This window comes from Anas acuta, chromosome 1 (assembly GCF_963932015.1).
Source record: "Anas acuta chromosome 1, bAnaAcu1.1, whole genome shotgun sequence".
Classification (NCBI taxonomy): domain Eukaryota; kingdom Metazoa; phylum Chordata; class Aves; order Anseriformes; family Anatidae; genus Anas; species Anas acuta.
Window position 1 is genome coordinate 3,084,838 of NC_088979.1, and position 72,089 is coordinate 3,156,926.

The window sequence follows — 72,089 nt, forward strand, 5'->3', positions numbered from 1 at the left end:
TCACCTGCTCCAACCACCCCCTACCACCAATGTCACCACCAAGCCCTGTCCCCAAGCACCACGTCCAACCTCTCCTTGAACACCCCCAGGGACGGGGACTCCCCCACCTCCCTGGGCAACCCGTCCCAAGGCCTGACCGCTCTTGCTGAGCAGAAATGTCTCCTCATTGCCAACCTGAGCCTCCCCTGGCACAACTCGAGGCCGTTCCCTCTGCTCCTGGCCCTGGTTCCCTGTGAGCAGAGGCTCCAGGGCCTCGATGTCCTTCTGGGAGTGAGGGGCCCAAAGCTGAACCCAGCACTCGAGGGGCGGCCTCAGCAGAGCAGAGCACAGGGGGACGAGCACCTTTCTGAATGTGACTTATTGCCCTCTGGTACCAGCCATAACCTTCCCCAGGTTATGGTTATGGTTAACCTGACCTTGGACCATGAAGACATTCCTGTTGCAAACTGAAGACTTACAGCCGCAAAGGAGATATCCCTTAGCTACTCTAACCATGCTACCAGTAACCTAAAAGCATCTGCAAAATTAATCTGAAAACCAGAGTGAAAAATGCGTGGCCAGTTCTCCTGGGACATTCCAGACTTGCCCTTCCAGCCAGATGTGATTTTTTAGGAAATGGTCAGCAGTGTCCATTCTACAAATCATTGATTTTCAGGGTTGGCATTCTCCTGGCTCATCTTGTCACTGCTGTTTGGCTGCCCATCCCAAGGCACAACAGGATTCAGGCAGTGCTCCAGAATTGAACAAAAAAATGAAATGCACGTAATGGTGCTTGGGACTTTTGTGGTGTTTGAGGGACACTGGACACCACATGAATGGCAGATATTGTTGAAACTCTCAATGTGAGCAGGTATCATGGCAGGATTTAGATGAGGTGGTTTGGCAATAAAGGGTCTTCTGCAGAGTGAGAGACAGCAGGAGATATAGGAAATACAGCTGGAGAGGAAATGGCAGGCAGATACGGAGGCTGCTGGAACATGAAGCCATGAGACAACAAGAGAAAAAGGGAGCGAAAACGTGAGCAAGAAAAAGGATAGCTCAGGAGTATCAGAGACTCCCACAATTTTTAGGGGAATGAGGCAAGCAGGATTCATGTTTGGATTGTAGAGGGCTAAAAGTGTCTCCAGCATCCTCTGGTTTTACTTTCCGATGACTGAGCCTCAGACTCACACCCGTCCCCAGTGACTTCTGAGGTGTGGCTTGCAGGAAAGTTGCTGGGTCTTGAGAAGACAAAAATAAGGGCAGGGACTTTCTGCCTTGCACTTGGCCTTCCAGCTCTGATGGCTGGTGGCAGCCTTCATCCAGCAGCATCCGACCCAGGCTTTTTCAAGCATCTCTGGGCTTTGCCTGCTCACCTACCATCTCCATTGCCCTCTTCTAGCTGGCACTTCAAATGTCCCAAGCTTCATTAACAGGTTCAGGGAGCTGTGCTCCGTGTGACAGATCTGGTTTATCTCAAAATGGCAAAACCAGATGAGTCTGATGTGGTTTCCCTTCCAAATACTTCTCATATCTCTGCAGTAACACGAGGAGCTATGAATCAGGTGGTGCCAACAGGCAGGAGAACAGTTTGCTCTGCTGGCTCTGTCAACGATCATCTCTCTCCCTTTTAGATCCCCCAGTCAATTCAAACTGAAATATCATCCACTCTTCTTCATTCTTTTCATTTTCTTTTGAGCGGGGAAATAAAGAGGAAAGCCAGTCTCTCCCTTGGTGTTTTTAGTCCCCGGTGTTGACTCAGACCTTGCCAAAATGACTTTAAGCTACCAACCACTGTTTACAATCAGTTTTCCCTTTTCTGTTGTCCCTTTTCTTTCCCTGTTTGCTTTGGGTAGGTGGTATCTTTCTGCAGGGAAGCTGTAGTAAAGGGATTACTGGCATTATATCTGCAAGGTCTTGAAGCTGATCATGAAACGAGTAATTTTCAGCTCTTGTGGAAAGTGTTTCACTACAGTTGGTCAAGAGTGTGATCTGCCCTGTCCTTTGCTCTTTCTGTGCTGATTTTTTCAGGCAAACCCTGAAACAAATAAAAAAAAAAAAAGAAAAAGAAAAGAAAAAAAAAAGTTTGCAATCATAATCCTAGGGATAGAAGGAATGACTTAGAAATGCTCTATTTTTGTCATGTTCCTTAAACCCTTTGATCCTTCCCATAGCCCCTTGATCCATCCCTACGTCATCATGTATTGATTTTTATTTTTTTTAATAGCCCACAGCTGGATTCTGGATTATTTCCAAAACGTCTGTGCTTTCTGTACAAATGCTGGCTTTCCTTGAGTAATCTAATGCAGCACTCAATGATGTATTTTGGATATTTTGCATGAAGGAAAAACATTGAAACCCTGGCTTCGTCCCTCGGCGTGCTCCTTGCAGTGCTGACACAGTACTTCACAGCAGTCCCTTTCCACAGTGCTTTTGCTGAAACAAAAAAAAAAAAAAAGGAGGAGGAAGGCACCTGCACCATCTAGCAACCCCTCCACACCAAATAATGAAGTGGGGGGTACATTGGGAAATGTGCGGGGATGATGGAGGTATTTCAATGGAGAGAGAAAGCAGACACAGGACAATGACTTGAAGGAAAAATTGCCTTTTTAACCCTGATTATCAGTCTCAGATTGTTCCAAACAATGAGCATTTAATTCGATGCTGAACACTGCCTTCCAGATTTCAGAGGTCGGAAGCACTCAGCAAAATCTTTAAAGCCATTGCACAGGCTGCATTTCCACTGAGAGCTTTAGTGCACTGGAATGATGAAATATGGAGAATTTAGAAGCACATACAATTTTGCTTAAATTTGTATCACCAGTTCCCAGCCAAGCACATACAGAAGAACCCATGGCAGCAGCATTGAAGAGCTGAGTAAACTCCTGGTCTCCTTTTCCTTACACAAATTTGTAACCCCAGAATGATGTCAGAGACAAAAGAGATAGCTCTGATCAAATGTAGACATCTGCAAGGTCTGCATCTATCAAGCAAGCCACTCATCTTGATATACTGCACAGCTCACGGGGGTGAAATGGGAGTCCTTGATCGTGATTCATTTTGTTCTCCAGCAGACATCAAAGATGGGGCAGATGAATCACCCATGGGGAGTTCCCACTTTCTACTGTGAGCACGATAGGGGTGGGGAGTGACTAACAAAGGCACAGCTTCAGCAGGAAAGGAAACAAGTCCCTCTCACAGGCAGGAAATAGAGGACCAACTGGATTTTTTGGTGGTGTGGGTATAACCAGCTTTCCAGCCCAGGTAGGACATATCAGTCACTTAAAATGATTTCCAAATTTCCTTGGGAGAAGCCACTTGGGAACTGGTATTTCTGGAATGATTCTGACTGGGATTTAGTCCATGGTCTTAACAGAGCTCATGGTCCATCACATCTCATCTGTCCATGCCATACCATAAGCATCCCCTGTTTGGAGGAGTGAGCTTTTTAGGATTTACTTTCTGGTAACTAGACTCCTGTATTTTTCTTCTTTCTATATTATGAAAGGGAGAGAAGCTCTTTTTTTGCTAATTGTATATATCCAGAAGGTTGGCTTACCAACCTCACATGTAAATTGATGAAATGAGATGTTTCTAGCATTCAGGATGAAGGGAATGCCCATGTTGCTTAATGGTTCACATCAGCCTAGCTGGATCTCAATTTCATTCATTTTCTACTGTCAAGTAATACGCTCTTAATCGATTTTTAATACACCCCAAAAGGGACCAGTCCCTTTGCTGTGCATCAGTGGATATCTGCTGATTGTGAAGGAGTAATATTAGGTTGTATTTACTGAAAAGTGGGTATTTACAGCTCCCCCTGGCCTATTGCTTTCTCCAGATACACACATGGCAATGTCCTCTCCTCCCTCAGCCTTAGCACTAAGGAAGTTTCTCACCATTCATGCGATGCTCCCTGTGGTTACCTCATGGTGCACCGCTCCCAGCTTTCATCCTTGAAAAATGAAGGGAGTTTTTTACTTAATAATGATAATAAAAAAGGAAAGTACATTGTGCAACATGAGGATGTCGTAAGGCTCAAGATTCAAGATAATAAAGTCATTGGAGATGGTCAAAGAAAACACTGGCAATACCTTTCTGGCCACTGAACAATTCATTCATTGACATGTGCAGGGAACACGTTAGGATGACTGATTTACATATACTTTGCCTGCCCTCTGGTGGTGAATGGCTGATGATTGATTTTTTCATACATACATATATTTCTGTACACATATACAAGTATAAATATGCATGTATATTCTTATGTATATGTATTGACATATGGCAGAAAATGCTGTCATCTAAATTGCAATCTAAATCTGAATGTTGCAGATGTGATCAGTAGATTTTTATTGCCATGGGCGTTAGCTCTTATTTTTTATTCTGAATATTTTCTACCTTACTGTGATTGTTTTAACATTTAGTTTGGTTAAAATAATTCAGCATGAAAATAATAGAAGCATAGTTAATTTTTTTATTATTATTTTTTTCCATCTTGGAGAGACCTGTGAGCTCTTCATCTGTCCTTTTCCTCTCTATAAATAAACCTTGCTGAAACTGGGTGAGCTGCACAAAATCAAGAGCAAAATGTTTTTGCAGGACCAGTTCTTACAGCAAGTACAGGACAGCATAAAAATAACCGCCGCAGCATGGATGTGCTTTTCCTTACACAATGCCAGTCTGGGTTAGCAGGAGGGCGCGGAGACAGAGGTGGCCCTGGGCTGACAGCAGCGTGTTTGGAGGAGAGAGATTCCTTCAGCCTCTCTATTTTCAATTCAGCAAGGGCTTGACATTATTTTATGTCTCTTTTCCCCTTGCAGCTGTGAAGGGGAAACTTTCAGTTCCCCAGGTCTTGTGTTCGAGAAGGGAATCATCTTCTGGCGAGTTCATTGAGCAAAATCAATAGATTCATAGAAATGGTAGTGTCTTGCAGGAAATGAGGATTTAAATGGCAATAAGGTCATCCTTCCTTGCTGAGGTGGCTCTGGTTCCTTATTTTCTTACCAATTTGGCTTTCCTTTGGCTGGATGATGAAGAGAAGGGAGGAGCTGCAATGGGGCACTCCTCTGGCGAAGGTGGCAAAGGTGGCAGAAACAGCTCTTGGTGCCAACGTGTCCAGCACCTGGGCATGGGTAGTGAGGATAAGGATGTTCAACAGTGCAGCTCTCAGGACTTGCATGAATTTAAAAGACATTGCCTAAAAATACTGTTCCCAAGCTTTTTTTTCTTTGGGTTTGACCTATTAAAGTGGGAGGGGTGGCAATGGTGACTTCTCAGGCTGTGCTCACGTTGGGGTTTGCCTACTGGGAAGTGAACAAGGGGAACTTCTCATCTAAGCACCTTGGTTCTCCACTCAACATTTCTGAGTGCAACTTCAGTCTTTTCACTTTGGGAAAACAAATGTAGCTCCAGCTGAACCAGTGACCAGTTCCTGGGTGCTGGATTCAGCTGTTAAATTGCTACCACTCAATTTAACCCAGCCAGCAAACACCATCCTGACCAATCTCATAGCATGTCTATGAGAATATTCCTGGCACCAGGAATATTCCCAACAGGTTTTTTCGATGTTTGAGAGGCAAAAGAGGTGGCGATAGCAACAGAGAAGGGACAAGGCATGTAGTATTTAATCATGCAGGCATCCCCATTGCTTTCTAAGGAGCATCCATTTCTTCTTTTCCTTTTCTAAGACCACAAAGCACCATGCAAGGGGGTTTGCTCTCGTTGCTCAGGCTGTCTTGAAGTTTCAGATATGATGATGAGTTGCTTAAGACCTCTGAGGACGTGAAGCCTGCTGTCACACCACAGCAGGAAGGTTCTTCACTCAGAACACTTCCATCTGCCCGTCTTCTGCTGGCTGGGCACACATGGAGAGCAGTGCCTGAACATGCAATGATTCATTCCACCTAAATAAGTATATTTTCATTTTCTAGCCTCATCTGATGAAGAAGTTACTACTCTTTGGCCACACACACCAGTGGTGGACAGTCTGCACCCTTCCCAATGCCCAGCCACCAGGACAAAGCTACAAAGTAGGTGTAGGGAAGCTGTTTTCAGGCTGACCCCTGCTCCCCAACATGTGCTGGGACACTCTGAAGATTGGTCCTGAGGCTTGGCCCCAGCACGTGTACCAGGCCATAGTTTTACCTCTCGTTCCAGTGATGGTGCAGTCAACCAGAGCAACCCCGATGACATCTTCCTGGGAATAATCTTTGTCACCTTCCTTGGATAACAACCCGTGGTTATTCTCTCTGGAGTTTTCTGGTGATGATGGTGGCTGGGGAGCTAGAGCTGCAGCTCTGGCCAGGCAGACAATCACCTCTGCAGGGAGCCCACACAAGTAGGTTAAACAAAAGCTTTATTTCCACACAGCATTCTCGAGACACGGTGCCAAGATTTCACAGACGGCTCAAAACAAGGATTGGCAAGGAATGCTCAGCTCCTGTGATGCTTTCTTATTACAAACAGCCCTGAGTCACAAAGCGAGTGCTCAGAGCCAAGCCTGAACTTCCTTTAAACTCAGAAAAGTTCAGATTAACAATTTTCAGGTTTGTGCTTTAAAGCAATAATATGTCAGAGCAGACTGTAAGTGATTTCTTCAGCACTAGAATCTCAATACACGAATAGAGTCCTCTGCTACTACTACAGAAGAAATACTGAATAAACCATGCAACCTGGGCTGATTATTAAAGCAGTTAATTGTGGTACATCTGCCATTAGTTGTTACCCTGTGCTATGTGGCATTCGGACGGTGCTGGTGAGCAAAGGGCTCAAGACTCGAGCTGCAGGCACGCAGAGCCTGTTTGCCGTCTCCTCTTCCTGCCTACAGCTCTCTGACTAGCGTGGAGAAAGGTCAGTTGGTTTCCTGCAGGATTTCAGTATTTTGAAATGCCGTTTCAGTTCCAGCTTCTGAACAACAACAAAATAAATAAAGAAGGAAATTGGATGCGGAGGTTGGATCTGAGACATCTGCCTCTGGGGCTGCTTTGTAGCATGAGGCTGGGCTGGGTGGCTGGGATCGCCCCGCAGACGGGCAGCTGAGGGGTCTGGCAGATAATGGGAGACAACCAGAGCATTTTCCATTTGGAAACTGAGGAATATTCACAGCTTGGCAAGTTCTAGCAACAATAACAGAGAAAGCTTCAATGCTAATAAATGCCTTCTGTTCAAAACCAACTTGAATTTCATGCTCCGCGTTGTGGATTTCATTTGGACATCCGACCTACACAGAAAAAAACTATGACAGTTTTGGTCCTTGGCCCCAAATTGACTTTCCCTGAGCTTCTCCACATATGTTAATGAAAAATGTTTAGACATCTTGCCTTTTGAAACCAAGGATATTTATTTCCAAGGTCTGTTGTACAGTTGTTGAACTGTGCCTGCAGCCTGTCCTACCTAGTTTGGTTCATGGACCAAGTCAAGGAGAAAGAGTGGCAAAGGGGGGATTTCATTCATTTAAATAAAACAAACAAACAAAAAACACTTTAGTCTGTTAGTGAAAGGAGAATCAGATGATAAAATTTTTATTGGCTTTCACGAGACCTTAAACTTGTCCTATTTTTAAGGAGGCTGTGTTGCTCCAAGCAATGACAATGTGAGGGGCAAATGTCATGGAGCGGAGGCAGGAAGCAAAGACCAGAATTGAATCATCAGGATTAATTGTGCAAGAACACTTGTGGGTGGTTCTTGCTGATCCCTGCTGGGTCCTGTGCTGTTCAGTAGAATTTAGAGGTGCTCAAACATATTGGTCAGGGAAGGAAGGAGAATCAAGGCAGACTGAGATCTGCAGATACCATGAAGCCAGATATCATGGTTGTGAGGAACTGTTTTGAGTGAGGAAAAGGATGGTGAACAAAACAATACCAACAGCTGCAAAGTAATGAGCATCAGTGGGAAAGTGGTAGATGTTTCTTGCACTGCCCAGAACATGGAGCTGGTCATTGCAAAAACACCAGGGGTGGGACAAGCACCGAAAAGCTTCACCATGTTTATTCAAAATTATTATTTTTATCACAAATGAGGTCATTCTGGGATTTTGTGGCATAACGAAAGGGGAACCCAAGGATGTGTGACTACAGGGGTTAGAAATCCTTAGACCACTTTCATTGGTGATCCCTGTGGACTTGCATCCAGCTGCTGCCTCCAGGACAGTGACACAGACAGAAGGGGGCAGGATGCCCTGGTGTCTCTCATTCGTTTGACAAAGGGGCAAATCCATTGCTGATGTGAGGACAGGAGTTTGTAGAGAAGGGAGGGCACCTGCTGCAGTGTCCATGGAGCTGCCCCTGACCTCACCACTGGAGGAAAAATCTTTGTAATGCCAAGGAAAATAACCAGAGCTTCAGGGAAGGTGTTGTTGTATGAGGATGCCAGGACAGAGACAAAATAATTTTGTGAGTTTAAAAAGAGGGGTACTGCTGCAGAATTACCCACAGCCTTACTTCTGCTGTCACCTTGCAACAGTCCCAAACCCCAGGGTGGGATCTTGATATTTTCCAATGACCAATATACTGTGCAGAGTGATATTACTCATTCCCAATTGCAGTATCCCCTAGTATGGGAAACTCCCAGATAGAGATTCTTGCAGTTGTTTTGACACCCATCCATGCCACGGCTGCTCCACACCATCCTTAGGTTCTTCTGCATCTACTCATACTTCCACTGCCTGCATATTTTGAGATCTTGTTGGGGTCTGCCTCTAAATGAATTAATAACAGAGTGAATATATGGGGTTCTCTACAGGAACCTTATCTGCAGAGAGAGCTGAAAAGCAATCTGAGATAAAGGTAAAGATACATAAAAGAACAAGATTTTCATGTGGAGGGATAGGTAGCCAAGGATCTTTATTGGCATTTGGTTTTAATTCACTATGAAAAATACTGTGGATCCTGTATGAAATATAAACTATATTCAGATGGTTTGTACTGTGCATAAGTACATCTTTTACAGCTGTCAGCAGATTTGCATGATTACATTAAATTTTACCCTATAACATTAGCAGTAAACCCTCCTGCAATGGTGTTTTCTAGAGTGGGTGCTTCACTATCCAAGAAATCAACCAAGCAACCGGCCCACAATCACCTGAAAAGTTGGCTGCAGAGCTACGAGATTTACATTTGCTGCTTCCAGGCCCCATCTTAACATCATAACATCCAAACACTATTTTTAGGAGCAGAATAACAAGAGAGGAGTGTGATACAGCAATTATGTTTAGTGTGGGAAGAAATCTCACGAGTAAACCTAAACCTGTCTAAACAGAACAATACCAGGAAAATATAAATATATTTTATGGCTTTTTAACAGCAGAGGTTATCACACTTGGGGATGAGTCCTTGGCTTCTTCCTGTTGAAATTAAGAGGGGGAAAAAAACTACACTGGCTTCAAAGAGAATTAAGAATTATCCTGGGATTACTGAAGTCGTCAGTGATCAGAACTTTGCCTTTCTGCTCTCCTTTCCCACAGATCTACTATTTTATGTGTTTTTTAATAAATTCAAAGAATGCTGTTTATTTTTGAAGACAGCATGCTGAAGAAGGAATTCAAAAACTGTGTGCAGAAGGGCAGATTGAAATCTTCTTGTTTAAATGGTCTTCGTCTGAAGAATTCAGTTTGCAGCTACCCAGCATTTTCTTAAAATTGTCTCAGACTAACAAAAACACCGGGTACCCCAAAATTCAAATACATATGTATCTGTGCATATGGGTAGATATTGAGAGAATATATACATATCAGTAGTTTGAAGAAGCGTGTTGTGTTTTGCTGTTGTTTGTTGTGTGTTTTTCTTTCTCATACATTTACAAATGTGTAATTTGACATATATCAGAAGTAGAAAATCTTGATTTCTTCTGCTTGCTGTCACATTACCAGATAAAGGGATCAATCAGAAGTTTTTCAGGATTTTATGTTTTCTGCTCACATGCTTTTTCCTTTACATCCGCTTTGCCTGTGTGCTGGGAATAAGAAGTGTCTCAGAGAGGATTAGCACACACTTGCCATCTAGACATGCACAACGGTGGAGTTTTCCAGGGAAAATGTCAGGGAGTCCAGCACTTCCTCCGAACTGGTGATGAACTATGTGGGAATGAGGTTGATCCAGCTTGACTTTAGTCATCCATGATGCAGGTTTCTCCACTTCTGTTACAATCGATGGCAAGCACTTTTAGGGCACGATTCATCCATTTGAATGAGGATATCTGGGATGGGCTTCACTTTGGGGTTACGACACCTAACTTTAAAGGTATATTTCATTAAACATATCTGCCTAGCATTATTTCAGATCTTAAGGTTTGGTGTCTGGCCTCCAGCTGCCAGTGCAAAACTGCTCCTGTGTCTTACTTATCAGCTCAGTCTGGGTATTGTAGATACTAGACCCATTTTCACTCTTCAGATAGATACAGCATGAACAGCTTTTACTTTGACAGTGCACGTCTTATACTTGCTATGGTGAATTAGCTGTTCACTTAGTATCCTTCTGAGATTTGTGGAGTTTGGCTTGCCTTCTTTAATAAAGTCATCTGCAATAACGTAAGAGAGTTGTTCACTGTTATTTGTCATCTAACTGGTAAAAACCTGTTCTGGGTGCAGTGTTGATGAGTTCAAATTGGGCTTGAGAAAGGTCTTGGTGTTTTCAACAAGCACTTTCTGGTGGTAATATTGATTAAATTACCATATCTGCAGTTCTCTTTAGCCTGGCTGGAGAGACAACAACAATTTCCAGGAGTCTGTTAGAAGCCAGACAGTGAACAGAAGTAAAAAATCTGGAAGAAGAAGTGGCCAACAATAAAAATTTTTGACTCTGATGAAGTGTTCTCTGTGGGAAGTGCCTACAGGCCAAATGCTGGCCCTTTGTAGGAAGCTATTTTTACCCACTGTGAGGCTTACTTTGGATATTAGTGGCTTTGACACTAAGAGATCGTGACGGAAAAATACTGTGATGCTTTAGGCTCTTCTTCTACTGATTAAATAATGAACTTTTCCTTCCCTTTGCCTCACTTCTTCAGGTAAGAAAATTCATTAGTATTATTAGTATCACTCAGCTCAAGGGACTGTAGAACATCATTCTCTACATCTCAGTTTTCCAGTATCTTGACATTCTCTTTTCATCCTGCTCTGGGATGAAAAGCATAAAATGTTTTAGATATGCTATATGTATGTGTTTATAAAGAAAAAAACGTTCTTCCAGTTGATATCTGGGATTGTGAAGATGACATGTTTTGGCATTTTGATCAGATCACATTTTGGCATTTGGAAACAAATATTGATTCATACCAAACTGCTTCATTTCAAAACAGTCATTTTAGTTTGAAAATAGCATTAAAATGGCATTTGCAGCTGAAATGTCAATTCAAAAGAAAATGTTTCAGCTTAAATTGGCATACAGCAACAAAGCCTTTTGATTCAAAATTTCCCTTTGTGGGGGAGTAAAAATCTTTTTTCTTGTAGTCAAAAACATTTTATTCTGAATTGTGTTGATCTTATTTTTTAACCAGCATTTCTTATAACAACAAACCTATTTATTGCAAAATGGTTAATGAGGTAACACTTGGCATTATTGTTCTAATACAGACCCAAGTGCAGCTGGATATGTTTGTGCTGCCACGCTGACCTACCTAAAATATGCCTCGGGCCCATCCTTGTGACTGAGGTGCTGATGAAGGAAAGCACCGTTGCTTTCCTTCCAATGGACATCAGTCAAAAAATCCCACATATGGAACCATGGTGAATAAAGCTCTGATCCAGTGCCCAGTTTCAATGAGAAATGGTGATTGGGGTTCATCTGCCTTCTCAGGCTCTTCCCCTGCAAGAGCTAAGAGGCTTCAGCAATTATACTGCTTTTGGATGGAAGGAAATTAAAAGGAGGGTTTGGACTTCCCTACTGGGGTTGACTTCACGCTGTTCATCCTGGTCTTACTAGTTCCTTGCTGTGTTCTTCTTAGATTTCTTCCTCTTCAAGACTCATTTCAGTCTCCTTCAGGCTCCCCAGTTCTTTAAAGGTTGCTTTTGTCAGTGTCCTCTTTGTGTTCCTCAGGACAAATTTGAGTTTCCTGGTCAGCATGCCTGACCAGTTGTGGCTGTAAAACAGAAGATAGGAAGAATTAGCAGCCTTGCTCACTGAGGAATAGCTTTTTATTTTACATCATTTTGCATCAGAAAGAGCAAAAACATTAGACTTTCTTCAAGCCATCAAGAAGCATCAAGCAGGGAGGGTCATTGATACAGAACAGCAGGGATGTGGTGGTCCCAGTAGACCACACAAGTGCTGGAGAAGTTGCATGGGTTAATGGGATGGACAGAGCTTTCACCCAAGGATATCCACTTCGTAAAGGTAAACATCATTTCTGCTCCTGGAGAACACTTCTAACTGTGCATCGCAAGCCTGATAAAGCCTCTGTCTGCTAATAGCAGAGATTCCCTGTTAATCAGGTGGGTTTCTCTGGGTCTGAGGTCATTCACTACCACTTCTGGGAAATCTGAAGGCTCATCTGCTCAGACAGCCCCATGATCCTACCATTACCAACACAGGAGGGACAGAGAAACAGAAAATGCTGACATCCACCTCAGATCCAGGTGCATTTTTGCTGCCTCAGCCTGGCACTGCTCCTAACACAACAGGCTCTGCTGAGCAAGATTTAAGAGCTTGTCTAATTCAGAGATTAAATCTAGATCCAAGCTGGTAAACTGATGTGATGGAGCTGAAGAAGTTCATTTGAAATGAAGTTCTAAGTGTCCATGGTGCTCAGGTTCTACCATCTGTTGGTAGGCACGGATTTATTATAATATAACGGGGGGTTCAGATACAAATGAAACATCAAGAACTTGTAGAAGGCCAGCAGATGAGTGAATAGCAGGGGTTTACGTAGGTCTCAACTTTCTAGATGTCCTGTAAAAGCATCCCATGAAATCAAATTAACTGTGTATAAAAGAAGAAAATATAATCCCAACTGTTATAAACTGAAAAGAACCAAATTCTAACACATATCAATAACACTGTTATGATTACATAAATATGGAAAAGAAATAGGTGAGAAACTGTTTTGCACACACACAGATACGTAAGGTTTTAAACTGTAAACATCACTGTTGTACAATGAACAAGCAATTGCTTTAGAATAAAAATATATGTAAAAGTGACTATATGAAGCAGGGATCCCAAAGGTATAAGATACCTGCCGCTGAGGACAGGCTATTAAATCTGGATGTAACAAGAGAAGGTCTGGGGCTTCCAACCTCAGCACACGCTCTGCCCCCTTCACTCTCACACTTGGTGGGAGACCATGGACAGCCAAAGACAGCCAAGGGCGAAAAACAGGAAAGAAAACTAAAGGCAAATTCCTGAGTCTTAAGAAATTACAAATATATCATCTCAACGTGATTTAGGCTTCAGTGGAGGATTGACCCTGACATTTTATTCATTGAACATTATGAGAAAGAACTGATGCCCCTGTCAAAATGATCAGAGCTGTTGTACAACCACAAATGAAACAACGAAAATAAATATCCTTAAGTGTCTTTTTTAAGCCTTTCTAGTGTTGAACAAGGAAGATTTTACTTCCACTGTGTTTCTGGGAGATGTCTTTGCATACCAAGGCAGAAGAAGTAGCTGATGCAGAGCAGAAGAAAGGTGGAAGAGAAGAAAAATGTGATGGACAAAATAATAATCAATAGAAATGAGTATTTGGTTTCTGAAGTTCTGGTTTTAGTCTTTGGAGAGATCATGCAGGCAAAATCTCCTAAGACTATCCCTGCAGTGAGCTGGAAGAAGAAATAGTAAGCTGTAATTGTATTGTGCTTCTGTGTAAGGGTGAGTTTCACCTTTAAGGACAGAGCGAAGATTTATCACACACCCTGTGCTGAATGAGCTTTCAGACTTCTCCTTCAGATCTTAACTGCTGGTCCACCACACCTTGCTAGTCTGTGGTTTGGCCAGCAAGATGCAGTGATTTGGGTGTTTGCTGTATTTTCCAAACAGGAATCTTGAGAGGTCTACTGTTACTGAGATGAGTTCATGGGACAAGTCATTAAAACAGAGGGAGAGGCAAAAAAAGAGGAGAGAGAAAGAGAGAGAGAATAGCTCAAGAAACTGAGCCTTGGTGCTTTCAGCTGCTGTTTTATCTGCCAGACTTGTACAACAGCTTTCGACACCCGTGGTGCTCCAGGCTGTACCCCACTTGCTTGTGTGGGTCATTGCACCCATGTTATGATCCACGTTATGATTTCCCAGTAGAATCCCTACAGATTCTTCTGGAGGAGAAAGTACAAGGATCACTAGTGGTATAGCCAAAAGAATTATCTCCGGATGCCTTGAGGTGTACTTTGATGGTGCTCATGCTTTGCCTCATCTTTTTATCAAGATCTGGCCAGAACCATCACTTGTTTTAGAAAGGAGGATCCAGCAAGGACAACAGAGTTCACAGTCTTTCTCAGCTAAAGGGTTCATCTTCTGAGCATGAGGCTCAGTCTTGGCATGCCTCTAGACACCAGGGCATATGAATGTTCCAAAAGTAGAGATTGGGAACCTTATCTTATCACAGCAAGACTGTTAAAGGATGTCAAACAAATTGGACTGTAAACTGAGAGAAAGAACTATAGATCACTGCATTTGAAATACTTGTCTAGAGTCCCTTTGTTCTTATCAGGGAAAAACAAGCTTATTGATGGCATGATTCCTTTCATCTTATGAAGTACATCCAAGATCAGATGGGAACACCACTACAACATGAAGCAGAGACATGGGGATAAGTGGCTGTTGAGAACACAGTTGCTCCATTGAAAGCTTCAGACACACAAGAAGGATTGAACTAGGATCACTGAAAAGCTCCAGGTATGAATATCTTACTGATTTTTCTGTTGCTTCCTATGAATCAAGCCAAATGAGCTAATGAGGACCTTCTGTTTTCTATAATGTATTGCTAATCAGCCTTAACCAAAGCATATATCTGTGGGTGATATATGTGCTAAATGTTTTTATATTACTATATGTACAGTTTCTGCCAGGCAGTGCTAACCCTAGTGAGAGGTCCTTTTGTTTCTGGCCTTGGAGGAGTAGCTCGTGATCATAGGTGTAGATCATCACGCTGGTCCTCTGGGCTTTGGAGCTTATATTTAGCTGTGAGTGTTCACATATGGTACCACTTATGCAGGTCTCTCCACAGTATGTCCCAAATGTTGTTCTCAGAAAAATAAACGAATAAATGGATCTCTTAAGGGAGTTGAAACAGCTTAACACCCCCCAGATCTTTAAAAGTCATGTCTGGGAAAGAGAAACACACCCAGAAGTGCTCTGTTGGGTTTTAGCCTTGTGAGAAAATTGGATGGAACTTTTTTATCAGTTTGATAAAGCTTAGAAGTTTGTAACCTTAGAAGTTTGTAAGCAGCCTGTATAGAGGCACTGGGGGCTTTCATCCACATCTGTCTTTTTCTAAGGAAGTCTAAATTAAGACAAATTCAGTGGCACAGAGTAGCAGCATTATTGCTGCTCTCAGAGATACTAAAAAAACGTAACCATGCAACATTCTCAAGGAGCATCAGACCCTGTGTGTGCATGCAAGCTTATGTGCCAGCTTTATTCTAGTAGCACCTATTTGATCAGGTACCTCAGTTCATGCTATTATACACATATAACTTCTGATTTCCAACCAAATCATGCAAGAGCAGGTTGTAATTTTGCTAGGAAATCACCCAACAAAGTTACTACAGTTTCTAGACAGCTCTGTCGCAGTTCCCAGCACCTTTTTGAATAAGACACTTTAAAAGAGTAATACATATTTTTGACAAGAAAAAGCGTGGCACTAAACCCAGCGAAGTGCAGACAAATAACACACAAGCAGACACTAAAATAGCAGAGCTACTTGGGGACTGTCCTACAGCTACTACCTCAGATCTAGGCCTTTTTCTCAAGCAGTTTTGCAGCTTTCCTCCTTTTGAACTCGGCAATTTCTTCCGAGGGTAACCCATGAGCTTTACACCTGCAGTGAACATGTAGGCCATTAGAGAGAGAACCAATTCAGTTTCATGTGCAATAACGAACAGACCATAGCGGAGACTATGTGCAATGTGTCTTCTGATGTGAAAAAGGGAAACAAATGTTGGTCCTTGCTCAGATTTCATTTATTCCCCTCCTGTATCACTTCAACTCGATTTATTGCAAAGGGCGAGGTTAGCTAATTCCATTTTAAATGTCCTGAAGTTGCCCTGAGATGTTTTTGTAATGCCTAGACATGTTTTGTGATCTGTATAGCCAGACACTTCCAGATGGCACTTGACATGTCCTACACACCTCTTCCAGGATGAGATGAACGGTTTTGTTGATGGAGGAGCTCAAACTACGTTTCTATTAGCTGGCTGTGTTCTGAGTGTATTCGACAAGATGAACTCTCAGTGACTCATTCCATTATTCCTCTGATCCCCCTTTAATTCATTAAAGAGAAGAGCAAAACCAAACTTCTATGAAGACCTTGCCTTTGGTTAGTCCAGCTCCATTCAGTGCAATTTGCCCTGCCATGGGGTGATGCTTTCAGAGATTCTCAGCTCTCAAAACTATGGGAACATTTCCAAGTGGAAATCCTATTTAAATGTCCCTCAGGACAGCCAGTTTCCCCTGAAAACTTAGCACAAACTTAAACACCTTTCTGGTGAGAGACAGGAAACAGGTTTCAGCTTTTTTTTGCCTATTTTTCACAAATGGTAACATCCAACCACATTGTCCTCTATGCCTTACCTAAATCCTCGGCTCTGGGAACATCTTTCCTTCTTACAGAAACAATGATTTCTATTTATAAATCTTCCCGTGAGTGCTGGAGCCTACAGGGCTGGATTGCAAGGACAGGGAAGCCTGAAGGATGTAATCCTGATGAGGATTGGCTTCTTCTGGGAATCTGCAACTCAGGTGGGATTCCTCCCACTGAGTTTTAACTACCTGCAACAGAGATGTCTCCATGGGAGGCATAAATCCTGGGCTCTCTTCTGAGACAGTGGAGGGAAATAGAAACTGCTGGATAACAGTGTGGGTTTATCCCAAAGTAGATGTCCTCTGCAGGGCAGAAGAGTGGCACCTAGAAGTGCCCATTTCTCTACATTGACTCAAAAAGATAAGAGAGCTCAGATGGATGTATCTAATGCCAGAGATGAATAACTTTACATAAGAAAAAATCCTACCAACTGGGCTGGGAGGAGGAACACTTCTATTTCAGGCCCTTTATGCAAGCATTGGTAAAATTCAGTCACAAAAGAGTAAGCACGAGGGGACTTGCTCTTTGATTCCACTCTCCAGGACTTTATCCACAGGGGAATGAAGCGGTTGCTGCTTGTTTCTGCACAATGGTGTGGGAGGTTGTGACCCACTGGAAGGCCACGACCTCACCAAGGTCTTTGTGAGTCAAGCACAATATCAGATTATCTGAGCTCTAGCTCCAAAAACTGCTCACACAAATATCAAATGACCATTTGATAATGACTTGGCACAATCCACAGCACAATAATAAGAAGGATGATCCAGTACAAACAGCACTGACACATCTCCCGAACTTGCCAGTGTCTGAATAACTGAGATTGCTGATTCTGCATCCTCCGTCCTAACCTCTTGCAAAACCCCTCTGCCTGTCAGCTGTTATTTTCCAAGATCCTCTTTCCCCTCCACCTTGTTTCTGAAGCCAGCTGGAGAAAATCTCATGTGAAGTCCTGCACTCCAATTCCCTGGACATGATCTGCCTGCCTGTCCTACAGCAGCTGCCCAGAGAAGTTAAGGAATTTGCCTTCTCTTTCCTGAATGTGGTGTATTACAATAACAGAACCACATTTATTATTTTCCTGAGCATTGAAAAAACAATCTCCTGGCTTGAACCAGAGGCAGCCAGTACAAATTCTAGTTCCCAGTTATATGGGGAAAGTTCAGGTCCACAGAGAGCATTGTTATGACTTGGCCACCCTCTACCCTTTGGCAAAAACTGCAGAAGACATTGTCTTCTCATTCCTTCTTTCTCCTTTTCTTATCTCCAGCTCACACAACCCCTTGTGTTGGAGCAAAGCATAGTTTATTGCAAGGTGCAGGGATCTTGGGCAGCCCATTACATCTCAGCTCAGGCTTCCCCAGTTTCACTTTTCATAGACAACAAAGACAGACAGATACTGAGCACAATTTCAGGACTGCATATGAATACCTGCAGATGAAAGGGTGACACATTGAATCACATCTTCCAGTTAGGCAGTGCTCCTACCTGACTTTGCTTCCTTTCTGAACACTTCATTTGGGGTTTCTTGCTATAGGCAGAAATTCTCTAATCTAATATTCCAGCCAATTCTTCCAGAAGCCTCAGCTTGCTCATAAAGAGCCTGTTTAAATAAATCAGCTGAAGCAACTGCATTCCAAGTCAGAGAGTCTTGTTCAAAGGAAGATGATTCACTAACTTTCTTTCCCTTCCCCCCTTTAAAATGATCAAACTTCAGAGAAAAAAAATCTTCCTTCTCACCTGTTTTATGCCATAAACATGACCAGAACATTCCTTTTTCTTCATCTTGCTGTTGTATTAGGGGTTCAGAAATCATTTGAGAAGCAAACATTCACTGTGAAACAAAAAGTATCTGTCCTGTCTTTGGGTGATCAAGTCTATGAGCCAGAATATGCTTTTATTTCTCCCCAAAAAACCTCCTCTTATATGTTATTCAAAGGTGGTTTTTTTTTTTTGTTTTGTTTTTTTGTTTTGTTTTTTTTTTTTATGAAATCTTGTGATGCTATTATATAAGTTCAGCCATCTAAGGACAGAAAAAAAAAATCACTACAGTTTGCTCTACAAGCTCTTTATTTCAGGTTAAAATGTGCTTTGGGTAAAAAACTTCAAATGGGATCCTGAAGAGAAATCCTTTCACTTGCTGCTCAGAGAGAAGCATCAGCAGCAACAGTAAAGATTCTCCACTGATCCTCTTCCATCCTGCCCAAGTGCCTCCTACAGACACTGAATCAGAGAACTTCCCATAGGGTAGAACAAGAAGCCCTGTTGTCCCAGTGGGTGTCTTCTTCCTGACATTTATCATTTGCTATTTGGAGATAGATTCTTTGAGCATCCTTCACTGCTTCTAACCCATTTCATTTTAAATTAAGTTCTTGGTGCTTTCTCCAAGGGTGGCCCTCATGTATGGGAGGATGGGAAAGCCCCCAGACTTTCTCCTGTACCTGGTTGCACCATCAGTTTTCAGTGATTTCTCACTTCATGTTGTGCTTACTACTTCTGATGGTCTTGGACTGGTTGTCTTATGGGCTCTTCTGGACTTTAGACCTTCTGCATCATTTGATTCAAGAGCAGGGATATGGGATTGATGATAATAATCCAAAACTCTTGCATGTTCTCTCCCTGGGCACTGTTTGTGGTTAAAAACCCTTGAGAGCCACCATGATCTATATCTTTCATCACTGAATTGTATTTTTTTTTCTCCAGTTGATATAGTATTTAATTTAAAATAGTGTTATATGGGGAAAGTTCCCAGATAAAGCTACCTTCTGGGATAGAAGATTTCTGCTTGAAGGCCCTGTATTCTGTACCAAAGCAAGGGATTTCTAAAATGGGATCACAGAAGTTGGAAAGTTAGAAGATCCTTTGTGTTACTTAACTCCATGGAACTGCAGATGAACATGATCCTTTCTCCTGTTGAAGGTTGTGGTTTGTTTGGTTGTTGTTTGAATTTCAATGGCTATTGAATATTTCCTAGTAGTAGATAATATTTCAGTGCTTTGCCAAAAGCATTTATGATTCAGTCTAGATTAGGCTTATATCTGATAGATTTGTATAACATCATGTTCTTTGTGCTGTTTGGGGCAAGAGGAGTGCCCCAATCTAGTTTCTCACATCTGTAATCTAGCATCTTTGTGCTTTTTCCTTATCTGCTCTTCAGCCCCAAAACTAGTCTCCTGGTGTACCCTCAAAGAAATCTCCCAGCCTTCCTTCAAACCTATCTGATTGTGAAATCTCCAAAAATAATCTAGTCTGCAGGTAGGCAGCTGCTCAATTGTTCATCATCTTGGTATGCTTTCTCCATGCCCACCCCAACTGGCTGTTATTTCCTCCAATAAAGTATAAGGCTTTTGTGGAAATCCCTTTTCTGTGCCTTATGTGACTATTGCACCATGAAGCCCCAACCCAATCCTGATATGCAGCAACACAAATCCTAACAAGCTGCAAGAAAGGAGGAGAAATAATACCCATCATAAGGTAGACATCTATCAGGGAAGGTGTAGGAATTTGCCTTGGAGCAAGGAAAGGACTAAGAAGCCTGTTTAACAGCCTGTCCTGTTTTCTGTGATGCAAAGAAAACCTAAAGGTCTCACTTAAAGCGGGTAAAACTGCAATTTGACCAGACCCAGAAAGAAGGAGGTTAACCTTCAAAAAAGAAAACTCTCCAGAGCAGGAGGCAACACTGCAGTCTGGGCATTAAACTTCCACTTTCCTTGTGCCCTGGGTCAACTAGTGAACATCCACCCTATCTCTTACAAATAGCATGTGAAACAGTTTCTTACCTGATTTCCAGTAAGCTTTTACTTCCAAAAACTGATACACAGACCCTGAGCAGCTTGGCATAAGGCCAATTTTAAGAATAGTGTTTTTGTTCATTTGATTTTATGCATGGTTGGAAGAAAGTTGGGGTGGTAAGAAGCGTGTTAGGTAATTTAATGGTATTTACTTTCTTCTTAATTAAAATGCATTGTATCCTATGTGAACATTACCCACAGCACCTGGCTTTTAAGAGTAATGTGTGTTTACCCAAACCTCCTTATACAACTGCAAATGTATGAAAGCCTAGTGCAAGCAATGAAAATCAATGAGAATGTTCCAATTAATGCCTCCAATAAGTCTGTAATTAGGATTAAACACAGAGGTTGGTGAATATCAATTAAATTCAAATTATGTAGGTGCAATAATTGTTCCTTTGTTAGTCATTTGGTTATGGCTTGAGGTTTATTACAAGATAATCAGCTGTATTCTCTCAGTAATTTTAGCAATGCCAGAAGGGGTTGTTTCCCCAGTGTTTTATGGGCTATTGGTATTAACCAAGTCATATAACTGAATATCCTCACACATTTTTACATTTGCTGAAGTTTGGCTTCTAGAAGATTTATATATGCAAAGTCTATCATCTATGTAAAGTCCGGGTTTGTTCTGCAGATCTGAGGGTGCCAAGACTACTACAAGCACAGCGATAGCCTGAAGTAAGATAATTGATTGATCCATAAATATATACGAACTGCTGTATGAGCTACCTGATCTGCCCATGACTGCCCACCAGAGCCAGAAAATTGATTTCATTTGTCAAGAAATCCTCCTCCTACTGACTGTGCTTTCAGCTTTGTTTGGCTGATGGGTTGTACACGGCAGATAAATTTAACACTTTTTTTTTTGATGTTACCTGTCATCTTTTTCACAAACCTCTGAGGTGAAGACCTTAAATACTCCATATTTCATGGAGTATTGTCATGGACAGTACTCATGGTCTTATTGTGACAGCAAGGAGCATTAACATACTGTCAGCGAGAGTAAGCTCATCAAGTAGTCCGAGTTCCTATGAGTTCTAGGAGATAACTCATGGGGTCAGACACAGATCCAGAAATTTTATGAAGATGAAATCAATCTTCTTAGAATTACTTTGAGACCTTTCTTCACACAGCACTTCCAACCCCAGGATGCAAACCTTAAATCCATGGCCCACAGGTTTGTCTTTCGATAATATGGGGATGAAACCAAACACAATTTATTAAGCTTCTCTTAACAAGCACCAGCTTTCAGCAAGACCACCACAACTGCCCATCTGCAGATGTTTAGGTCACCCAAGTTGCAAAATAAAGCATGAGACAAGCAAATGCCATCTTTATCTCTCAACTGGGGAAAGCACACATTGGCAGTAAAGGTAATCCAGCTGACAGATGGGAAAGTGTGTAGCCATATAGTTAAATTTAATTGTGTTTTTGTGAAATTCCTCAGAGTATGCAGCGTGAGCAATACCCTCATCCAGACTTGTTGGCAACCATTCATTCCTGAGCAATGGGCACCTGCAGCTCTTGCAAGAACACAAGGAATTAAGGACATGCTCAACAAAATACCCCTCATGGTTACATTAAAATAGACATTACAAGATCATTTGGGTAAGAGGAATTTCCCAGTCTGAGAGTTGAAGCTTTCTTCATTGAAGCAACTCCCCTTTCCTTGTTGTTCAATACTTAATGAGTGTGATCCCTTTGGTGGTCTAAGTCAAGAGTTCAAACAGAAAGCCAAACTATGAGTTGAAAGTACCTCTCAGCATACCTCTCAGAGGAGGGTTGCTAGTTCTAGTGATCCCTGATGAATGAAGTGATGAGGAATGCATTCTTCACTCTCATGAATAGAAGGAGAAAATCTACTTCTGCTCACTGATCCCACCAGTTACGAGTGACCAGATCGTGCAAGATCTCATAGAAAGGAAAGACCTAAGTGGAAGATGAGTTGCTTCAGGATGAAGTGAAAAGAGGAGTAGAAGAGAAATGTATTCACTCCTTTATCCAGGAGGAATTAATTCTTTATTAGCTCAAAAGCCTACAGATGAGGAAATTTAGGTGAATGTCAAGCAGTGGCTTGAATCACCATATTGACCAAGACAGAGCCATAACAGAGGAACAACTGTCAATACCTCATAATCTGGCATAAAAACTGAACCTCAAGATAAGGCTGGAAAAGCAGGGAGCCATTTCTGGTCCTTGCCTGATAATAACTTTGCTTGTGCATGAGGCAGTTCTCCAATTATTTGCTTTGCTTGGATATCCAGTTGTTCTACAGGCTTTAGTTTTCAGTTTGAACCCTTCCCTAGGACAGATTCAGTTTCATATAACTCTGCTTTTTTTGTCTGATTACTCTCACATTCATTCAAGTGCTGTATTTGGATCTTTGGGGACACAAGTACTTCTACAGAACAGTGAAGATCAAGGCTCTGGGGCAAGAGCAGAAGATCACCTCCCTCTCAGCAGTGTTACTGGTGGATTCTTCTGAGGTTATAAAAGGTTGCTCAAGGTCCCTTGATCCTGGTTGTGTGGGAGAATTTTTTTCCTGCTTTTATTGCCCCACTCTTCAGCCCCCAGACCTGATGTATTTTCTATCATTTACAATCCTTGTTTAGAATCAGCTCTGGCCTGCATAAATCTGATGAAATGCAGGCACAGGTTGCCAGAAGACCGTCTCTTTAGGGGCTTTAGAAGGAACCTCAACAGTCAACAGAGGCCTGACAAGTGACTTTTAGATGGTGAAACACAGATGAGAAAGACCTAATCTTAGTGCTTCCTTGATTTCATGGAAAGACAATTCACCTTGGTAATTATAGAATCATAGGATCATGGAATGGTTTGGGTTGGAAGAGACCTTAAAGGTCATCTAGTTCCAAACTTCGTGCCATAGGCAGAGACACCTTCCAATAATCTGACAAATGTGCTCCAGGTTTCATATTTCCCAAGAAAAATGCATGACTGGTACCAAATGCCTCCAAGTTTAAGAAACACTGTGCTTCTCTCACAATTATTTTCCAGTCACCTTCTGTCTTCCACCCTGTCTGACACCTAAATACCTTAAGAGACATGTCCCAAAATGCTGTTAATTCAATGCTACGCCAGGAAAACTCCGGGAGTGGACACATGGGCTGCCCTGAATGCAACTGTCCAGGAGTTAAAAATTATCTGCAAAAGGAGATAAATGCCCTTTTCATTTTACTAAGAGGAAATGAGGCAAAACTAAGAACAAGATTACTCAGGGGAAGTCAAAGTCAAAGCAAAAACAGACCCTGTTTGCTGTCAGACATCCATCTCAGAGCTAGTCACTGTAGGACCTCTTTATGGTCAACAAGAACAGGCATCTTTCAAGAGTAATTCATCTTACTTTAAGCAGGCCAGTCAACTCACACCCTCCAAGCATTTATTTCTCTTTGTTGACTATAAAGGCAGTCAAGGTTGAGTAACTTTAATGTGGGTGACTACACTGTTCTTGTCAAACCAATCCCACTCCTGGTTTTCATGTCCTGACCACAACATCCTTCCTAGGCATTCAGCATGTGACAGCTGAGCAGGGAGCACTCAGTTTGCAAAGTCAGGCATGGCAAAGGTGCAAAATGGCTGGATGGATTTCAAGTAGGAAACCTTTGCTCATCACCTCTCATAAGGAAGCAACACCATTAAGTCTTTAATTATATAATGCCAACATATTTTTAAATCAAAACAATTTCCTTATTGTTTGGTTGAAATGAACAGTGATACAGGGAAGAAATGTGTTTGTAATGAGGATGGTGTCTTCTGAAGGAGTTTGATAGAATGAGAGAAAAATCTGAGTGTCACCATATGCTGATGAAACAAGAGGCCAGAAAGTGTCTCTACCAGTACATCTCCTGTATGCACACAGAGGAGGAAGGACATTCAGGAAGGAACTCTCTGGTGCTCCATTTCTAATGTATCATGGGGGAAAACCAAGTTTCCTTGCTGCTTCTTGGGAATTGTGATTAAGGAGAAGTGTTGAAGCAAGTACACCACTTCTGAGTTCAAGTACTATGCCGGAAAAAATGTAGGTAGCCTAAGAAAAATGACGTAGACTTTGTAAATAGATACCATGGAAAGACTGCTAGTTAGCCTGTGAACTCCAACAGTGACCTTTTAATGAATGTATTGAACAGTGATGAAGTCACACTTACCCTGGCTTTATTTCAGGAGGTTTAGGTAAGGGCTTCAGAAATCCTTTTTTCCCAACTAGCCAATATGTGTCTTCTACTCCTTTACCCTAAAATAAAAACAAAAGTCTGGATAAAGAGCAGTTTTTGGACCACCCTCTGCTCAATATATGATTTTGTTACTGGGTTTCTGAGGGCTTCATATATATCCAGAAAGAGAGCATGGCTGGAAATCTTGGGCTCTCCTTTGCAATGGTTCAAGGATAATTTTAATTTCACAGAATCACAGAATCACAGAATTGTCTAGGTTGGAAGAGACCTCAAGATCATCAAGTCCAACCTCTGACCTAACACTAAATGTCTTTAAGGACATTCCACTGTCCTTAGAGAGAAGGCCTTGTTCAAACTGCACAAATGAGTCTCACTAACTTGGGTCATTGAAACTATATAACTTAATAGAAACGAGAAGCTACAAGATTTCTAATAATCTTATTTTGCAGTATTAACGTCAATAATTGAAAGATTTCACAGCTGCTGCTGGGATGACTATCAGAATAATCACTTCCTCTCCCTGCATCAATAATTTAACTTTTAAAGTGAGATACATCTGATGCAAGGTAGACAACTATATCAGAGTCAATCATCCTTGACTGGAGCCAGTGGAGGAGAACAGATACTTCTAAGGTGACATTCATCTTCACAGAAACTGGACACTGAAAGTAAATCAGGTTAATAATTTCCTGAAGTGCCAATTTACCTTCACTGACTATGTAAAGGTGTCTTTTGATTGAATAAACCTTGAATAGCTACCTGATATATCCAGTTGAAGCCACACAAACTTGGGTGACATGATTCCACTTTTCATAAAAGATTGTTGAAAGATCTGGGACAATATTCATACTTTCTCCTGTAGGTGTTTAAGGTAAGCAAACCTCCTACTTCTATTGACTACATAAAGGGAGAAGTGATGTTTTGAATTATTTAGTTTGTCTGGTTTAGACACTGTGAAAAATAGCATCTTCTGTCGATGGTGGACTAAACAGAGTTCTAAACTTTGGGAACATTTCTGGCTGAAAACTAGTTAAATTTTGAATGCTAGGAGGCATTCTTGTGATTTTAAAAGTCCTTATTTCATAGAGCGAGTGGATGGTCAATAGCAGAATGTACCCAGTTTGTCCTTTATGGGTAAGTTGAAGGTACTAATTCATGTAAACATTTGTAAACCTCCATAATATGGATACCTTTAGGCAAGCAAGTCACCAGGTACCCTTTGTAAGCATGAGAAAGAAGACTGCACTTCTAGATTCCATTGTGTTTCCTCTGACCTGTTCTGAATGTCCACCTTGGAAGGATGCTGCACTTGTACCTACAGTGCTCTCATTGACAGAGAAAACAGAGTTCAGGTAAAGATGCGTACATACACTGTAGATACTGACTTTAGAACAAGTGACCCCTAGCCTTCATATATATCTTTTCAACAAAATCCTTTTACCTTTGTGAGTCCCCCATGATTACATAATTCTTCAGAAAGAAAATAAAACAAACAACCAAAAAAACACCACATGCTTTGGAATCATGGAATTTTTCTAATGAATTACCCCCTTCCTTCTTCCTCATGGTATTTATCAACCTCAAGAGGCAAAATAAGCTCTTTCTGAATGAGGAATACAGTTGCCTCATACCCTGAGCATTCTTCCTTCTCTCTGCCAGTATTTTGCACTTCTCTGATAACCACTGAAAGACTGGTAAATCCTACTAAGGACCTTATTTTGCTATGGTTCCCTCCCTGAGAAAGAGCAGTCTTATTGCATCCAGTGGCTTCTTGTTGTGTGTATAGTATTACTCAAGGATGATGTTAAAATGAAACAGAGGGTGACAGAACTGGGCTTGACTAATAGGCAGAATTTGATATCCTGCAGAACTCCGTCTGCGTGGCAGTAGCTGGCAGGGGTAAGAATTTTGGTATGTGATCTGAGGTTCAGATAAACTCTCCCTATAAACTTCAGAAACAAGGACCAGGAAAAAAAAACAACTTGGGATAAGACCTTTACCTTTTTACTCACCCTTTCCACCAGGAATCTACTCACAACAGAAGATTTCAAATGAGAATGGCATTGTTAAATGCTTTCTCTTTTGCCACCAACTTTTTCAACAGTTTTCTCTCCTTCCAGTTTTCACAATAAATAGTTAGATACAAAGCATACATCTGTGTGCTTGACATTGTGGATTTTTCCATGGTCCTTCAAGAATTACCTCACTTACTGAAGCAACCGATGGGGAATGTTTTGGGAAGGATTGCATGGAAGAGTGGTGGATAAAGGCCAAACAAAGCTTAACATGAAAATTCCGTAAGTAGGAAGATTCCCTTATGAAGCATTTCACACAGCCCTGGCCTTTTTACCTTCAGTTCTGTTTTTCCCCTAGGTACGATTTCATAGCCTTCATTTAGACTCCGAAGTGTATCCACTGTACTTTGGCTGACATGAATTCTGTAAGCTGGGAATGGAAAGCAAAACAGATGGATCAGTCGACTGCTCACACACTGTGAACCCCCCACCACTTCATACATGCAAGGAAAAATTCTCCAAGGCATGCTGGCATGAAGGTGTTGTAGCTGTGTGGTGTTCCTTGACTCAGAGTGTGATGCTGATGGATTGGGTCCTCCAGGTAAGGCTGTAACAAGCACAGGGCAAGAGGAGATCTACAATGGGGACTTCGTGGGGAAGGACACCAAACAGAGTAAGCATGGGAAGTTCAGCTCTTCACAAAGATAGCAAACGGTGTTTGAGCAGCAGTGCTGGCTGCAATGAAGAATGTCTTTTTTAATATCTATTGCCAGAGTGTAATGAGGCAGCAAGAAAGAAAAGAAAAATAACCAACCAAAGTCCTGCTCCAGACAGGCAGCATCATATGAAAAACAGGTGCTGGGATTAAAAGCAAAGAGATGGAGTTTGCAGTGAGACATAACAAGAACGTGGCTATATATGTAGATTTAACTAGACTTTTCAGTAATTTATTCCACCCAGAGCTGCCATTAACATTTTATGCACAAAAAGAGCAAAGTCAGAAATCTTTATCAAATTCCCATCTCCCCAGTTTGTTTTACAGCCATTGCTGGAACTCACTGAGATTTGTTGTTTTGCGATTGATTTGAACACCCAGGAAATATTCCTAAAATACTTCCCCCATAATAGTTGTATTATTTTATTGTTGTAGTTGATCAGAATGATCAGAAAAAAGAATATCAGCTTAAAGGAACTGATACAGAGGAATACCACAGCTTTGATCTACATTTCATGATGCAGTAAACTACAGTCTACCTATTACTGTGTATCTGTACAAGTTTCTATTAATGTACAAAGATCTTGTTTCTGCAGTGTTAGCAGGTTCCAGTCTCAGACTTTGCATTTCCAGGGGTCTAAACCTTGAGAATTTTCAAATATCTCCTTTCTATTAGTACTTCTTCCTTTCCACAGCGTTCCAAATTCTGTGCATGCCTCTTAAAATAAGCCAGACATAATCACAAGACAGGCAATTTTCCTTAATTAATTATGGGTCTAATTGTTAGTCTTAATTAGACTAGTTGAAATCACTAGTTGAACTAGAAATGTGATGGCTATGTGACAGAAAAAGAAAAATTCTTATGTGACACATATATTACAATGTATTTCTAGCCTGGCAAGTCCTCAAGATTTCAGTATTAAATACCGCAGACTTCCTGTAGTTTGTAAACTAGACATATTGGCTAATCTCTTAGAACTGTTGAGAGTGTCAAGAGCAAGGGTTAAAACATGTGAGACACTTTGACTTTAGAAATCAGCTTGTTCTGATGGCCTGAACATCAAAAGCCAATTGAAATCTCACCCAGGGCCCTGACACTGCTGTCCCTAGCTGTCCACTGTGTCACCCACAGTTCAGCCACTATGGTTTTGAGGTCGATGTTTAAGTCAAGGACACCAGCAGAAAACAGAGCTGTTTATGCATATGACTGAAATGCAGATTAATATTTCACTTTTGTAACTGGAAGTCTTGGGAAAATAATGGCAAGGACTTGAGGGAACATCAACCCATCAAGACACTAAGAAAACCCAAAGGGGAAGGGAATCTTAAGGATTTCGTTAGGACCTGCCACCACTTGTTCAAAGAGTTTCTACTGCTGATACATGAAGCCATCACAAAATATGCCAGTCAGCCAGTAAGGTAGGTGCATTATTTACTGAACAAGAACAGCTCTGAATGAAAAGTCCTCAGCACTGGCCAGTCTGAAAGCAAGATACAACTAGCTGCCCCCATGGAAGGAAAATCTAAGGCAAGATTCGTGTTCATTTGGGTTGAGGGGATCAAAGGACTGTAGCTATAATGCAGGGTGTGAGTCACACTGGTCACTGGACCAGACTGAACATTTTTTTTGAGATTTTGCAGGAAAAAAAGACTAAAATAAAATGATCTCGTTGTCTTAAAGACTGACGTCTGAGGGCAAAGCTGACACCCTCCCCTTCAGACAGCTTTTAATTTCGTCGATGGACTTGCCCCTTTCTGCAAAGCTGATTCAATTGTGATGCCTACAGCTAAAGATGCACATTTTGTCATCTCTCCTGAGAATTTTGTCAGTCACCCATCCCAGGCACTGTCCCAAATACTCACGCAGGCCTGTGGACTCCATTCGCGATGCTGTGTTCACCGTGTCTCCAAAGAGGCAGTACCGTGGCATGGTCAGACCTACAACGCCCGCCACACAAGGCCCTGAAAGACATAACCCAACTGATAATACTGTACAACGGGGTTCACTCCTAGGCAAATCTCATCCTCCCTTCTGATATCCAAAAATTTCCACTTGGGAATACAGGAGAAGGATTTTTGAAGTTGTCATTGGCCTTCATGCTTGCTACAAGTAGTCAAAACACAGTCATTTCTCTGAATTGGACAGTGGTGATTTATGCCTAATAGAGTTCTTCTTGTCTCAGTTCATTGTCATCTGGGACAAATTAATTCAGAGTTCATGGAGGCTCAAGGACTGTTGAAATCTCATTTTAAAATTCATCTCTGACCTCCTTTTCCATCTGACAAAGCTGAAGCTGAGATCCTGTGACATGCCCTGTGTCCCAGTGAATCAGGACTCAGAGTCAGTGTTAGGAATCAAGAGATGCTGGCAGCACGCTGGACCACCCTGTGTCCCCTCCTTGGAAAGGAAGACATCATTAGCTTGCCTGTCTAGCCAAAAGCTATTTATTTTTCCTCGCTCTCATCCTTTAGACAAGATCACTCCCTTCCGAGTAGCTCCCAAAGAACTGGTGCCAAGTTTTCAGCGAGAGCTATGCATGTAGGATTCACTTGAAGATGCACATACACAAAATGTAAAGTGTGACAGCCAAGCAGCATAGACAAGTGTCATCTGGGCGCTTGGATCAGCTAATGTTTGGATTGGGCTCTGAAGGATGAGATGCTAAATTTCATCACCCACATTCTACAGTATCAGGCTTGCAAAATAAACACACACACATACACACACACACAAAAAAAAAAAAAGAATATTCTCAGTAACATTAGGAGATGCGGGATATATGCGAGAAAAGGCAGGTCTTTCTGTTTTTGTTTTGTTTTGTTTTGTTTTTTCTATTGAATGCATTTATGACATATGTCTTTTCAGGCTCTGCCTACCTACCTCCTCAATGTCATGATCCTTCTGCATTATGATTTCACAAAAATAATATCTAGGAAAACTTTTGTCATGCAAAGTTACAAGAGTTGTGAATGTAGTACATCATCAACAATATTTAAAGATATGTTATATATAAGGTTTTCATCAAACAAAAAGTTTTAGGTTAAAACGTTTTAAAAAATAATTGTAGGCTAATTTAGAAGTGAGATCAGTTACTAGTTTGCTGCTGGGTATTTATCACAAAGTAACAAAGCAAGTAATTTATCTGTGATTTTAACCTCCTTTGCCACAAAAACTGTTTCCTCATATAGTTTTCAGATGTATTTTAAGGAAAATGAAACTCCACCAGGGCACGCACACAAAAACTTTAACTTTAACCTTAACCTATATATACATGTATGCATGTATGGAATCAAAAGCACTCTGAAATATACCACACTTGTAAAGCTGAAAGTTATGGAGGACTTTAGAAGAACACCTATTGCTATGATCTCTGAAAAAATGTTACTGCAGAATCAAAGAAAGTATTTTTTTTACACAACTTACAGAGGATGCAAACTGAGAGGATGCAAATTGAGAGGAAAGACTGACTTTAACTCCTGTCTGATGAGACATCACTTACTCAAAAACTGAAAAATAGAGAGGAAGAATGCTTTATACCAAAAATGTTACAAGGACTTTTCAACAGCATGCCTGGATGAAACAGCATGCAGGGAATGTTGCAGATCAGGAGGACTTGGTTTAATGCTTTTACTGCCAACAACATGCTGTGCAGCCTTGGAAAACTCACTGCCCTTCAGAGTCTCTTCTAATTTAATTCTCACTCTTACCAGTACTCTCTACTTTTGTTCAAGTTCTTCAGGAGAGGAGCGATATGCACTAGAGGAAGATTTTTCAGGGTCTAGTTTTGGCAGTCTAGACGCCTCTATAGCACAACTGTAAAGGCACTGCTGATGCTACTGGGTTAAGGACATAATGCATCTGTAACTGGTCCTTAATGTGTACTCACTATGGCATACAAAAGGGTCTTGTTGGAGACATTATAATTCATACTTCAAAAAGAGCTTTCCCTGAGAAAATACTGACTAGCCCAGCATCATCTGGGTAATGGCATGGTGCTGCACTCAGAAATCTCAGAAAGGATCAAAGCTCCACCTGTAATAGATGTTACCAAGATGCAAATAAATGGCTCTTGTTGAAACCGAGCTCTTACTGAGGAGGATTTGATTCTATTTTAAGAAGCACAAATTGAGGTAGCTGAGCTCCAGCTGTAGTTGGTGGAGGCCAGGTCAGTGCAGTTAACTGAGCTGTAAAGAACCTCTCTGCTCACCACAGAGAAGGCTCCTGCAGCTGAACAGATCTCCAAGGCCTACTTATCATGTCCACCAGATCTCCACCAACCACACAGACAGTGCAGGCCATTTAACAGTCCTGGAAACACCTCCACAAAGCCAGGCTGAGAGAGCTGGGGGAAGAGAAGGCCCCGGGGGCAGGAAAGCTGGGGAGGGACTCTTGGTCAGGGCTGGGGGGACAGGACGAGGGGCAGCGGCTGGAGCCTGGCAGGGGAGAGGCTTCGGGGAGGCCTTGGGAAGAAATTCTGCCCTCTGAGGGTGCTGAGGGCCTGTCCCAGGCTGCCCAGAGGAGCTGGGGGTGCCCCAGCCCTGGCAGCGCCCAAGGCCAGGCTGGGGGGGGCTGGGGGCAGCCTGGGCTTGGGAACATGTCCCTAACCATGGCAGGGGGTGGAATTAGATGATCTTTAAGGTCCCTTCCAACCCAAACTATTCTATGATTCTAGTATCTCTCTAACACTTTGCTTATTACCTTGACCTCCCTTTGCAGAAAGTGATTAATTCAAAGCCAACTTTGCGATGTAAGCATGACAAAAGGACTTCTCAGTGTTGCAAGCATCCCAGAGTTCATTCACTTGCTGCCTTCACTGCCTGTGTGTGTTCCCCCCTGTCTAGACAGCCTCAGCAAAGGGCTAACTAAAACTTCCAGATACCAATCTCCCACAGTAACAAGTTCAGAGGAAACCAGACACCCCGTGACGCGAATGCTCTGGTCCTAGTTGTTTAATTATACAGGTTCTCCAGTTTGTTTTGAAATGGCGCTTTGCCAGGGCTTACAGGGTCAGTTAATGAGCCGTGCTGGCTCAGCCTCTGCAGCAACCATCAGTGGTGCCGTGGAGGTCAATAAGCTTGATCAAAACGCAGGGCTACCTGCCAGAGAGCCTGACTGATAAACAGACCCCCTTAGGCCTCCGTGGAGGTGCTTGTCCTCTCACCATCGCCTTCCCCAGCCATCCAGCCTCAGCCCAGACAGAGCTGGTGTGGAAACAGCAGAGTCAGCTGAGTTTTCCTGGACCAGCAGTGGAGCTGAGAGGGGAGAGCCAAGAATCCAGAGTGCATTTAAAGCAGGGGAGGAACTGCAGACCAAACACCGATCTTCTTGTCCTCCGCCTTCCCCACGCATTGCCATGAGCAGGCCATGTGCACGGGCCAGCAGATGTTCCCAGAGCTGCAGCTCTCCACTGTGGTCAGAGAAGACACAGCAGCCAGGAGGGACGTGGGCAGCCCACTCTGTAATGGCATTTCCTGCTTTTTCAGAGGCAGGATCACAAGCTCTTCTCTGCACCACTTTCCAGAGGGCAGCTGGCCCACAAAGCTGGTGGTCACACCCATTCTCCATCCTTTCCAGGGTGGTTAAATTGTTAGCCAAGCCCTCCTCTCCCTGAGCATTTCCTCAGTGCTTTCATGATGCTGGTGATTCCCTCTTCATGTTTCTTTTCTCAGGAGAAATGGGGTCTAGGATTAATCAAACTCTGATGTCTTAGAGGTTCAGAGAACTGTTTTGCCTTGGAACATGAATTTCTTGCTGCTCCCATGACAGCTTGACATTGACAGATCTGTGCAAAATAAGATCTGGCTTCTGCTTCTTTATAAAAAGAACACCAACTCCTTTCCCTCTTCTCACACCCTACACAACAGCTCATAGCAGCACCGCTTTCCAGATACCATAAAAACATAACTGAAAAAACTGTCCATAAAAACAACTGAAAATGGAACTAACCCCCTGCACACATCGCCTAGGGATAGATTTTTGGCTGGTTGCATGGAAGGCACATTGCAGAAGTGCTGTCAACAGGCAGCAGCAGATGTTTCACGCTGAATTCTTCTCTTCCCATGTTGAAAATTTGCTGATGTGGCTCCAGAGGTTCTTGCTCTGGGCAAGACAAGCTGGGGCCATAGACTCATCTGATTTCTACAAGAATGTAAAACTCACAGTGTCTGCAATCATCCCCTAACATTCGGGACTTCTGTAAAGGGTCAGCTGAGACTCCCATATTGCGAAGAAAACAATAAGGAAATGAGTTTTCAGAGACAGCTCCAAAAGAAGAAGCTATATGGTCTAGGAGATATGAAATATTGATTTTAGTTCTGCTCAAGCCACAGCTCTGTTCTTGGGGTATTCTGTGTGAGATACTTCCTTTGTTCTTGTTTCCCTTTACAACAGGGACAGGATATTGACTTCTGCAAAACACTTGCAGTGCCACAGCTGCAAGAATGTGGGCATTATTAGATAGGCAGCAGGATAAAAAAAAAACAACACCCTGTAATACTGGATCAGACTGCTGGACAACCTTAATCATTATTCTGCTTCCAGCAATGGCCAGTACCTGGTACTTTAGAGGAAGAAGCAGGAAGTCCAACGATGAACTGCTGGGAGAAATTTATTAATGGTTGACTGTGGTATAAAATTATGAAGGTTCATATTTCTACAAAACATATAGACTCTCTGATAACAGCATCTGTCTTTTCCTCCATTTAAAATCCCAGTCCATTTAAAATCATATGCTTTCAGTTATATGATGACTTCAATCTTCTGGTTTTGTTGTTATTTTGGAGTTCAGTTACACTTTGTATTAAAAAACAAACAAGCAAACAAAAAAAACGTTTCTTTTTAAACAAGCTATTTTTTTTTTTGTTAATTTAATAGATTATGACTTCTGTATTAGAGATAATTTACTTTCTTTATAGCATAACTTGCTTTTTATATCTGTATTATATATTCTTCCAGTTACATCCTACCTACAATAAACAACACCAATCTCTTCATTCACTATATATGATGGCTTTTCTATGCTTTTTTTTTTCATTTCAGAACAGAGTTACAAAGACATTTCTGGATGTCTCCATATCATACCAGTGAAAATACTATGGCACATCAAAAAGCCACACTTACAATGCAACCCTTGGGACTAACATTTCTGATGTAACTCCTGACAGTGATGGAATACACAATTTCTTCCCTTAATGACACTGAGCCACTTTTCTGCTTTGTGTTTGCACTTCCATTTTAATGCCCTTGTTGCTATGGAAGATTTTTAAACATCTTCTAAAGGTATCCAGTTTTAGGGTGAGCAGGAAGAAGGCATTCAAAGCTGGAAATACAATTGTGCAGGAGTTCTTTGATGTTTAGGTGCAGGCAAATGCTGATGCCTACCTGTGTGCAGCCCAATTCGTATCCTGAGGGGGATGTCCGGCATGTGTCTCATCTTGAATGTTCCCACTGAGCTGAGGATGTCCAGGGACATGTTGGCTATCTCAGCTGCATGCTTGTTTCCATTCCGTTTTGGGAGCCCTGAGGCAACCATGTAGGCATCACCAATTGTCTCTACCTAGCAAATACCATGGCATTAAAAAAAAAGATAAAAGTTGAAGTTGGGAAAGGGCAGTAGAATCAAACTTTATGAGTGTTTGACTCAGCTATGTTATGAACCTCATCCCTGAGTACTCCTCACCTTGTAAACATCATGATTTCCAATAACAGCATCAAACAGAGTGTAAAGGTCATTTAGGAGGTCAACTACTTCGATAGGTTCACTGAGGGCTGAAATGGTTGTGAAGCCCACGATGTCACTGAAGTAGATGGTGACCTGGTCAAAATACTCAGGCTCCACAGTGCCACCAGTCTTGAGGGCTTCTGCCACTGATCTGAAATGATAACACAAAGAAGGTGACAGGGCAAACGCCCTTGTAGCACGCCAAAGAGCTCAGACACCCTAGTATGCCTAAAAGATCTTCCAATAAATTGAAGGATCTTTACAGCTGTAATCAGCACTGATGAAAGTTTCTTGCTTTGATTGAAAGGTGCTTGCCAAAACCAGCGATCTGCCCTCCAACTTGCTCAACAGTGGGGAACACTTTTGCCCAACCCAGCTATGTATTGTCAAAGCACTCTTTGCCATCTAAAGTAGCAGTACTTACGGAGGAAGCATTTGCGATAGGAGTTTCTCTGTCTTCTGTTTTTCAATCTCTAGCTCTTCTGTCCGCTCCCTGATTAAATCTTCCAGGTTGCTTGAATACTGCTCAAGCATTCTGAGCATTGAGTCAATGATGTTGGTCTTTTTGCCTTTGTTGATGGTTTTGAACTGGAAAATCAAACTGGAGGGTTATTTCCCTATCTCATTACATCATTACAGCACTCTAAATTTGGAAAGAAACCAAAAGCAAGCACTCATTTTAAAGTCACAATTCTGTAAGACAGGTTTAACCAATGACCAAACTTCAGTAGTAATAAAAAAGGTAAATTGGATGGTGAATTTGTGCCACTAACTATGGAAACTGTCTGGGTCTATATTGCTTCTCTACTAACTTTCGATGAGACTCAAGTGCAGCACCACTTACAATGGGATGACAGCATGTATCCAACCTCCTGCCATGGACATCCTTGACCACCCTTTCCATGCAGAAATTCTTCCTAATACCCAATCTAAAACTCTCCACGTGCAACTTGCTACCATTTTCCCATGTCCTGTCACTTGAAACCCAAGAAAAGTGACCAACACTCTCCTTGCTACAACTTGCTTTCAGCTAATTGTAGAGGGTGATGGCCTCCTGTCAGCCTCCCTTTCCATTCAGAGGTCAAAATTCCAGGGCATTGGAAATTCTTACTTTCGTCGTACTGGTCTTAATTTTGCCTGTGCACACAGGCATGTATGTGTACTGCCACCCCCAACCACACTGCGTTTTGCTTTCTCCTCTTGACCTGAAACTGGCCCTTGGAACCATTTGGATAATCTGTGGACTCAGGTATTGTAGTAGACTCAAGAATGAAGTCACATGGGTGTGAAATTAATCACAGCATCAAAGAATTGGAAGGTAAAAATGATGGAATGATGGATATTATATTTTTTTAGTTTGACCTTAAAGGAGTATAGGAATGGCATTACTGGATCAGACAAAAGATTTATTTATCCATGATAGTGAACAGTAACAGGTATCTGGGAAAGATGTTCAAACAGGGTTAATGTACAATCATATTTCCCTGGGATGTGCACCCAGCCTCCACCAATTTCAAGTTTTTGAAGTTCAGAGACCTTCTATATCAAAAATTGTCTTTGTGTTTAACAGCCTTTGGTGAATTTTCCTTTCAAGAACTGCCTTTATATACTTGGAATCAACCTGTAGTAACAAGTTGCCTGGTTCATATACATGTATGTACCATGTGAGGAAGCACTTCCTTTTGTTTCTTGGAGTTTTGTTTATTTGCTCCTTTTATTTGATGTTCCTAGTTCTTATATTATGAGCAATGGTAAACAGTTATTACTTAATCGCCTTTTCTATAGCAATCAGGATTTGACATTTTTTTTCATATCTGCCCTCAGTTGCCTCATCTCCAGGCCAAAGAGTCTTAAACCATTAAACCATGGTCTTAAACCATTCATCCTTGTTTCGGCACCAAAGGCCATTCAGTTTTGTTCAGTTTGCTTTCAGTTTGGGATCTTACAAATCTTCTTGAGATTGAGGCCAAGAAGAAAAAACAAAAACAAAAACAAAAACAAAACAAAACAAAAAAACACTTTATGAAACTTTATAGGATCAAGCAACATATTGATCTGAAGGAGACATAATTCACAGCTCTTTGATCTCCATGAGACCATCAGGACAGGTACACTGCAAATGTGATGACACCAAGACCATTTCTTTCCTGCTTTACATCCCGTGTGGTGCTCCCACTGAAGTTCAACTTCAGGACAAGGTGTAAGACATGCACAAAGCATAAAACAACCCAAGAGTAAAGGCAAGACTAGAGCTCTAGGACGTTCTCAATCATTTCTTGGGACCTTGCTTGCAAAAATAAATAAATAAATAAATTGAAATAAACCAAACCACTTTCCTGCCAAGTAAAAACAAAGGATTGCACCTGCTGCTCTGTTCACCCACCTTGTGAAATATCTCCTCAAAGGTGGGACGTCGTTCGGGGGCTTCACCCCAGCATTGCTTCATTACCTGGATGCACTCCAGGGGGGCCATCTCAGGGGCTATGTTTGGGCGGCACAAGGGAGGGGGTTTCTTCACCTTCTTTATAATTTCTGTGACAAAGAGAAGAATCCAAAACACACGGTGAAATGGGGGCTGAGAGCACAGGCTTCTTCGTCCCTGCCTTGCTCATTCCTTCACCATCACTATTATTTCTCACAACCCCATGGCTGTGTCAAATGAGACGGGGGTTTCCTGCTTTCCTCTGTCAGGAGTCTCTTGGAGGATTTAAAAGGCAAGAAATTCAATTGCCTTCTTGTCCCTGGAGAGACAGGTTACAAGCAATAAAGTGGCTGGATGGGGGAAGCTTGTGTGACAGATCGATGTGTGAGCCTTCAGGCTTATATTTAATGAAATTGCCTCTGACTCTCTCCATCAGGATTTCTGGTCCTCTAAGAGATTAGAGAGTTATGTCCAAGCCCAGACAGGAAGGATACCAGCCACTGACGCTCCATTGTTAACTGGGAACCAGTACGTAGGAGGTTGATGGGAATGGAGGCAGAAGAAAGTATTTTAAGAGGGAGAGCTTGGGCTCAAAACAACATCTGGGAAGTGACTCCCTGGCTAGAGGTGAAACCTAATGAATGCCTGGCTCACAGGTCCTGAGAAGTCAGTCCTTGAATCTGCAGTTTTTAGATAAAGCAGCCCTACAGCGAAGGAGCTGAGCTGCGGGTTTCTTTGACAGCTGGAATATGGATGGGAGAGTGTGACGTCTGAACCCAACCCTGACTTCAGTTTAGGTATTTCTTGTTAAGAATATCCTGGAGGAAATTGTTGTTGTAGCTCCCTCTTCCCTGCCCTGGCACTTCACTCCTAATCCCACATTAGCAGCTTGCACTCCTGCAGCCACACCGAGGTGACTGGGGAGCTCACTGCAAGCCAGAGCCCTGAAACTTCAGGGAGGTTTTCAGAAACAGTGTTGTTTTTTTTTTTTTTCTTTTCTTCTTCTTATTTTTGTTTTGTTTTGTTATCTTTGTTTTGTTTGTTTGTTTTTTTTACTGCTTTTTAGCCTGACTGCAATTTAAACTGAAAAGATACCTTCAGGGAGCCAGCCTTGCCCCTGAAAAAAAGTGTAAGGTAGAACTCTTGTGTTCCTGCATTAAAAAAAAAAAAAAACAAAAACAAAACAAAAAAAAAAACTGTGATTGTTTTCGAAGGTTTCATCTTGTGAAGTGCAGAGCAGTCATCTGGAGTGAAAACCACCCTCCTTCTGGCAGAGACCCTGCATTTCCACAGCTGTTACGGTGAGTACCAAGAGCTTTTCAGCATTGACAGCTTACTTTAAAGCTCCTTGGACCATCCCACCAGTCTCTACCAAATGAACTAACCAAAACACCTGGCTAAGTATTTCCAGGGGCAGCCAAGGGGAAATGCCTTCTGCAGACAGTTTTAAAGTTCACACCGTGTACGAAAGCTCCTTGAGGATTAGGAAGCAATGAATAGAAATTTATCATTTTATCAGGTCTGGGAATTGGAGTGCACTATGTTCAACATCTAGTGGGGGTTCCTCTAGGGGTCCAGGAGGGAGAACACCTGCAAATTACATCATAGATTGCATCATAGTCCAGCTCTGAATTACACCATAACCATCATTGTCACCGCATTGCAGCAGCAGCTTGGACCACTGCCGTTTTTCCAGGCACCAAATGGCCATACCCCACCTGGGGACTGTCCAACCTAAGCGGGTTTACAATGGGCATTCACTGAAATCAGCTCTTTTCTGACTCTTCTCACCCCCCCTCCCTGTCCAAGTGCTGTGACTTGACCCTGCTTGCAGTGTGTTTGCTCTTCCTATGCCCTCCCAACAGGGTTTGAACAAACGTGAGCTGCACCATGAACAGTTCCCAAGGAATTCACCTATTTGCTATTTCTGATCCGAGCTGCCTTCAGTAGAAGTCACCAGGGTCATGATGCATCACTTTGATCTCTGCTGAGGAGACAGAACCTCTTTAAATGGGGAAGCAATTAAGGAAAAATAGATGGGTTGATGGACAAAGCAGGAAAAAGACATGGCTAGCATGGGGTCCAGATCAAAAACCTCACCCCTCTTACAACAGACATAAAAGGAATAATGGGTGGGAAGAAACTACAGCAGAGCTGGCCAGCTCTGAAGCATCTAGGGTGGTGACCCAGTGCCCCAACCCCACTAATAGGAGAGATTAGTCATAAACCAAGGCTGAGATCAGAAGCGTACGTTTTGATGTTCATTATGGATGTTTTATTGAAAATATACTTTTTTTTTTTTTTCACTAAGAATGGTCATGAGATTGAGACGTCAATTTCACAGCAACATTTTACCCAAGGGGCTTGAGCAGACTTTTTGTGAGTGCTCTGTGTAAAGCCTTAAAACTGAACAGAAATCATGGCCTACCTTCCGCTGAGAGGTCTGACGTGCAGTATGGTGGGCCCCGAACAACCACTTCTTGCAGGATAATCGCAAAGCTGTAAATGTCTCCTTTGAACGTGCCTTTTCTGCGCATGTCTGGGTCCCTCAGCAACTCAGGGGCTGTCCAGAGCAATTCTAAAAAAAAATCAAGGACATCAAACTTCTTATACTTGGGCTCAGACTTGCTAATTGCAATGATTCTCCCCGTATTTAAATGCATGCTTCATTTCAGTCATTTGAGGAGAGGTGGAAACATATTCCATTGGTTGTTGAATCTTTTATTTCTTGCAATGTGTTAGAAATACTGAACTTCCATACTGTTGAGAAATTTTCCAAATTTCACTCTATCTTTAAAAAAAAAATTCTGCTGTACCAATAATTTACATTGTATAACACTAGTCCTGAACTTCTGTATAAGAAGTCATCTGACCAGTGTCAGAAGCTTTAACTATTATTTTTTTTTTGTTTAAAAAAACATCACTCAGACAAAATGCTGGTGCTAAAGCTTGGATTCATTGTTACAGGTGTTGTTTATCAATGAAGAAAGAGTTAATAAAGTATTTTACGTAGTTCTCAGATGAAAGCAGTTTCCATCACAGAAGTTTGTGGCAGTCTGAAGTATGACCAGTCTTTATAGTCCTATACGTCAAGTGATGAAAGACATAGTTGGAAAAAACATACCCAGACTTATCAGGAAATTATTTTTTTCAAACTGGGATATTGTTACCCTGGCAGCTGTGCACTGTGGGCAATGGGAATACAGAAATTTTCAGCTACTGCAATATATATAATTAAAGTAAGGGAGAAGACGGGTCTTCTGGCAGCTTACATAGCTGAGACATAGGTAATGTATAGGAACCAAATCCTGGGATAGAGGGATCAAAGCACTACATGCCACTTGAAACCAGCTTTCTAGGGTAAGCTGGGATACAATAGGAATTCAAGACGAGTGCTGGCAATTTCTTTTCACCCGGAAAGAAATCTCATCAAAATCTTCAAACTCAGTCCCTTGAGATGCTGTCCCTAAGAGGTGGTAATGTCGTGTGGCAGCCTTTGGTGACTGGCATGTGAAGGACCTATTTCAAAGAGACTGTTATCATCTTGTGTTTCAGATAAATTAGTTTTTTTGTTTGTTTCTTTTTTGTTTTTGTTTAAAAAAAGGCTCTTTTTATTTGGTTGAACATAAAACTTCAAAGTTGGGGTTGGAGCTAACAACGTGAAGCCAATTCCACCAGTCAGAGAAATTCAGAATTGCTTCAGATTTGAGGTGTACTTAAACCCTTCTCCAACTTCAAAAAGCTTGAGCTCTGTCACTACTTACAACAAAATCTCTTTCCATTACCATGACACTCTGCTATAAGTCTTTGGGAAGTCTGAAAAACTTTGCGTGTTCTTTTCTATAACAATTCATTGTATACTGGTACCTGGATGTTGTGAGATGTAAATCCTCATGTGACCACTGGCTGATAAATCAATGGATCAATATTTCCCCCAAATATTTCCTTAGGGCACCTACCTTCAGGGGGTGGCTGAATATAAGGGCATTTCTGTGCTTCTAAGAGCTCGTTATAACCATAGTCGGTGATCTTCAGCACAAACCGTCCGTCCACAACACAGTTACGAGACTTCAGACGTCCATGGGCAAAATCTCGGTGGTGCAAATACCTAATTCCCTATAAAATACAGAAAAGACTGAGACTGTTCTTTGAGACTATATTATCCATCAGAGGCACTAAGACACCTTGGAGGGCACCAAATACAGCACTGACTCCATGCCAAATGCAGAAGTCAATTAAAATATCATCATCCAGAAGGCTCCAAACTACACAACCAGTGTTAATCAGCCTAGGAAACTAGGGGAGAAGTTTAGAAATTGCTTAGGAACAATAATTTGGCTGCACCCTAAAGTAATACTGAAAAAGACTAGCACCATTAGGAGTCAGATGCATCCTTCTTTGTAGCCTTAGGACTCGTTGCACTCAGAAGCTGTACTTTTGGATGAGGTTATGAAGGTGGACACAAGTGGTACCAAATGGTTAAATGAAGGGAAGATACAGGGGTGGTGAGAGCTGGATGCCCTGGCATCCTCCTCCTCCTCAAAGGAGGAGCAGAAGATGGGTTTCTGGAAGTATACCCTCTTCAAGCCATCTACCCTGGACTCCTAATTCATGATTATGGGATAAAAACACACAGGACACGACTGGAAGTGTGTGAACACTTGCAAAGTGACCACAGATGCATCCACCCAGTGGCAGAGGATGCCTATGGTTTGGTTCTGTGCTGGAACCATTTCTGATTTATGACAGGAAAAGGCCTCTGGAAAGTAGGATTTTGCCACCAAATTCACTGTTCTAGGTGGTCAGTTCCAGTTTGATGTGTGGTTTTAACCTCTCAGCCTGCTGTTGAGGATGTAGTCGTATTACTCTAAACAGTATTTCTCAGATGGTAACAGAACGGGAGTAAGAGGTCTCTACTAAAAACCCACGTATACCAGAATAATTACAGTCACATTGTTTTTCCCTACATTACTCTTAAAATCTCACAGTCCTGGAGGAAATAGCTATGTCAATCTAAAAATCACATGCTGATCAGGCCTCAGCAGGAGCAATGGATTTACTTTAATTAGATCCATCAGGAGGGAGGACTTGAACATCCAATCCAGCTTCATATCTTCATTTCTCAGTAGGTCTTCCAGGCTTCCTCGGGAGCAGTACTCTGTCACTATGGCAAAGATGCCACAGTCAGAGAAAAAGCCCAGGAACAGATTCACATTTTCGTGACGCAAATCTTTCATCTGAAACAAGACAGTGAATCACAGGAGACCAAGTCAGCCAGACATCTGCTCAGCATCATCAGATGCCCTTACCATTCCTGTCTTTCCAAACAACCTTTCACACAAGAATGGGGAAGAAAACATTATCTTTGCTGCTTACATTCATCTGTCCTACACTTTTTTTTAAGCTTTGCTCATCTTAGTCTAACCATTAAGACAACCAAAGTAAGATATCAAAGACAAACTGAGCAGCAAAGTGTTTTTCTTCAGATAAGCTGGACTGCATTTTTCACCAGGACAAAATGGTTTAGGTGGTGTAAGCTGAGTTCAGCATGTGGGGCCTTGCTTCAGCTCTGTTTTGATCTGAAAAGCAATACCATGCCTGGAGTATCCAAAGTCATCCATCAACAGTGGTTTTGGCTAAGTACCCTGGTAAATTTGCTATATTTCTATGCATAATAATGCCATTCATTTGTTAGCAGTAACTGCCCACATCTTATGGCCTTGAATATGGAAAATAAGTGTGTTTGCTTGTCAGCTAATAATAATAGGATAGAAAACTAAACTTTTGAAGGGAGTCTTAGCTGGAAATACAAACCAAATCCCAGAGAAATGCACGGCTATGTCTGTGCCAAACTGCTAGACAGTCAGCAAGCAGCACATAAAAATAGCTAGCAGTGCATTACCCTGCCCTCATACAAAAAGGGGTGGTTTCCCCCAAACCACTCTGTCTTTGCAGACAACTTTGTTTAGAGGACTCGTTGTACATTTAGTCTTGCACCAGCTCAGAAGTATGATGCCCAGGATGGGCTGGGACACATCAGTCACTGGCAGGTTTGTCAGATGTAATCCCGCATGGTCCTTTCTCCCAGGTTTAATCAGGCAAGAATTACTGAAAGCCAGGAAGTGTGTTTCAATGGGTATAAACAGGAGACAAGGAGAATAAAAATTCCCTGCTGATGCAAAGGCCCCCAGACAACCTTCCCTCCGCGTCCCCACTCAGCCCCTGTTCCTACCTTCCTCAGGATGCTGGTGGAGCTTTGCCGCAGATGGTGAATTGCTCCCGTCTCAAATTTTTTCAGCCACACCCAGTCACCCTGTCCACAATACAGGTGGGTGAATGATAGAGCAAGTCTCTGAACAACGACTAACACTGAGACCTAGATCCAAATTCCAGACCCTTGACTCTAAAAGTGGTTGGGGATTTTCAACGCCCTTGGCAGTAGGTTCTTTCTATATTGCACCCAAGTGAGAATCCACAGGAAACCCTACAAAAATGGGGTTGAGGCAGGACCTTTACCTAGCACAGAACTTCATAGCTGGAAGTACCTATTAGTATCTAATTAACAATATAAATTATTAAATTAGTATTATTAGTATCTAATAAACAATGATACATTGATTAAAAGAGAAAGTAACCCTCTACAGATTCTCTGGCCTTAATAATCTAGTTTCCTTTGTCTCTTTACAAGAATTGCCATGCCATTTATCAAAAAGTTGTATTTTTGGAAAAAAAAATAGTGTATTTTATTTTATTTTATTTTATTTTATTTTATTTTATTTTATTTTATTTTATTTTATTTTATTTTATTTTATTTTATTTTATTTTATTTTATTTTACTTTACTTTACTTTATTTTATTTTATTCATTATTTTCATTTTATTCTATTTTCACCCTCTGGGGCCATCAGCAGTACTAGCATCCCAGGATCTACAGTACTGCAGCCCAAGATTTTCCCCACCTAAGCAGCTCAGTGACCTAAAGTGGTGGGAGGCTGTATGGTGTCCATACCTACCTCATACAAAGCCACGTTGGAGGTTTCGTGGGTGGCAGCTGTGCTTTTCAAGGAAAAAGAGCGGGTTGGAGACTTCTGGCTTCTGGTTTCGGCTGCTACACTGTTTGCATCAGTCAGGCTGTCCAAGGTCAGCCTCTGAAAGGCAAAGAAAGCAGATGCAGGACAGTTCACACCTCTGGATGTGATCCTCCGTCCCAGCTCTGCCCAGTATATACATGCCATCAATTTAAGCAATGGGATTGCCCCGCAGCAGTCCAAAACTGGACCATAGGACCAGAGGGAATGGCCTCAAGTTGTGCCAGGGAAGGCTCAGGTTGGCAATGAGGAGACATTTCTGCTCAGCAAGAGTGGTCAGGCCTTGGGACGGGTTGCCCAGGGAGGTGGGGGAGTCCCCGCCCCTGGGGGTGTTCAAGGAGAGGTTGGACGTGGTGCTTGGGGACAGGGCTTGGTGGGGACATTGGTGGTAGGGGGGTGGCTTGACCAGATGATCTTGGAGGGCTTTTCCAACCTCTAACTTTCTAACAGCTCTAACATTGTGAGTGCATCTAACCTGAGACTCAAAACCACTCAGCATATGGGAAAATATTTGGTGTGCAGGAGGAAATGAGGTATGGGGAAGTGAAGGATCTTCCCAGAGCTACATGGGTATGGAAATGCCATGCAGCAAACCTGTTTTTGAGGGTCCCACAGGATTAACTGCATTAGCGGAAAGACTTACCTTTTTATGTAGCTCTGGGTTGATAAAGATAAGGTCATCCAGGGTCAGTATTATCTTGTTAGGCCCCCTGAATAACTGGCTGTTCAGGATGCTGTGCCTGGGAGATTGAGAGAGCCACAGTTACCACTTTTAGCCAGGTAAGTAGTTTCTGACACTGAATCCCATATGTCTGGCTTCACTGCAGTATTAGGAAAGTGCAGTGGTGCTGGACGTGGGTGAAAGCAGAAGACAAGCCAAGATGTCCTGACTTGGACTGAAATCCTCTGAGTCAAACAGCAAGGGTTACCAATTCACAAGCAGCAAAATCTTTAATCTCAGAGGGTCTCAGCACAAATAGAGGCTTTGAGTTAATCTACTTACAAATATGAACTGGAGATGTATGTAATTGCATACTTTGTTCTGCTTGCATTTCTTTTTCATATCCCCAGCCATTCTCTACTAGGGAGGATAGCAGGTTTTATCAGACCAACCTATCTGGTAAAAAAACAAACCAGCTTTCAGGCACACCAGCCTTTCTTAGGGCTGAACCTTTGGTAATTTATAAAATCAGCCTGGACAACAGTCACCATCCAAGCATGCTAGATGAATATTGTAGCATGGTGCAGTATGAACCCCACAGCAAGCTACCTCCTTGTAATGACTGCAAACTCCTAACAGAGGGAAAGGCTGCAAGGGATGAGAGGTTTGTTGTACGTGGCAATGCAGCGTGGAGGTCTTGGAAGCAATATTGCTGAGACAGTGCTCTTCTTCTTGGCCATGAGTGATTATATCAAGCAGAAGACTGTGCTGATTCAGATCTACTTCCAGGATCTGAGCCAGATGGGATGTCTATCGCATACTGTGCAGCACAGGACAAATGTTCTTCTGGCATCTCCCAGGGATGCTGCTGCTTGTTTTCCAAGGGATGACTCTGGACTCCTGGAAAGACTACCAGATTTGCAGAATTGCCTCAGGGGAGATAGGAAATTCAATGTACTTGTCAGAAAAAAAATATGTTGCCTGCTACTTGCCCAGCTTCTCTAAAATTGGCATAGCAGGAAAGGATGCACTAGCAAGGACAACACGTTCATGGGCTAGTTCAGACAGTCTTGCACAAATTAATACGAAACATTCCAGATTTTCATGGGTAGTTTTCAGCTGGGATTCATCTGACACTCGGACATGACAGCACTTGGACATTTTGTGGACTCAGGAAAGAGATAGAAGTCACACACCACTCTTTCAATGAATGCCAAGGTCTAACACTGAGCACGAACATACTGTCTATGAGACAGTCAAAAATTCATCAGACAAGTACAGAAAAGGGAAATAAAAGCTCTCAATTGCCCCCATTATTACTTTTTTTTTTTTTTTTTTCAAGTATTTTGTTTACACTCCAGCAGATGTCTGGTCATCTGGTAAGACTAAGTTCATGTTTGATTGCCTGCTAAGACAACTAAAATGTTTCCTGATGAGATCCTCAAAAAACATATTTGATCCTGTTGGCAGTAAGACTCCTTTTACTAACCATGTTGTGGAAGGATTCATTTTGCAGTATATCTGCAGATCACCATGATTTAATTTTTCATTGCATGTACCACTCTGGGCATTTCAGAACAGCACAGCTCTTTGGAGTTCAGAGGGAGCCTCATGCATATGTCCACATCACCTTGGCTGATTGATTATCATCATTCTCTAACCACTTTGTCCCTAGCCACCCAAGTCAGCTCCATGCAAAAAGCTCATCACTCATGTACCCTTCACCTGCCCTGCAGAAAACCCTGCTCGATCACGCACATCCTCTCCCCCAGGCATGGAGGAAAGCACCCTGCTGCTGAAAGCGAAGCATGGAGAGTGGAGTGACTCATTTAAGGTCATGCAGCAGATCCCTGGCAGAGCTTAGACCAGTGCTCCCACATCTGAACTTAGTCCACGCTGTGGTTTAAATTTAGTTCCAGACATGCCCTGCCCTAACATAAATCATTGTCTGAGTCACACTAGACTTTATTTTTTTTCTCTCTTTTCCCCTGCAGATGGCCATACATCTTTACTTTACGACTAAGCCTTCCCAGGCACAGTCTGGTACTTGTGGAACAGCTTTCACGTAGAAGAGGCAGAAAAAAAATGTCTTTTATTTGTGTAATCATAGAGGCTAGTGGCCAAGGCATAGAGCAGGGCTTTAAGATGTGGGTGGATGGAGGCCACCTCTTCAGTGCCTGCAATTATCAAGTATTAGAAGCAGCTGTGTGTCATAAACAAGGGTGCTGTTTGAGGTGTTGCTTGTTGGGTGGCCTTATATCATATGAGTTTGGAGGGATGATTCAGGAGTGGGGAGAGAACACGTTTGAGGATGATCTGACAGGCTGAGCTGGATGGGAAATTCCAGGAGCCCTGCTCTGCTGAACCCATTGCTGCTGGATAAATATCCCTTCTAATTTCAGTCCTGTACCATGTAGGTGTCACCACTGACAGACAGATTCCTCCAGGGGAGAGTTTGGAGTAGAAGAGTACATTAGATTGTGGCTATGCTGTCCTCACAAAGATCAAGCCACCAAAGTTCATGTCGGCTCCTATCCACCTTGGATATACAGTTGGGAGAGAAGTGTGGTTTGTACAATTGGTGGAAGCTGTCTCTTCCTCATCAGACTATTGTTTTGCTCCAGAGCAAATCCCATGCCCAGAACAATGTATATGCAACGTGAGTGACCAGGGACCTGGACTTCAGCTCATAGCAAGGAATAAATTGGTTTGACAATAAAGAGGTGTTCTAGTTCATTGCTCCAAACCCTTTCCAGAGAGAGTCTCTCTCTCTTTCTTTCCAGTGCATGGAAAAAAGGAAGAGGGTCAGCCTATGTGCTAGGTAGGTAAATCACATAGGAGACAGAAATGCAGAAAAGAATGATCTGGAGTAAGAAAAATGACATTTAAAATGGCAGCCCTCTTGGTCTCCACCCTGAAGTTCTCAAAGCAGATTCCTGTTGTTGATTTGTAGGGCATACTTTGCACTTCCAAAGAGATACTCATCTTTGTAATGCTTCAGAGACATCATCCAGTTAATCCTTCCTGCAGCAAACTACAATCTTCTTCTAAAGCTGGACTGGATTAAGTGTGAAATGGCTCCACCCGAGACTACAGAACCAATGATCACACCACCCAAGCCTCAATCACTCAATAAAATGAAGAGACATTTGGCTGGAGGGCAGAGACCACAACCAGACCTGCAACACATGGCCCAAGCTGCTGGCAAGCCTCCCACAGAAGGTAAAATTAGCTCTAAATCAAATATGTGCTGCAATTCTCACCTGATAAGATAAGCTAGGCCCGCAGCACAAAGCACCAGGGCAAATACCAGCATTGCTCCCAAAATCATGATTGTAGGCTCAATCCCTGTGCAAAGAGAGGAGGAAAAATCAGTGGATTAGAAAACTGGTTAATTAGAATGTTAATTAAGAATTGGAATAATATTTAAATAATTAGAATAAATAAGAAAAATAATTTGATTTAGGCAATAATATTAAAATCACCAATATAATGCCTTCAGACTATGGAGTCAAATATTAAGTTAGAAAGATGCTAGAAAACGATTCTTATTTTATGTTAATTTGTGAATACACAACTGCTGACTGCATTTGCATGAAACTACTTTAATTTTTTACTTACATGCATGCACATTTTTCTCCTTTTTTTTTTTTTTTTTTTTTAATGAGATACAGAGTCCTGAATCAGTGGGAAAAATAGTAAATAACTGGACTCACAGACAAGAATTAAGTCGTACAGACAGCTTCTACAAAGTTCATAACTTCTGAACATTTGACCCTCTTCTCTCCAGGAACCGAAACACTGAAGAAGCTTTATCATGTGGTACCAAACTGACTGCCAGTGTGAGTCACCAGTCCATCTGGGATTTTTCATTCCCTGCTACTGATGTCTAATGCTGAAAAGAGCAGAAGAGCAGGGAGACGAGGTTGATGTCTCAATGGGCCCATTGACAGAACGTACTGGAGACGGTTTGCTCATGAGTTTATTTGCTAGGGAGCTAAGGAAAACTGACATGAATGGATGAGCTCAATTCCAGCGGGAAGAGTTTGCTGCCTCTGCCTCTTCTATCTTTGATTTATATTTACTTTATTCTCTCTGTGTTCAGAGATCCTCTAACACAAACAAGCATGCAGAAATTTGGGTTGATAAAAAGTTCATGACTCTAAGTCTCTCTTGCAGCTAAGTCTCAGGGCATTTTGTGAGACATGGAGCTTCCCAGTGAAAGCTGCAGGAATTTTTGAAAAATTGCATATTTTCCAGGGGCAGACAAAACATTTTAGCTGAACATTTCCTGCTAGATTTGTACTAATTTTCTGTTTCAGTCCAGGGCTCCAGTCCCTGGATTGTCCTGGATCAGCTTAGAGGCAGACTTGCAGGACACCTGGTGTTCTGCACCTGTGGTTATCTGCTGGGAAACCTGTTACTGAAGAGAGAATATCCTCGAATAACTCAGTCACAGGGTCATGGGTTGGGTTTCTTGCTGCACAAAGGAGCAAATGCCTTCCTGGCAAGATAATGGTGCAGTGTAAGGGTATGAAAATCCCATCTCACATCCCTGCATGGTCATCCAACAATTTCAGAGAGAATCTGTATGCCAGACCACATTGTGGTAGAATTAATGTGGAGTTTGCTGATGTTCTCTTCTGCATCCAGTTGCGTTTGGTTTGGTTGTTTATTTTGTTTGGTTTTGTTGGTGGTGGTGGTTTCTTGTTTGTTTTGGTTTTTGATTTTACCAGTGCTGTCTCCTAAGCTTCCTCAGATAGCCCCCTGTAACCCATCATGATGTGAGGACTCTTCCACAACTGAAAAATGCCTAAGTCCCATTTCCTTCACTGAAGCAGCACCTGGTAGGCTAAGTGAGACCTTGTTGAAGCACAAAATTCACTGGGATGAATGAGAGACAGTAAAAGGACAAAAGAAGTGAAAAATAAGCACCCAGAAATACAAACCTTAGGTAACAGGAGTTAGCAGAGGCAATACCAAAGAGCAGAGTGCTCATGTCACCATGTAAAGCCTTGAGGAAACTCAGTCAGAACTTTGTAACTCATTAGAAGTGAAAACAAGGTTAAAATGGGCTCACCAGAATGAGCAAATTTAAGTGATACTCAAGGGGATTTGGGGAATTGTGTTGAACTCATTGGGGGATGCTTGAAAGGGACTGTGGGGTTATGTGAAACTTCTTCTGGGATGTACAGAGGAAGGGACAAAAATGGGGAAAAGGGATCAATGGGGATGGGTTGATGAAGCTCAAGAATGGGATAAGGGAGAGGATGAGATGCTGGTCACACATAAACATCCATTTTTCTGGCTAAACACTGCACATGCTTATCACAATCTGTCCTACTATCTCCTTCTATTCCTATTTTTTTTCCCTAGGTGAGGGTGTTCTCTATTCTGCCTGTGTGTGATGCTTGAAGACATCAAGTCAGTCTAATCAGTGAGTAAGATAAGGGGTCTGGGAGCCTGCCGCCAGGTGAGAGACCGTAGGTGTGGGAGCCAGCTCCTTTAGAGATCAAAGGGTTTGGCACCCTGGGGAGAGCCAAAGAGGCCCCGGGCCCAGCCTGGAGCCCAGGAGGTGCCCTCTGCCCCTCAGGAAGCGCTGCTGGGCTGGGCGGGTGCTGGAGCCCTGGCACAGGCTGCCCAGAGAGGGGCTGGGGGCTCCTCCTTGGGGATCTCCAGACCCTTCTCTCCCTCTCTCAGCACCTTGGAAGCTTCACATCCACACCTCCTCTACCCCTAACTCCATACAAAAGCCAGACTGAGGCCTAGGTTTAGTTCCAGTCATAAAATCCAGTCTCTGAAATATTAGTAATAATAATAAATTGCCACTTCCCTGACAAATGCTTTTATGCTTTTGTAAAGGTGGGAACATAAAACCTGATCTCTCTAGAAATCAGTGGGATCTTTCTGTAGACTGCAATGGGATGCCGAATTGCTGTGCTGTTCCTAGTGACAATGAAGAATTAGATATATGGCGAGATTATATATACTTGTCGGCTGCTCTAAGATCAGTATATCTCCAATCTCCATGGAGCTACTCTGACTTAAATCAGCTACAACTGAGCCAAGGAGAGTGCTTTCCTCAGCTGCTGAATGAAATATTCTGTAGAAGTGGTTAAGTTTGTCTATTTAAGTCATATCCCAGAACAGTAGGAATAAACGTGTATTATTATAAACAAATATGTCAAGTGGAAGCTAAGTATCCTACCCTGAGAATTAGGTTTCCCTGTTGACTTTAAAACTGCAGAGCAGTTGCCTCAAGTTAAAAACAGTAAGTGCAACCGGTGTTCAGTCTAGCAAACCCAGGAAAATATTTCTTCAGTCTTCTTAAGTCTTCAATGACCACTTCATTTGTCTACTCCAACGCTTTGAGTAATGATTATTTTCTTTTCTTGATGAGCTCTGATGAGCCTTAACACCGCATACCTAACTCTTTAGAGGCTGGGGCTTACCAGGGCTGATGGCAGGAGCTGATGGTGAGAGCATGTGCAGCCTAAGAACAATGTCTACAGCACAAATCCTCTTAGTTCCCTGTCCCTCAAAAGGACAGGGACACTTTGCTGGGTGGAGCCACTGGCATATATTGGTTGCTATCTAGCATATATTACTTGCAGACGTTGACTGTTAGACCTGGAAAACTCTTTCCAGAACCCAAAAATGGCAACAACATTATTGATCTGTAAAAACAGTAAGAGAATCTTGTGGATAAATGTAGGATCTCTGCACAGGACTCCCACTACAAGAGGTGTGAAGACCAGTCATCTTCATGGGAATTTCTTGGGCTTGGTCTTTTCTCTTTGGGGAGATCTAACTTAGTAGATAATCACACGGAGTAAGAAAAAAAAAAAAAGATGAAATAAATAAGAAGGGTAGGTCTGATGACATTTGACCATAGTATTTTGTTTTTCTTACCTCCAGTGCAGAGAACGTCTGGATCGAACCAACAGCTGCAGTCTGCCTTGGGAGGGGCTCCACTGGGAAAGTGGATGTCCTGGCCGAGGGATGTCACATCCTCTAAAGACATGTCCAGCAAGTGGGTTGGGAAGAGCTGGCTCCCATGACCATCTGTGTCCAGTACCACATAGTTGCTCAGCCACTTCCCACAGCTGTCTGTCTCTACCCACTGGCTAAATCCAGGGAAACTGACGTTTTTCGTATGTTCTGTTATGTTAACTCCTGAGACCCAGGCTCCTTTTTTCCGAGCACTGCTTATAGCCATTGCCATGAAGTAAATGGCATCATAGATTGTCCCAAAGAGTGGAGAAACCTGAAATTACAGATAAAATTCTGGTCAGGATATACTGCTGCCAACTTCTGGTTTAACATCTGCATCAGAAGATGTCCCTCTGGCTTATCTGTAAACTCAAGAATTGAGACAATAGGTTTTGTTCTCCAGGTTTGTCACGGACCTTCTGTGCAAATTCAGACTGATAGCTGGATCTAGGAGGATATATTAGAGGACTTGAATATCTTTGTTTTCCATTCAACATTAAGTCTAGGTATAAGATCTTGAAAATTTTTGGCCATCTGAAGTATCAAAAATGCTAAAGGGAGGTACTTGAACCCGTGAGCATTAAGGCTCACAGAAAAATGGGTTTGAAGAATGTTAGATTGAAAGTAGCTCTGTCCAAAACATATGCGAACATTTCTTATGGTTGCTTCCCAAAATACACTTTCAAAATATTTTTAAAATCAAGTAAAATTACTTTATGGGAAGAGGCAAGACTATGAGCCTGACGTTCAGCTGGCTTTTTATGACAGCCAGCCTCAAAGGATTGAGCTAAAACATCTTCCACAAATAAAAGATCACAGCAAGAGACTCAGCTCCCTACCCAGCTAGGAAAATTGTCATACTCAGGTTATCAGTCCTCTCTGTCAAAGCATTGATTATTCCTAAGACATAAAAATCACTGCCACAGAAAACCTGTCCTCTGGGGTACCAGAGCCTTTTGCATTGCTCCCCTCTGTGCCAGGCTTGATTTAAGAGTCTGTACCTTTCCCTCTCCCCCACAAAAATGGTTGTTTTTGTAGACATATGATCATTCACAGTTGGTAGTTGAAGAGAGATTATAGCCAATACACTCATTATAAAATGAGAAGTGCTGCTGGGAACTACAGAATTTGATGTCTATGGAGGGATTTGTTGACCAGATGTAGACACCTACACTGGAGAATCCTACACTCAGTATAATTACCCTGGGCTCTCATTGCAGTGAAGGAAAAGATATGGATGCTTAAGACATGATTCCTTTCTTTCTAAAGTAGACACCCATGCAGATCTGATAAATTGTGCCTTAAAAGTGCTTAAATTTTTGGAAGATCCTAGTGAGATTCGAAGATTAGTGCAGCTGAATCCTGCATCTCCTCACCAGCACAACAGATTCTACAATTCTAATGTCTAAAAGGTCGAACTTGACTGTGGGGTTTGGTTTGTTTTTTGTTTGTTTGTTTTTTAGATAGACATTGAGATAATTGTTCTGGCATGTTTGAAAGAACAACTTTGACTGAAGTGCTAAGAAGCACGAGGCAGCAATAATAATCAGTACTTCCACCTAGAAGCATCCAGTACTTTGTTTGTTGCAGCCCCTCAAAAAATTATCAGATGTGGGAATCTTATTTTGGTGCTTTAAGCTGGGGTCACAGACTTTATCCACCTGAAGAGAGACCACTTTAGCTTGGGTTTACTGCAGTTAACTAAGTTAAACCAAATCTGAGAGCCTTGGAGACAGCCCATTTCTCTTGAATTCCCATCATGGCTCTGCAGTAGAACTGACTTAGATTGCCAGACAATCAGGAGAAATACCTTTTCCAAACAAATGCAGACAACACCCAACCTTCACCATATTTTTCTCAAAATGCAAGCACACAGTCTGGATTTTCTTTCTCCTGTCCTTTCTCTGTAATTGTTGTTTGAACTACATGTCCTGTTACCATGTCCCGGAAAAGCTCAAGAAAAAGAATATTTACCTGTGTAGCTTCCAGCTCCCTGGCTATTTCACCATTTTCTTTAGCTTCCCTGAATGCATCATAAAAAGTCCTGTTCCCAGATTCCAGTGTAATAGTCAGCACAGCATCATATGCTTCCTGGAGCTTGGTGTCATTGTCGAGGGCATAGAATGAGATATTTTGGTAAGGAAGACTGTAAAGTAAAGTGTCATATGGAATGAGGACGTATCTTCCATCTGTTAGTCCCATTTCCTGAGCTTTTGTGAGCAAGGTGGCCTGTTCCTCCCCTCCAATGAGCACAGAATGCATGCACAGAAGTATAACTGAAACACAAGACAGACAGAGTTATTAGTCCATTTGGGCTTTTCAAAATAAAACAGGAGGATAATCATGGTCCTATGCTGTCATTAACTGAACCGTGAGCTTTCCCTTCGTGTGCCTTGAGCTGAAGGACACCACACAGTCATCAGCAGTGCCCAACTTCCACCCATTCATCCCATCACCAGCTATAGAGATTTTGGTTGGACACTCCTTAGGAAAGAAAGTATTCCTGACAAATGAGGAGCTGAAGTGAACAAGGGTATTTTTTTCAGGTATTTGAATTACAGGAAACAAGCAGGTACTTCTAGGCAGTGATTTATCACGTACTATATATAGCAGGGAGCTTAAGCTGGCCAGATGAATCGTGTTTGAGAAGGGACTGGTTCTTTGTTAATGGAAGCAGCCCATCATCTCTAGCTCAAACAGAGTAGTGATGGAGATGAGGTGAACCCACCCAAGGTGGTTTTGCTCTCCATCATAGAGCTGAGCACTGATAAAACTCAAGTTATACACAACCTTCCTACCCTTGTTTGTTAGCCTTTAGCCTAAAAAGCAAATTTTATTTAAAATGCATCCTCAGCTGGATTTGCAGTGCTGATTGCAAAGATACATCCAGGATCAGAGCTGTGTCACAGATTTCCTGAAGGGCTTTGAACCAGGACAACAAGGCTTTTACCCATTTTCTTAAGATAAAACAGAGCATTCATTACTACATGCATTGTACACCAGCAGGGATGCTTCTGTTGCTTTAGTATGGGGTGTGTAACACTGGATTTCACCCCCAAAAACTCACTGAACCCAGGTAGCAAGGACACAGCATTTCCAAAGCGTGAGATTTCTGATAATTCAAAACACCAACAATACAAAACCTTCCTACAAACCCCTCTTTACACTTGATAGGGTCAAGCTGAGACACCCATCTCTACTAAATACTGTCTTTTCACATGAGCTGGACACAGACTTTGATGCTGTAGACTACAATTTTATTCTATCTCCATCGCATACAAAATGCCCAGCATTCTTTCACATGAAACCCTGGCTCTGTTAAGGTCAGAGATAAAATTCTGCTTGACTTAAATAACTTCAGAATTTCATTCTCTAGGTTATGTTCATGGATAACAATGCAGGCCATACCCTGGAGAAAAAAAGAAAAAAAAAAAAAAAGTAAAAAGAAAAGGAGTGAGACTCAAAGCACTCAAAGCACTTACTTTTAATGCCACCAACTTTTTTGATCTTGTTCCAAGTGTCTTCAATGCCTTTTTCTCCTTTACCCATGGCTGTAACAATGCCTACAGGAAGCCCCTCGTTCCTGAGTGCACTCGCTAACTTGTTGGCTGTGTCAATCCAAACATCCTGGTTGGAAGCAATGATGCCAACGTGAGCCCAGTTAAAGTATTTCATGATTGTAAACAAAACTTGGGTTGGAGAGGGCAGGGTCCTGGCAAATGCAGGGTGATGGGTGGCGGAATCCAGTTTATAATTGATGCACGTCCATGAGAAGATGGTTTTATTCCAGTTTTCCCCTAAAAGAGTAGCCACCTCACAGAAGCCAGGGTTCAGAGGGCCTACGAAAGCTGAGGAAAATTTTCCAAAGTCAATGAATCTAACCAGAGCTCTTGATGTCTCACAATCTTCTTGCAGGACCACATAATCCAATCTCTGGCCAAGGTCTAGCGAAGGGTCTTTGCTTATTCGTTCCACCGCTAACCTGGCAGCCGCATGGGGAAAGGCTTTGGAGAAGAAGGGATCACAGTCCCAGGGTCCGAGCAGTCCAATTTTAAAAATGGAACAATGCACCGGAGGGGAAACTGCGATTATTCCCAACAGCAGCCACCAGAGAGCGTGGAAAAACGTCTTGAATGAATTTCCAGTGTTGAACGTCTGCAACTTAATGTGCCTCGACAGCACCCAGAGCAAGCTGTTAGGACACGGTAGGAGAAATGACATTGTTTTACAGGCAGGGAGACCGAAGCTGAGCTCGTCAGGAAGCCAAGCAGTGCATTACCAGCTGCTGGAAGAAAAGCAGATTACATTTGCCTTCCTGTGTACGTATTTGCTCGGTGCATGTAGGTAGAGCTGAATCAGCCCAAATTATACAACAGCTCTCAAGGTGCAAGTGTATGGGGCGCCAAAAACCTGCATAGCCCCATGGATGTGCACCACAAAAACCATTGTACCACACAGAAAAACCTACCAATTGCCAGTTAAACTCCCTGTGGTCCTAAAATGCACACCTATATTAACATTTTTTAAAGTTTTGCAATATATTTTGAAATGAGCCAGTGAAGAGTGACTCTGTTTGCAGCAAAAACTGCAACTTATGCGTACAGCATTTTTGAAGTTCTTCAGAAGATAAATCCCAAACCACATAGAAAAACACATAAATAAGAAAACAAAAAGATAAAATGCACTGAGCCAGCAACTTTTGCCACTCCCAAAACCTCAGTGAGCTGTGAAAATGAACCAAAGCCCATATACACATAAACACACGCACACAAACAGGTACTGGCCCATATATGCAGGTACTTAGAGTTGTATATGTAAATGCATATGATTTTAAAACTTTATGAAAAGGTTTTTCAAGGTCAAACTTATCTCATTTGCCAGTGTCTTTTAAACCTGGCAGATGGAAAGGTTGAAATCCAGGTAGTCACAGAACAAGGGAAAAGCAGGATTATGATTGGAATTTAGCTAAGAACTGTTAAACAACTGCCATGGCAGAAGCTTTGTGTTCAAGCTTGGCGTAAAATATTTGTTATTAAAGACTAAGAGCCATACGTTTTGGGGAGTAAAGGACCCACCCCTCACAGCCAGGCACAGAAATCCCAAACCCGCAGCAGCTCCTCCACCATCAATAGCATCATCCCATGTCTGAGAAAATTCGCTGATCCAAACAAGTTTGTGCTCTAAAAGCAGCAGCCCCCTTACCAGCTTACCTGTTCATTACCAGAGAAGTATTTTTATCCTGGATCTTCATCCACGGAGGCTGAGTGTGCTATAAATACACCCACAGGTCCTTTATGGAGAGAGCCCTCCAGGAAAAGCCACCCACCAGCAGAGCAACATCTCACTGGTGGTGATGGATCTCCTGGGACGTGGGTCCTGCCCCAGGGAGAGGTGATGCATGGTGGGTCTCTGTGCAAGTGCCCACCTCCTTCAGGCTGGGATTTTCACAGGACACCCCAGCTGGTGCTCTGGGACCCTCCAGCAGTCTCAAAATCTTCCTTAGCCCCCTTTGGTGAGGACCATCCTTCTCCTCCAGAGTTTCATGACTCAGGGTGCATCACCCCAAGATCTTTGGACCTCGGTGAAGGTCTTGCAGAACTCCAAGGCTGCCTCACTCCGAACTGCCTCAGTGCAAGGACTTATTCATATCTAACTCAGTAATTGTAGGGATGGCGTCTTAAGGCTCTGCCTTTGGATTAGTGGGATTTAGCTCCTGGGATCTGCCCCTTGCAGAACAGATCCTTAAGTCTCTGCACCACAGCTCCCCTTCCACCCTGAAGCAGCAGAGCCAAAGCAAAATATTTGATTTCAGACCCCACCATCCTGCTGATGTTTTTTTTTACAGTCCCACCTTCCTTGTTTTTCTCTAGTACCCATCATAACATACACAGAGCTTTTTACATCTGCAGCATAATATTCCTGTCTCCCTGGGCTCTTTAGATCTCTCCCTACAGCTGAATTCCCCAGTAACCCCCTCCACATTCCCAGACACCTTCATTCCTTAGTGGACCTGGCAATAAAACTGTCAACCTGGAAAGACCTCGAACATCACCACACCTGCCCTAGCTAGGAAGCCCCTTGCAATAATTTACCGAGGCTGTAGGACCAGCATTTGGTCTACAGGGAACCATTTGTAACTCAACCTTTTAGCGGTATTAACTTGAAATATGTCATATAAATCATACAATCTCCTTTGTGCATGTTCAGTAGTAGCTTGTTCTTTGTGACTGATGATTAGGGGAAGCCACAAAGTCACTCAGATGCAGTGGGGAGAGCAGATCTTTCCATTTGTTTTATTTGTTTCCTTCCGTTCATTCATTTCCATGCATGGATTCAGGAAGGTTCCTGGAAATGTGCTGTACTGGGGACTGGAGCAGCTCAAGACGGTTATCAGGAATTACCAAAGTGCTTCACTTTTGGAAAGTACTTAAAAGACATCAAACGTCAGGCCTGAACTCAGAACACTGCTATGTATGCTACTCGTGCGTTAGGCTTACACGCCAGGCTCGGATCAAAGTGAAATTAAATAAAGCTCATGCACTAGGAGTGTCATTTTTTGAACTGAATGTAAAAGTTTAGTTCATGTGTATATCTATATCCAAATATACCTATAGCTACATACATGTCTAATATGTTCCTGTTGTCTTTATTATTATTATTGTTATTATTATTATTATTGTTATTATTGTTATTATTATTGTTATGTTGACAATGGTACTGCGCAGTTTAATTCCACTTAGGATCAGCAGTTTCAAAGCCTCCTGCAGTAGCTCCATTGGCTCATTTCTGGGGGATGTTTATAGCACTAAAATATCCCATGTTGGAAAAAAAAAAAAAAAAAAAGTGTGTCAAGCCCCCACTGAAAGATTAAAAAAAATTGATGTGGAGGTCTTTTTACTAGTGTACTTACTCTGACATGTAACAATTCATATTTTTACATAGCCAAGTGGGTTGAAACCTGCATCACTTTCTCCTTTTTCTTCTGCTTCTTGCTTTCCCATTTTTTCTCGTGCAATCAAATAATGCCAGTGGCAGGAGTCCACCCTCTGTATGGCCAGCTGGTTACCCCCAAATAGCTCTGCCAGGTCTCTCACCCCAAAGGGCTCTGCCATGCTTGCAAAACAAGCTCAGGTCCTGGCATTGCATGATTTGTCTCAGTAAGACAAGTCTTGCAGGTGAAGGAACAAAAAAAAAAAAAAAAAAAAAAAAAAAAGGTTAATAAGATAATTTATTTGCCTAGAATTAGTGTTAAAGATCCTATGTCCCCAAACCTTGCTTTTTCCTCAAATTTGCAGCTCATCACTGCTGCAACAACCACCTCATACAGTGTTTGTCTGTGATGTGATTTGTTATTTGTATACCATCGGATTCCCAACACTTCGGTATTCACCAAAGCGAGCAAGCGATGCGTGTGCTCGTACATCCATAACATTTCCCCAGGGAAGGCTGAGGCACAGCTGTCTTGCTTTGCTTTAAATTTTCAGAGCAGAAGAGGGTGCTCTAATCTCTGCTCTGACCTCCCGCATCAGCCTGGCCAAGCAGCCTCCCAGGAGCTGCTGTGCCGAGCTCCTCAAGCGTGCTGGAAATAAAATGCATTTTGTAATGACTTCTCCCACAGGGTACTGCTGACTAAAGCTGGAAACCCTCTGCAGCCAGCAGAGAGAGGCAGGGGAAGGCTTGGCTCCTGTTCTGACTCTTCCTGCAGAAAAGTCTCCATTTCCACTGATTTTAGAGAAAATTGAGGGATGGCAACTCCGGCGTTAGCCTTTCTTCACGTCCTCTGAGCCTTAATTAAAAGCTCCAGCCTTGGAGGATCTGCCAGGTTCCCCTGTCTATTATTCCAACTGTTAATTACCGTCAACATTAAAAATATCCACCTCATGTCTAGTGCGTCTGGCTTCAGCTTCCTGCGCCTGGCTGTCGCTCCGCCTTTGCCTGAGAAACAAAAAGCCGGGAAGCACAATAAATACCACCTCCCTGTAGGCACTTGCACACCATAATTAGCTCACATCCTAGTCATCCTCTGGGTAAAATAAATAAACAACTCCTTCAGGCTTTTGCCGTAGAGCGTGCCTTTCAGGATTTCATCCCTATAGCACTCTCCACATTCGTTTTAAAATTTTCCTTCTCCCTCTCTCGGATAAATTAGAAACAGCACTTGTTAGCAATCCCCCACTCTATAATGGGTGAATATAGAGCCGATAGCATCTTTTGTCACCCATTTCATTTCATTTCTCTCCACTTTAACGCTTTTGCTCACACGAGCACTGTTGCAGCATCACTGCTTGCAAGCTCTTCTCTGGTTTCCTCAGTAAAACCCCCTGCCTGGAAGTGTGACATGGAATTTTTTTCCCAAAAGTATACAAACCCATTTGGGTTCGGTTTAAAGGACGCTTTTCAAATGTGTTTCCTAAATGAAAGGTCCAGACCAATCTGCAAGTTTTATAAATAATGATTTTTTTTTTCTGTTTCTTTCAAGATAATGTGATACAGTTATTGAACAGCACTGGAAAAAAAAATAAATAAAATAAAAAGAGGTCCCCCAGAGGCTCCACCAGAAAATGCCAAATGAGGCATTCACATCTACTATCTTATTTTGTATTATCAATTAATCATTTTTTGTCTCTTTATGATGTGGGCACACTGACTGTGCAGCACTAGTTCTCTCCCTCAGTATCACCTTTCTGTTAGGTGATACCTTGTAGGAGTTTGAGACATCACCACTTGTCTTTATCTGCCAGACTTAGGACCCCATCAAAAAATGATGTAAAGTCAAACCGACAAGATTTATCATCTCTCAGCATCACTGACTGGCATTAGTTAATCTCCATCCTGTAATTCATTACGAGTTCCTCTTCGTTTTGTCCTTTCTGTGACTTGGAGTGAGCTTGATGTCAACCCAATCTGACATCAGTTTCTTGGCAGGCCAGCACAGGAAGGTTTGATGTCCCACAGTTTTGACAGTTCTGTTTTTTTTGGGGTGGGAGTGTCCTGCTGTGCCGCATTACCCTGTTTTCAAGTTTTCACATGGAATCCCTATCTCTCCTTTTTTTTTTCTCTCCAGATTATCTAGTTTGCACCAGGTTTGCTGCTACTTGTCAGCCCCTGAGCAGTCCTGTACAGTCAGGTTCAGGTGATTTCTTTCCCCAAACGTTTCCATTTATTTGATTTTCTTGGATGCTGCTTTTGTAGCCTGTGAGATCTGAGGTCTCTGGCACTGACCTGAGTGGAATATATGACGTTGCAGGTAGTTTGGATAGTCAATATTAGAGCTGGCAGAGGCTGGCGTTATGACACCAGCTGAGGTATTAATATCTGTATTTGTTTAGGCATCAAAACCCGAGTGTTTAATTTGACAACCTCATCTCCAGAAGCTCGTTACATAGCAATAAATAGAGAAACACTCCTCTTCCAGGGGAGATTTCTAAACATCTTAGATCCCTCTATGATTTGACCTAAAAAGTGGCTACTGTTCACTGCTGTCTTTACATGAGGCTAAGTGAGGCTGGACTATTTAGCAAGTTAAAATTAGGTGTTGGAGGAGATGGAGTGAGTGTCTCACGTGGTATCAACTGAAAAAGCACTTGCCCAATTAATCTAAAATGTTTTTCTTGCAGTATGGTTCAACAAGATCTGAGACATGCCTGGATCTGTGTCTGGAGACCTTAGAAATTGCCAGGAGTTTTGTCTGTAAATAAAGATACCGAGCAGGTCTGTCTCGTAGGCAGGGAAGCTGAAAGCAGGTGAGTGTTTGATATAAACCCTGCAAGCCTGGCTCTTGCAAAGAAGCCTGGAAGCCAGCCACAGCAGCTCCATGACAATGACAATTTCATTGATGGCTTTAACAGAAAACCCGAGGAGAACAGCAAACCCACCCTGTACTTGTAGAGCTCAGGAAGCCCGCAGTTCCTCGGACAGTGCATAAATAAACGCTCTCAGTGCAGCCCAGCCAAAAATATGAAAAGGAAAAAGAAATAAAATCACACAAAACCTTCTGGCAGACAAAGAATGATGGGCTTTGGCCAGCTCTGTTCACGGTGAATGGTAACACGGCTTCCAAATGCGTCAATTGACTCATGAATGGCTGGCTGGCGTTTTGCATGATGACTTACACTTTGCTATGTTGCAAACTTTCCCGCAACCACATAACCTCACTGGAGGATTTATCAGATCCTGCCAGATCTGATAAATGGCGTTTCTCCCTAAAATAAAGTTTGAACATGACACCGGCTTGCATTTGCTTTACATCAAGACTTTACAAACCCCAGGGAGAAAATAATCCCGGGATATTTCTGTCCCAGTAAGTTGCTCCTAGCCTCCAGCATTTTTGGCAGCTTGAGGAAAATAGCCAGTTTTACAACTTTATCTATATATCTGAACTTTCAAATGTTTACTGGAGAGACATTAACTTGGATATTGAACTACTGCACCGGCCATATACTACTGCTCTTATCTCTTCCTCCATCTCTAGTCTTGCCCATCGCCTGAAAACCTTTGTCCCCTGTTATCAGGCTACCCAAATCTCTAGCAGATATTGGTGGTAGAAGAGAACCAGTATCACCATTTAAAGTTTTGGAAGAAACACAACATTTAACTAACTACCCCAGGCTGCATAGGAAATGAGTGTACTCTCCCCAGATTTTATGTTATTTTTGGTGTAAAGAAAAACTCAAGAGTTATGTACCCTCAGTTATAATTCCTACCATGCAGGACTTAGGCCAGGTCTTCTTTGTTTGTTTGTTTGTTTTTGTTTTGTTTTGTTTTTTATGGAATTATTTAGGTTGGAAAAGACCTCTGAGATCATCTGGTGTGTGACCTTCCAGATGTTATGCAGAAGATCAGTCAGCAGCAGATGAAGAAACCACTCCAGACCCCAATTCACATGTCCGTGCAGCCCCAATTCACTTCTCTACCAGCATCTGGGCTGCCCAGCTCCTGAATTCTGCATAAGAGCCCTCTCATCACAACACACTTTATTAATTTACCAGCAGCATATGCAGTGATCTCCTTATATCCCCATTTTCTAATACCACTTCATCCATAATTGGAAGCACCAGGGAAAAATCAATCAATCAATCAATCAATCAATAAACAAATTATGGAGCATGACGCAGCACCCTGCTATCTAAACCAGGGTTTCATCTCTCCTGTTTCAGACATCGTCCAAGCCCTTTGGGCTGCTCTGGCAGTGTCCTGCAGCTCTTTCTCTGCTGACTCCCTGCAAAGCCCCCTCCCATGAAGACCCCGTGGTCCTCCCAAACCTTCCCACTGCCACTGTGCCTACAGGGTTGAGGAAATAGTTAACTGGGAATAAATATTCTCGGTTAACTGGGAATAAACTAGCCTTATTTCAGACTGGCAGAAAAGCTAATCAGAAGGAATTTCTACAGGTGGTTATTTAAATTGTATTAAAGTCTTTCTGAGGACCCTCTCTGAAGGAAAGCAATCTTGTTTTGATTTCACCTGCTTCTTTTCCAGAGCCTGCACAAAACTTTAATGAGGGTCAATGTACATGGTCTCAGACCACACCTATTTTTAATGCCCTTTAATTGCCACTCATAAAGATAACCCTTGAGATGTTTGTTTCTGAAGGCCATTCAAACCGCAGGGACCATTGACGATGGTTATTTTGTAGTGTTGCTCAAACTCAGTTAATCCAGCTGGAGCAGCTCATCTGCTAATCACATGCTTGAACTCTTCAGTAAAGATAAGACCTGAGATAACAAAGTGAAAACACCCCCAATGTTTCTTTTTCTCTGCCTCCTGGAGCACGAAGAAATAATCAGCCTGAACTGTGACCCAGCCATCAAATAACCTACAATTCACCCAATGAAAAAAAAAAAAAAGATAGAGAGTAAAAATAAATTGCTTTTATCTATATTCATGCCAACTGTGTGATTTTTAAGGAGACTCTCATGAAGAGTGTTGACAGATGCAAGACAAAAGCCGAATGCTGGTGTAAATATTGCTGTACTTCAAACCCAGGTTCTGCAGGAGTCAGTCCCCAGCAAGCCCCCAGGTATTAATCCCTGCGTCTGAAACACGCAGAGCAGGGCTAACACCTCGCTAAGTCCCTGTTATCTGTTGCTGCACAGCATGGCACACTGCAGCAGGCCAGAGAGGGAGAGAAAAATACAGATCAAAACGACTCGTGAAAATGTTCCAAAGACAGCAAGTCACTTTTATGTCACCCAGTTCAGCTTTTTTTTGGGGGGGTGGCAATCATGTAGGGGGCATTTCAGAGCAGCAAGAGAAGCGAGCAGGGTGTCTCAAGTGGATAAGGAAATCCTTCAGTGGCCGGGAAATTAAATTTTCAAAGTACATCCATGGCTGAAGGGCCATAGGATTAGCTGCTGGGGATCCCCATGGCCCTGCTGTGGTCCTTGGTGTGATTTTTTGGAGTGATGCATGGAGGAAGAGTCCTGCAGCTCAGCTCTTCTGGTGCCCGTTTAAGGGAATTGGTAATATCTTTGTCTCTTTGGGTGTGAAAGTGTTTCTGCTGATTAAAATTCCCCGCAGACCTACATCTCCTAAGCCGATAATGATAAGCCTCTCAGGCTGGCTGTGTGTTGCTCTGTTGGGTCCAGCAGTGCCGTGGATGGGCAGCAGACACGAGATGCTGGTAGTTAGTGCTCGTAGCTCTGCAATCAAGACTTGGAAATCGTGGAAAATTGATGAGCAGCAGCCAGGTCTGGTGAAGCAGCACGTTCCTGATCAGTCCTCTGATCTGGGCCTGGGAGAAGCTTTTAAGTTATCTACAGAACTGTGGAAATGTTGGATGGGGACCCCTAAGAGATGGGTCCTGTTGGTTTTCCAGTTGTCCTTGGGGTGCATCCTGGCTGCTGTTGAATGGAGGTCTCCTCCTTGTTGGTCTAAATCTCATTTGGTGTTTCCCCATAGGGCACGAAGAACAGGAATAGCCCTCCACAGATTGCTTCTGCTTTCTTTCCATCCCTCTTGCACCTGGAAGGCTCAGAACGATTATTCCAGGGGCAGCATTTCTGGTGCAAAACATTACAGCTTCCCTGGAGTTTCTGGTCATGGTTATTCTGATGTTGCTGTTTGCCTAAATCATGACGTAGGCTGACATCCAAAGAGGCCTCCTCCTAGCACAAGGCTTTTATTGGCTTTTATCGGTGACAATGGCAGGCAGCAGTAGCTGGGGCATGGCATGAGCAGTGGTCGGATTTGGATCAGATCCATGCTGGGCAGAGGCAGGGACACAGCAGGGCCAGAGACAAGGGCAGCAAGATCTGGACCACATTTCTAGACCTGAGGAGATGTCAGCCTGGGGTACATGGCCAGGACAGTGCTGGGAAGTGGAATGAGCTATTCTCTTTGGCCATTGGGTTGTGTTGCACCTCACTGAAGGGTTTTCTTCCCAAGGAACCACCTGGTTTGCCAATGGCAAGGCCAGGGCGCATGGATGTCTGCAGGGATCTGGAGAGAGCTGCAGGGAGACTAATCAGAGGTGGCTTAGAAAAGTCCAGTCCCAAACTGCCTGTGGCTTTGTGGGCTGGTCCTGACTTCTCATGGTTCCATTTTCATCAGCCTTCACTTCCCATTAAGGGTAATTAAGCTCCACAGCCAGCCCAAGCCCAGACTGAAACCGTGGACAAGCCAGTTCTCATTTCACCTTTCAGATTGATATCAGAGTATCACTGGGAGGCTTGCAGCCCTCAAAGGCAGGACAAATAAGAGGCCTGATGAGAAATCATTTCCCCAGTCCTAGGGCTGCCTCCTTAGATAGATTTAGTAGGGACAAGGCTTCATTTTGGTACTAGTACTGCCAGCTCTGTGCTATGAAAAAGAGACACCTTAGTTGCCTCTTTTCTTCTAACACTTCACCTTCTGCAGCTGTCACTAGAGCAGATGATGTTGTCTTACATAATAAGGAACTGGATCCTGGAATAATTTTTCTGCGTTTTAGAAAGTGTAAAACACTTCCAAGCCCACATCTGGATCAGCACCACTACAGGTGACTGAAACACCGAGCCGATAATGCAGCAGGTGCAGCAGAGAGCTGTCACTTCTGCTTCTTCCCTAAGGCTGCAGACATATGTGCAAGCCACGTTTTACTCCATAGTGAGCAATTTGCACTGTTCTTCCCGAGCACTAAGCTGTTTAGATCAGGGTCTGCCAAAGGATTTCACACCTGCCTGACTGGCAGGGAGGACTTCAAGGAGTAGCGTGAATATGCAGTCAGGTATTCAGCCGATGCTAATATGGTTTGATAAAGTAATATCAAATACCAAATGTAATAATATATCAATATTCAAAATATATCAGATATAATCTCAAATATACTAGTTTGATATAGTCATATAGTAATATATCAAACTAGTATATTTGAGATTATATTTGATATTTGATGTATTTTGAATATTGATATATTATTACCATTTATTACTAATATTATTATTAATTATATTACTATTGATATAGTTATATCAAACTCCAGTTCTGGTCCTATTCCAGCCTCTGGGCAACATCCTTAGGGTGGAAAGGCCAAAGGTTTTTTTCTCCTGGGGCACGAAGAACCTCTATACATTAAAGCACGTAAGGATATGATTAACTGTAAGAATCAACTTTTCGCAAATTAGCTCATCTCCATGTTTTGGAGCTGGGCTGCAAAAGACTCTCACTGTCTTTCTGGGGTTTTCTGGTGGCTGCTCTGGTTTCTGAAAGCTGCTGTGCCTTGAGATGTAGCAGAAATTTGGTATGTGAGTGCAGTGGGAGTACAGGAACCTACATCTTCTTCACTGGGTACCAAGGCAGGTCCAAAGAGGTGAGTGTATTGCAGGGGTAGGGAGAAGAGGTTTCAGACCTCCCTGCTTTGTCACAGACTTGCTTAAGGCCACAAACAAAACCATTTCATCCATACAGCAACAGGAAACACGGCTGCATGACATTATAAGGGCAGGTATGAGTCAGCCTTGAGCCAACAACCGTACAGGTTCTTCTTCTCATCCTCTCCTCTTTGTGTTTACCCCCTTCTCACCAGACTAACACACACCCAGAATACGCTGGTCCTGCCACCACCCTCACATGCTGCTTTGCCAAAGCCCTGGTATGGGAAGGCAGAGCAAACCCAGTGTGTTTATATCCTGCAGCAAGACGTCCCATATTCTGCTGCAGCTCGCAGCCCCCAGCCAGGGACGTGCGATGTGTTGGACCTTCCCCTTCATCCCAGTGGGTGCCAAAGCTGGCTCTGGCATTTATTTGCCATCCCTGTTCCTTGAGAAGATCAAAACAACCGGACATCTGGTTGTCCTTTACTGCCGTCCTGGTTTATGTCATGTCGTTCTTCCACAGCCTCATTTATTTTCCTTTTTAATCACCTCCGAGCCAATGCAGCTGACACATGCTCATGCCCCGTGTAGCCCACGAGAGAGCGCTCCCTCTCTGGCAGACCACACACTTCTCCAACTGGTTAAACTGGAAAGAAGCTCATCAGGGTGGCTTGGTCCCTGGGCTGCTTTCCAGTCGCCTTCTCACCCCTAAATCCCAGCAAAGTCAGCTCCCTGGGAACCAGACACGATGCATTAGGCCTTTTAATTTTTATTTTTTATTTTTTTTCCCAGGAAAATATTACTTCAGGACACAAACCCTTGTAAGCAAAACAGGAGACAGTGACAAGGGAGGGTTTTTCTCTTCTCCCAGGCACGCGTTTTACCAAGTGCAAGTTACAAGTGTGATTTGCCACTTTGTCATCCAGACTAAATTGTCACCAGCCGGACTTTGATCCTCACCGAGCAAGCTGAAAACAGTGCTGGTAAAATATATCTCAATGCCTTCAGCCTTTCTTTTCATATTTGGGGATTTCCTGTCCCAAAGAGCCTCGGTTATTCCGGTAAGCCAGCGTTTTGTTTCCCTGATTAAGCAGTGAGAGAAGAGCGGCGAGCCCCTCGCAATGTGTCACTTTAATTAAGTTTCCCTCGTGGTGAGTGTCTGAGGATGACAGACAGTTCAGAGGACTCCCCACACGCCAGACTTATCACAACCACTCCTGATTTTCTGCCATCCTGTGCTGTTTTTTTTTTTCTTTTTTTTTTTTTTTTTTTTCTTTCCTGCTCAGACGATTGCTGGTCTCATCAAGCCAAGTGTGTACGAGCCCTCGCGCTAATGAGCAAGTCAGAGCAGCAGCCCCCCGCTTGCCCTGGCCCTGCAGCTGCAAAGTAATGCTATAAAAACACTTAATGAAGCATGACGCTTGAAAAACACCCCGGCTCCTTCCTCCGGGGAGAGGGAATGCCCTCAGCTGTGATTAAAGGGATGCTCAGCCCCAGGTGGTGGTGCCTGCATGGTGAGCTGGGTCTCCCACTTTGCTCCGCGTTGGGCAGCGTTGGAGTTTGTGGTTGATAAATCATCCCAGAATCACAGGAGATAAGCTATGGGTTTGTCCCTCTTCATTAGTGAGGACAGAAGGGGAAGAACAGTTGATTTATCCCTTTACTGGTCCCAGTAGGAAGGAGGGGGAAGGAACTGGGTGTTTCACAGGGGCAGCCTTGCCCTGCCTGGCTGAAGGTTGCCCATCACCATCGCTCATTTCCATGTCCACTGGCAACTGGTTAGAATGGGGACTTGGGAAGGTGGGAAGGAGGAAAAACTGGTCAGAAACCACCTAGGAGGAACGTGGTCAAGCACAGCAGACAGGCTTGGAGATGCATGGGATAGACAAGAACAACCTTGAAGGGGAAAACCAGAGAGAAACTGGACATGGCAAGGCCAGGGGGTCCTCATGCTTTGGGATGCTCAGCCTGCCATCACAATGACCATCCAGAGTGCTCATATCCCGATATAAATACTAAATTACCAGCCCAGAGGCATAAATGAGAGGTTCTTTCAGCAAATCACAGCTGTAAGCAGCATGGTTATATTTCAGATGGCTTCCATCTTCAGATTTTACCAAAACCAATGTGGAAAAAAAAAACATAGAAAGAGGGTAAAAGTGTTAATTTGTAAATTCTGTGTGACAGGGGTTTGGACTCTGCACCCAAGTGAATTCATTTTCTTTCCTGCTCATGCAAAGCAATATCTTGTCCTTTCAAAGCTGAGGGTTGTGTGTGGACAACCCTCTATTGGACTGGTCTGTGGTGAGAGTCTGAGATGAGGACAGAGTCCCAAAAGAAAGGGTGTAAAAGGAAGATCCCATTGCTTTCCAGATGGAGTGGGTGGGCCAACAGGAGGGCTGTGACCACAAATTAATCCTCCTGAGATGATGTTAATGGCCTTGAGAGAGTTCCTTCAGGTCCATTTAGGCACAGGGATGCAGGCGTCACCGTACCTAAGCAATCAAGGACGTGGTAAAAGGGTCACCTTGGATCTGTACCCAACTTAGTGATCTTCCAGGGACCTCCTAACATCCCTGTGCAAAGCCTTGAGGCTTCTCAGCACCTACTTTAGCGACTCTCTTTAGAGGGTGAAGCACCTTTCATCTGCAATTCTGCCAGAACTGGGCTGTACTCATCCAGGAGCTGAGCACTGAATGCAGTCACCACTCCCTGGCCACGGGGCATGGTCTCCAGCAAGGTTTTTGTGAGTCGTTATCAGCAGCCTTTGTTTCTGAGGGCTTGTAAAATATACATGTCTCCTCCGGAGTTTATTTAGCTGGAACTGGCTTGTTGTAAACATCCAGTGAAGGATGGGAGTGCTATCCCCTGTTATTTCATTGTCTGGCAGAAAAAGGAAAAAAAAAGAAAAAAAAAAAAAGGGGGAAAAGCAAGCAATTCCCTTGAGTGGACATCTGTGCTGATGCTAAAGGAGCTCCCAGCAAGAAAAAAAGATACAGAAAAATCCCTGTTCTGCAGCAACTTAACTTTTGCAGTAGAGAGGGGGCTGTATCAGAGCATCACTTCTCTGCAGTCCCTCGAACTCTGCCAGCCCTCTCCCCCAGAGCCAACCCCCCTTCCATTCTCAGCACCCCTCCCATCCTAAGAAAGCCTTGTTCCAGGGCAGAGACACATTGTTCCAGGGAAACAAACCCTTGACACCATCCGAATCATTGACTAAGCAGAGCTGAGGCATTGTTACGAAGGGAGATAAAGTTTATTGCTAGCCAGATTCCAGTTTGCCCCATCACAGTGTCAAAAAAGCTTTGTATTTAAACTCATTTAGCTTAGTGATGCTGCTAGTTTAGCTCAGAGGGAGACAGGGAGAGATGATGATTTGGCTGTATCATGAAAAAAAATAAATGTCCTCCCTAACTTCATGGCCTGGAGGTCGCATAGGCAACTGCTGCAGTGATGCATGAAGCCAAATAGATGAGGGTGAGGGCTTTGGGTCCTCTCTCATCAGTGTTGGAGGCATCAGACAGATTGTGGCTCAGGCTTCAGCATAATCAAGGCTTGAGTAAGAGCTAGAACATGTCCCCCTCTGGTTGTAGGAGATAGGGGGAGATAGGAAGAGCTGGAGAAGGTGGCATTGCTGTTTTGTTTCCCTTGACAGTTTGCAGCCATAGATAACTGCTATGGTTGAGAAGTTTTCTTCAGCAGTAGGTTTGGATGATCCATGTTTACTTATCATCCCGAATTAGCCCGAACCAATGCCACTGCATGATGTGGTAGGTGCAGAAGGGTCAGCCCTTTTCTGCTGACCATCTCTCTTCCCAGCTGTGACATCTTCAGGGCCTCTGTCAAAGAGAGCTCCCTCTCACTGACTTTGGATTGGCCTCGAGCCATCCAGTCCAGCTGTCCCATGCCAGGAAACAGATGAGGCAATGCCCAAGTGGTCTAGAGAAGAGCACAGGCCAAAGGATGTTCCTGATGGGCAGCATGGAAAAGTCCACTCTGTGCTGGGGCGAAAGAACCAAGCCATATGGACACAGCCTGAGCAGTATCATTTGGCCCCAGGGCTAGAGAATCACAGAATCACAGAATTTCTAGGTTGGAAGAGACCTCAAGATCATCGAGTCCAACCTCTGACCTAATACTTATAGGTATTTGGGTCTTACTTATAGAAATATTGCTTAGGAGAACAGGTGATGCAGTCATACAGCCCAAAGAGGTTCATTAAAATAAATAAATAAATGAATAAATAAATAAATAAATCCAAGGAATGTCACAGCTTCCCAGAAGCCATTATAAAATATCTATAGGAATTATATCTATAGGAAACTAGACGCCTTCAGCAGAAAAGCCTGAAAGGCAAAAGAACTAGAAAGTCATGTAACAAGATGGTTGGAAGACTCAAGAATTTGCACTTTTGTAGGAATCAGGCACTTGTTATGTTTTTTAATCCACCCCCGTGCCTGTATCTGGGGTTGGATTCACATTTAAGGTTGTTGAAAGCGTGTCACTTCCCCAGACAGCAGAAGATAAGTGCCTGCCCCCGGTTATAGCTGCCCCATGCTGAGGCTTGTTTTATGGGTAGTGTAAACCTCTGCAGCAATTAGTTATGCAGAGAACTCTTGTGCTTAACTTTTAAGCAGCATAGATTTCCATATATGTCTATTGTATATGCAGAAGATCATTAAATTTTTATTGTGCTGTTCTGGAAGAAAAAGCAAACAACAAAACACAAAACAAGCCAACGAGCAAAAGTTTGAATATAAATGGGGTATGTTTACCTCGTATGTGATAGTGTGACCAGAGATGAAGCATAGGTGTTTTGAAGCTGTTTAGCCAAAAGAAAATTAAAAGTCTTGCCTGAGAGGAAAAGGGTGAAATCTCAGAGGTCTCTGTTGACACCCATGATGGATAACGTTCCAGATGCTTCTAATGAGCCTCGGGCTAACTAATGGATGCAGTTCTGCAATAACGCCATCAACAGTACTAGAAAGCCTCATAAGT

The 72,089-nt window shown here is 42.7% G+C and overlaps 1 protein-coding gene and 1 long non-coding RNA gene across 3 annotated transcripts; one reads left to right on the plus strand and one right to left on the minus strand.

The window, feature by feature from the left end:
- Window positions 1–8,746: 8,746 nt before the first annotated feature.
- GUCY2F (guanylate cyclase 2F, retinal) lies at window positions 8,747–56,520 on the minus strand. The gene is made up of 18 exons (XM_068695023.1): window positions 55,782–56,520; window positions 54,274–54,575; window positions 52,219–52,573; window positions 48,570–48,654; window positions 45,289–45,385; window positions 44,571–44,705; window positions 43,791–43,871; window positions 42,619–42,795; window positions 41,518–41,674; window positions 39,987–40,136; window positions 37,520–37,668; window positions 35,561–35,724; window positions 35,095–35,287; window positions 34,797–34,971; window positions 29,279–29,377; window positions 27,036–27,130; window positions 24,659–24,744; window positions 8,747–12,051 (listed from the first exon to the last, which is right to left on the minus strand). Exons 1-18 carry the CDS (start codon window positions 56,518–56,520, stop codon window positions 11,913–11,915), a joined length of 3,378 nt encoding a protein of 1,125 aa, XP_068551124.1. The 3' UTR covers window positions 8,747–11,912.
- LOC137862762 (uncharacterized) lies at window positions 47,567–53,654 on the plus strand. 2 transcript variants are annotated; one of them, XR_011100533.1, is made up of 5 exons: window positions 47,567–47,719; window positions 48,337–48,528; window positions 49,097–49,148; window positions 50,683–50,743; window positions 52,225–53,654. It is a non-coding gene; the product is annotated as an uncharacterized lncRNA (long non-coding RNA). The 2 variants fall into 2 exon arrangements; XR_011100511.1 differs by having other exon boundaries at window positions 47,579–47,719; window positions 48,260–48,528.
- Window positions 56,521–72,089: the final 15,569 nt, after the last annotated feature.

Excerpts from the sequence above, each read along its gene's own strand:
- GUCY2F (XM_068695023.1), bottom strand. The coding sequence starts at position 56,520 with ATGTCATTTCTCCTACCGTGTCCTAACAGCTTGCTCTGGGTGCTGTCG. Across the intron at positions 40,137-41,517 it reads TATTCAGCCACCCCCTGAAG|AATTGCTCTGGACAGCCCCT; the intron begins GTAGGTGCCCTA and ends ATTTTTTTTTAG. Across the intron at positions 12,052-24,658 it reads CCTCCTGAAATAAAGCCAGG|CCACAACTGGTCAGGCATGC; the intron begins GTAAGTGTGACT and ends TCTGTTTTACAG.